Source organism: Puma concolor, chromosome E4 (assembly GCF_028749965.1).
Source record: "Puma concolor isolate L17-30 chromosome E4, mPumCon1.1.hap2, whole genome shotgun sequence".
In the NCBI taxonomy this organism is placed as follows: Eukaryota; Metazoa; Chordata; class Mammalia; order Carnivora; family Felidae; genus Puma; species Puma concolor.
The window spans coordinates 50,511,629-50,572,576 of NC_141683.1; the positions used below are offsets into that span (position 1 = coordinate 50,511,629).

Sequence of the window (60,948 nt, forward strand, 5' to 3'; positions counted from 1 at the left end):
GAACTAAAGGTTTTCAGGTTAAAGAGAAGGCGATCGTGTAGTAATCAGAGCTTTAGAACAATCTCCGCCAACCTTGGCACAACACGTTGCACTCTGTAATCCTCAATTTGAGGGCTTTGCAGCATCTCATTAGCCTGGAGTAGCAGGACACATAATTCTGTATTGAGTGAGTAATTAAATGTGACATGGAAGCTGGCGAATGGATTAGCAACACACCCAGGGGTCCCCCAGAGGGGGCCTTTCCTGTTTCTGCCCATGAGGGAAGGCAGAGAGAAGCTTTGCCGAGCCCTGTAAGGTGGGGAACCGTGGTGCAAAGGCCAAGCAAGATTTCCTGCGTCATCCCTGGGCCAGGGCAGCGAGTCGGTGGTGTGGGGACAGGACCTCAGGGAAGGATCCTTATGGAAGCCAAACCCCATCTGTGAAGCAACAGGATCACCTCTGGGGTGCTGCTGATCCTTCCTGGGCTACTGGGAACCCGTCCTCCGCTTTCCCAAGTAGGCTGCTCATCTGTCTTCAGTACGGCAAGAGTCTGCTGTGTTTACTTGAAGTCAGAGTGAAGAATGCGGCCTGTTGTTCCAGAGTGCTTGGAAACCTAAGTATACCTAACAGGCCAGGCTTTGTCTAAAATGAAGGAAGACAAAAAGAGCATTTTCTCATTTTTGTAGTATCGATAGGATACTTATTTTCATAGAACTGAAGGCTTGGAGAGGGGCTCACATAGTTCACCTTTCTGTTTCCGGAAAGCCCTTCACTCAGCTTTCCCACACACCTAAAAATCTACCTTATTTTTCCAATCTGCCTGGGAAGGAGTTTATAAAAATCTCTTTGGAAGCAAATTCAATTTCTCATTAACTCTCAATGAACATATATCGAGCACAGACTTTGTGCAGGGAATTAGGAGCCAAGGAAAGAGGAGAAAACACAGCTTCTGCTTTTAAGGAGCTCGTGAGAGAGACATAAAAAGATGGAGTGACAAGTGCCAAACGAATATGGCACAGCCATGAAAGCCTGTAGGAGTTGGGAAGAGGATGCTGATTTGGGCCTCCTGGGTGGGGCAGGAAGGGGAAGATTTCCTGTAGTGGTGAAATTCGAGTTGGTCTTCTGGGGTTGGGCAGAGGGGAGCATTGGTGTGTGGAAATCTCATCCTATGTCCTCCCTTCCCCTGTCCCCCACTTTTTAAAAAAATGTTTATCCATTTATTCTGAAAGAGCAAGGGGAGAGGCACAGAGAGAGAGAGAGAGAGAGAGAGAGAGAGAGAGAGAGAGGAAATCCCAAGTAGGTTCCACCCTGGCAGCATGGAGCTGAACCTCGAAATCATGACTTGTGCCAAAACCAAGAGCCAGATGCCCAACCAACTGAACCATCCAGGTGGCCCCCAGCCCCCCACATTTAAGTTGAGTTTCTCTAATGTTTTATAAGCAAGGCCAGGCACCGTAGTTACACAGTGGATCAGGCTCTGTCCCAGCCTCTAGGAACTCACAACGGACTGACGCAAATTCCCAGAAACTTGACCTTCCACAGAGATGGGACTCAGACTCACAAACTCATTCAGGTATTTTACTGAGCACCTGCTCTATTCCTGGTCCTGGGCTTGATACAAAGGATATAGTGGGAAACAAGACAGACACAAGCCCTGCTTTATAAAGCTCAAGGTCTAGTTGGGTGGGAGACGACAAATAATTACAAGAGTGCAAAGAGTTACAAAAAAGGAGAGAAACAGGTCCTATGGGTTGTATAGAGCAAGATATTCGACCTGATCTGGGAGAAAAAGGCTTCTCTTGGGAAGTCCTATTTAAGCCAGCAGACGAATGCTGAACTGAGTAAGCCAGGTGAAGGCGGACAGGGGAACAGGGTGGGAAGAATGCGTCCCTCAGAAGGAGGAGACTGCACAGAGGACCAAAGTGGAAGGAATGTGGAGTTTTTGAAAGAAAAAAAACCAAAAAACAAAAGATGAAAATTGTCCATGACTCCTGCAGCCAGGGTTGGATGAAGTCCGGTAGTAGTTTGGGCTTGGCCTTTTTGGGCTAGCAAGTGATCACATGTTCCCTTAGCACAAGGTCAAAACAAATCAGAGCTGAAATAAACATCCTGTCTTGTTTCTCAGGACTAGGTGTTGTGGAGGACCGGTGACGACCACGTGTGTCCTGTCTAGGAGGGTCCCTGCCCTTGTCCCTGCTGCCTCTCCCTTCCTTTCCCATCAGCCTCTTAGCACAGGCCTCATGGATGCCCTTGACCTATAAGCTTTGCTCCACTCCTCCTGGGTTAATTTTGACCATGAAGGCAGTGCTAGGAGACTAAGTTTTTCGAGAGCCTGGCATACAGGACACTCAGCAAGTGTGTGTTTCTGCGGCACCAGAAGGAGTGCCTGGCATTCAATTCTTTTCAACTTTCTTTTTTAATGTTTATTTATTTTTGAGAGAGACAGAGAAAGAGTGTGAGCAGGGGGAGGGGCAGAGAGAGAGGGAGACACAGAATCTGGAGCGGGGCTCCAGGCTCTGAGCTGTCAGCACAGAACCCGACGCGGGGCTCGAACCCACAAACTGTGAGCTCATGACCTGAGCTGAGGTTGGACACTCAACTGATTGAGCCACCCAGGAGCCCCTGTGGCATTCGATTCTTTGTTGTGGTGGGCTGAGCTCTGAATACCTGAGAAAGCTCCAAGTGGAAGCCTTTCCAAATGCCACTGAGTTCATAATTGGGCTCCTGCCTCAGTTTCCCTGCTTAATATTCCAGTTACCTGCTAAGGTTGGAGATTTGCCCAGAAACTCCAGTCCCTAGTGTTTACTGAGTACCTGCTGAGTGCACAGTGTCAGGATGTTGAGGGTGGCGTGCAGAATAAGAAATAATCACACCGGAAGACCTGGCCCGTGACCACGCACACTGAGTGTTTGTAATAATTTAATGTACTGGATTACCGTCAGTATTTGGAGAATGTGAAAATCGTCTTTTTCATTACTTCAAAGGAAAAGATGATTCTTAATATAACTTTTGAGTAATTTCACCATTTAAAAAAATCTGGTCTGTGTAGATGCCAATGATTTCTTCTTTGGTCTTTCTGTTGACAGCAGTTCTAACATTCATTATATTTTTGTGTTAACGGAGTTCACATGAGGTGGAAAGTGGCACTGGTCAGGAGATGGAATAGACTCCAACATCCTGGATTTGTAAAAAGTGTTTATTTATTTTTGAAAGACAGAGAGACAGAGTGCTAGTGGGGGAGGGACAGAGAGAGAGGGAGACACAGAATCTGAAACAGGCTCCGGGCTCTGAGCTGTCAGCACAGAACCTGACACGGGGCTCGAACTCACGGACCGCGAGATCATGACCTGAGCCGAAGTCGGACGCTTAACCGACTGAGCCACCCAGGTGCCCCCACCTCCTCCCACCCACATTCTGGATTTGACACACAAAGCTTTCACCGTCCACCTCCAACCTCCTTCCGCAGATCCTTTTCATGATCTCTACTCTCCAGCTTTCTTCTCCCCATTTTCGGTCAACCAGCAACCCCCCCCCCCCCCCCCCCCGCTGCCTGGAACGCCCTTCCCTTTATCTTCATGTGTCATGGGTCCACGTTCTCTTCCACGAAGTGCTCTTCTCTTCCATTTCCATTCGCTTTCTCTCTTTTCTTTTGTCTCTGACTTCTTCCTGTACCCCAGGTTTCCACATTCTTTCTCATCTGTCACTTGGTCCTCTGCACAGACTCGTGTCCTCACAAATCACCTATATATAATAAACACTGATTTTCGAGGGCTACCCTGGAAAGCTGACAAAATATCTTCCTGATTGTACAATTTAAACTGTTCATTTTTAAATTTGGGAAATATGGAAGGCTGAAGAACACAAGGGTCTCCACTGACTATGGAGGAGTGCTCAAGAGCACGTAATGTTGGGCAAGTTCCTTAGCCTCTCTGAGCCTTAGTATTCTCATCTGTGAATGGAAAGGGTAAACTTCATGTTGTGGGCTTGCTGTATCTCATGAATATTACATGGAAAATGTTTAGCACAGTTTCTTACAAGTAAAAAGCCCTCAACATTTGGGGGACTATTGTTATTATGATAAACATGGTAACAATTTCAAACTCTGATTTATAACGTTACTTCTATTAAAAACCCTTTGCAGATTCCAACCGACAATCTCGCAGGTCAAATTTGGATCCAGCTTGTTATCGAGCCGTGGACTGCTTCTTCCCCCAGAATGGAGAAGGGGCTCGCCTTCCATCACAGAAGCATTCACAGGTGACAGCAGGAAGGGGAACAAACACACTTGACTTTCTTGTCTGTGCCTTAGAATTGTGTCGAGCAGCTGAGCACAGTCATTTTGGTGTGAAACCAGCAGAAGGTGAGTACTGAGGGTTCAGTCACTTGATTCGGTAACAGGTGCTGTTTATAGCACCCAAGTTCTTTCCTGGAACCTCTTTGTATTTGTGACGCGGGCCATGTGCTAAGAGTGCAGCCATGCCATGTTTTGTCACCATGTGACACACCAGTGGCAGACACGGCCTTTGGTTTAGACATGATGGAATCATGGGCCCCTCCTCTGCCCACCCAACCTTCTGCCCTGAGCGATTAAGGCTGTCAGGGTAACCGGCTCACATCCTGTTAGGAGGAATTACCGTGATCAATAATGGGTAGTTAGGGGTGGCATTCCAGTTTCAGGGCTTTCATGGGCCTTGAAAACTAGTGAGAAAATATCCGTTTATCAGCCAGTCACTTAAAGGACACCACACGGAACGATGTTTCAAGACTTCCAAATGCATAGAAGTCATATATCATAATGGAGCGTAAAAGTTACACGTGAATAGGCTGTAAAACTGAACAACTGTTTACCTCAGTGAAGGTTTTATTTACATGCCCTCCAGCAGATACTTAACTGTACTTCTTACGAATCTGCCGATCACAGGCTTCAAGCAGAGCCTGATTAAGTTGTGCCGGATTGGGTAGACGTCAATTGCAGTGTGATTTTAGGGGCTCAGAGAAGGCCTCTCTGGCTCCCTCCAAAACTCATTTTGCTTGCTTGATGCTTCACATTTCTTGAAAGGAAAGCTTTATTCTTATAATTACAGAAAATTCAATTTGACCAATTCAACATCGAAATCAACATGAAATACACAAATAGCTGCATTCTTTGCGGAGCGCTTGCATAGTGGCCTCTTCTTTATCCTCAAACACTCCAATAAGTTGGATCATTGCCCTCAATTATGAGGAGGGTCCTTTGACTTGGAGAAGTTAAGTGGCTTTGTCTGAGGGCACATGAAGGGCATGGCAGAACTGCCTCCTTCGTGATGTTTCCACGAGAGCAAGCCTCTTGCGTTAAATACCTTACAGGAGGAAGTCCACGACTTAAACGCATACGAGCCTGAGAGCCAGTTGTGAAAGGTGGAGATGTAAACGGGAGCATTGGGTCAGCAGTCTTCCTGGGCCCTACTCAGCTGGGGCAGGCTCTGAGGTCCCCTCCTGTGCAGTGCCCCTTGCCCGTTCCCCGGTTGGCCCTGCCCATTGCCCCAGCGGACCATGAGTGTGCATATGCACTTCCTCCAAGCTTGCTGAGCTCACCTCATCCCACGTTCACAGTCCCTACTGGGACCAGAGCCCCGCTCCAACCCTCAGGTCCTTGGATAAAGTCCTGGAAACCTGCCACTTCCTTGCCAGTTCTCTCCCCCAGGAAGCTAAGCTGCATTCCTTCTGCTCTCACCCTCAGCTGGGATTTCATTTCTCTGGACAAATCTGTCAGAATTGGATGCTGATTGTTGCCTTTTCCCTTTGACTCCTGCTTTTTCAGGAACTACCAGTTCCTTCATTCCCTGAACTCATTTTTATGGAGTACCTACTACATACAAGACACAGTCTGGAGTTGATTTCCCATGGCTCTCAAGGTAATCCTACTGAAATAGGAGTTTGCCACCCACCTTTAGAAACTGTGCTGTGTGCTATTGTTGACTAGCTCACCAGATGCCCTAAGGCTGGGCCATGGGTCCCTCCATCTCCCATTCACTGTCAACCCACAGGGCCTGACAGCTTGGGGGGGACACTGAGAAGGCTGGAGGTCATGGTAGGTGATGGTTGGGGATGGAACATGGGAAATGGGTTCTAGGAGACCTTTAAGACAACGTGGGGATTTCTTAATATTACCAAGGTCTGGCTGGTTGTAACTCCAGGTGAGTCAGTGAGCAAGCCACTCTGCTGGGTGACAGTCACTGAGCCAAAGAGGAAATGGGATAATTTACAGAAAAGGGTAATAAGGAATGACCTTCAGCCCCATTGTTTAATCATATTATTTCACAAGCTGCAACCCTTTGATTTCACAGATACCAGCGGCAAGACTTGAATGAATCTTATCTGAATTTCTACTTTATTCATTTCCCCGCTAGCTTCATTTCCAAAATCACCTTCTCTGAATGACAACTCAATCAACTCAATAACATGTAATTTTACACAGTAGGAACCCATTCCCGTATCCCCCTTTATACTTGGAATTGTCGACTGCTTTCCTGAATAGCATGTGTGTGTTTCAAAGCCAAGTTATTTTCATCTCCAGACTCCCGAGACAGGATGTCACCATGGGATGGACACGATTCTGACTGAAGATTCTCTCCTCTTCCCCTCTTTTTTTCACATGCATCTCTCATCTGTCTCACCTGGAGCTGCCAGCTCACGTTCAATTTCCCACCAGTCCAGTTGTGTTAAGGAATCAGTGGCTTGATCAGCTTCATTTTAGAAGCTTTCTGAGATGGTGGGGTGTTTTTCCTTCTTTCCCATGCTTTTGGAACCCTGCCAAAGCAAATGAAGGTAAAATTAACATGTATATCTTGGCTTTGTTTTTTGGAGCCGGGTAACGTGATGGACAGGATTGTATTACAAGAGGAATTAAGGAGGAGATGGGCTGCACACATTGGTTGATCCACAGAGTCTGTGGGTAATGAACTGGGAAAAAAACTGCTGATTGAAAATTTGAATCATTAAGAGCTTTGAAATCAACAGCTTCTTTTAGAATTTCAATCTTCTGTGATTTGCTTCGAGTCAGTGCTGCAGTGGTCTGAGCCACAGGCCAAATGGTCAATCAAAATGAGCAGGGTTTGCTCACGGCCTCTGTTGTTTCAGAAATTATATTAAACACTTAAAAAAAGCTGCAGTAACTCTTCCAGGGCACCGGAGTGGTCATGATGGTATAGCACTCTCTGGACTTTCATTGATTTAGAATTTGCATTTCTCATTATTTGCAAATGACCCTCCAGGTTCAAAATATATTATGATTTGTATTTTTGTTGAAGCATGAATTAGAATTGCACTTGCTGGCCGGGATGCTGGAGTGTAGTGTTGGTGAATGAGTCTAACACCCTGCCCCCAGCCACTCAAAGAAAGTGTTTTCCCCCATTGTATATGCATGTTATGGGGGAGCTTATGTGATATAGTGAATTGGGGAGATTTGTAAAGGTCTTGGAAAGAATTACACTTGAGTGTCAGGCTATGCTGTGGGGTATATCTTACTCTAATGAAAACAAGTTCTGCGATGCCCTCCTTATCTGGACATTAAGAAATGACTTATTTTGTAATCAGTCTGTAAAAATAAAAGGGTGCTGCCGAGCAGATAGTATAGGTGTTCCCACATCTATCCACACTAAAACTCATGCTGTTAGCTCAAAGGTAATCTCCTCAAGTCCTTGTTCAGAATTGCCCTCTGCCCTTTTCTCTTCAGTTTGGGCCTTAGATGCAAAGAATTGCAGCCATCATCCTGAGGAGCTCATGGCATGCACCTGTTCATGGTCTCTCACTTGGGTTAGTTTATTATAGTCTTTCTCCCCTTCATGCCCATCTGTACGCCTATTGTCTCCTTCATGTATAGTAAACATGCATCCTAATGTGTTGACAATATGTCATTGGAATGTATGATCTTCAACAGTTTTTTTAATGTTTCTTTATTTTTGAGAGAGAGAAACAGAGACAGAGAGTGAACAGGGGAGGGGCAGAGAGACAGGGAGACACAGATTCTGAGGCAGGCTCCAGGCTCCGAACTGTCAGCACAGAGCCTGACATGGGGCTTGAACTCATGAACTGCGAGATCACGACCTGATCCGAAGCCAGACATTTAACCAATTGAGCCACCCAGGCGCCCCGAAATGTCTGATCTTTAGATTTACATGAGGGTACGTTAGTATATGCCTTTTGGTTTTACTGCTTCTACTCTGTATAATTTTTCAGAGTAATTTATTATTATTATTATTATTATTATTATTATTATTATTATTATTTGTAATTTTAGAGAGAGAGCTCATGAATAGCAGAAAGGGCAGAGAGAGAGAGGGAGAACTTCAAGCAAGCTCCACGCCTAGTGCAGAGCCTGACTCAGGGCTCAATGTCACAACTGCGAGATTGGCTCACAACTGAGCCAAAATCAAGAGTCAGACCTTTAACCGACCGAGCACCCAGGCACCCCTAGAGTTCCATGTATATTTTAGACATTAATTTCTGTCAGTTTTAGTTGATACGAGTTTACTCTGATAGCTTTCCTTGAAATTGTTTTGTAAATGGCAAATGTTTTATTTTGGAATAATTTCAGGTTTACTAAAATTTGTAAAGACACTACACAGAGTTCCCATGGCCCCTTAACCAACTTCTGCTAATGTTAACATCTTATATAACTTGGCACATCTGTCAAAACCAAGAAATTAACATTGGTATAATACTGTTAACAAACCACAGATTTATTCAGATTGCACACGTTTTTTCACCATTGATGTCCTTCTACTGTTCCAGGATCCAGTCGGGATACCACATTGTGGTCAATTGCCTTCTCTTCTTAGTCTCTCTCTTTTTTTCTTGGTCTCTTTTGATCTGTGACAATTTCTCAGTCTTTCCTCGTTTTTCATGACCTTCTTAGTTTTGAAGAGTACCGGTCAAACATTTTGTAGAACGTCTCGCAATTTGGGTTTGACTGCTATTTTCTTATGATCAGACTGGGCTTATGCATTTCTTGGGAGAACACCCCAGAAGTAAAGTGTGCTTCTCATCATGTAGCAATATCAGCATGACTTATCACTGGTAAATGTTAACCTTGAACACTCGGTGACGTCTGCTAGTTTTCTCCATTGTAAGGTCAAAATTTTTTCCTTTCCATATTCTATTCTTGGAAGTAAGTAAGTTCAGCTCACACTGAAGGGGAGAAGGAATTAAGCTTCACCTTCTAGACAGAGGAATATCTACATATATTATTAGAAAGTCCATAAGGAAGAAGGGATTGTAAATTTTAACGGAACCAAAATTGCCTATTTTTTACTGTATGGCTTGTCCTTTTTAGGTCTTGTCTAAGAAATCTTGCCACAAAGATATTCTATATCTTCTTTACACACACACTCACCTAATACATTATTCATCTTTAATCTTTAGACTTTTAATTCATCTGGATTTTACCTTTGTGTAAGAGGTGAAGTAGGGCCCAAATTAGAAGTATATCCATATAGTTTTTTTTTTAACTCCTTTCCTGAACTAATCCTTCCCCACTGATTTATCATGTCAACTGTCCCATATATTTAATTCTCAGCCTGGAACCCTTTCTGGGCTCTATTTTGTTCCATTGGTCCATGAATCCATTACTGTGCCAGGGCACGATAGGATCATACTGTGGCTTTACAGCACACCTCCATATCTGGTAGGATGAGTGCTGTGGGTTGCATGGTGGCTTCCAGAAAGATCTACAGCCAAATCTCCAGAACCTGTGAGTGTGACTTTACTTGGAACAAGAGTCTTTACAGACACCATAAAACTGAGGATCCTGAGATGAAATTTGCTGGGATTATCTGAATGGGTCCCAAATTCAATGACAAACGTCCCTTTCTGGAGGCAGAAGAGGGAAAGATGCAGACATACAGAAGAGAAGGTCATGCAAAGACAGGGACAGAGATGGGAGTGATGTAGCCACGAGCCAAGGAAAGCCAAAGTAATGCTGATATCCAGCAGAAGATGGAAGAGGCCCGGAATGTGTTCTCCCCTTGAGCTGGCAGAGGGAGCTCAGCTCTGCCAACACCTTGGTTTTGGACTTCTAGACTCCCAAACTGAGAGAATAGATTTCTGTTGTTTTAAGCCAGTTTGTGGTAACTTGTTAACAGCAGCCCTGGAAAACTATTCTAGATATTGACGGCTTCTGCCCCTTGGTTTTCAAAATTGTCTTCATTATTTTTTTTTAAGTTTATTTATATTTATTTTTGAGAGAGAGAACGTGCATGCAAGTGGGGGAGGGGCAGAGAGAGAGAGAATCCCAAGCGAACAGCACAGAGCCCGACGTGGGGCTCGAACCTGTGAACTGTGAGATCATGACCTGAACTGAAATCAAGAGTTGGGTGCTTAACCCACTCAGGCACTCAGGTGCCCCCAAATTGTTTTTATTTATTCATATGTTCTTCCATACTCATTTTAATTCTTTTTAAAATGTATATTTATTTATGTTGAGAGGGACAGAGTGTGCATGCACATGTACACGCAAGCATATGAGCAGGGGAGGGACAGAGAGAGGGGGAGAGAATCCCAAGCAGGGTCCTTGCTGTCGCGCAGAGCACGACAAGGGGCTCGATTTCATGAACCTTCAGATCATGACCTGAGCCAATATCTAGAATCAGATGCCTAACTGACAGAGCTACCTAGGCACCTGTTCCCTACTCATTATAGAATCAATTTGATGAAATGTTTAAAAAAGCCTGCTGAAATTTTGTTTATAATTCCATTAAATTTATGAACTAATTTAGGTGGATAATTTACATCTTTACAGTGTTGAATAATCTCATTCAAGAGCATTGGGTTTTTCTCCACTAATGATTGACTGTGTGATTTAATGGTTCTTAAAAATTTCTCTATAAAATCCTGTGTATTCTTTGTTATCTGAAAACATTGACAGTTTTGCTGTTCCCTTACAATCTTCATGTCTCATTGCATTGGCCAAGACACTGAGGACTATGTAAAGCAGTGGCAGTAATAGTAAGTACCTTTGTCTTATTCTGGTATTAACAGGAATGCATTTAGGGGCGCCTGGGTGGCTCAGTCTGTTAAACGTCTGACTTAGGCTCAGGTCACGATCTCGTGGTTCATGAGTTCGAGCCCCGCGTCAGGCTCTGAGCTGTCAGAGCCTGGAGCCTGTTTCAGATTCTGTGTCCCCCTCTCTCTCTGCCCCTCCCCCGCTCATTATTTGTCTCTCCCTCTCTCTCTCCCTCAAAAATAAATAAAAAATTAAAAATTTAAAAAGAAATAAAAGGAATGCATTTAAAACACATTGATTATGATATTGTAATAGTGGGGACAGACGGTAGCTACACTTCCAGTGAGCATAGCACAAGGTAGAGAGAAGTTGAATCACTATGTTGTACTCCTGAAACAAATGTAATATTGTTTGTCAAAATACTCCAAAAAATTGGAAAAAAAATGCATTGATTATGTGTGAGGCTTCCGGTGGGTTTTTTGGTATATCTCCTTTTTCTTTTATCAACTTAAGGGATTTTCATTTCCTTCTTGATTTAAGGGGATGGAAAAATAGACCCTACACTGTGATAGGAGTAGATGCAAAGTTACAGTTTGAAGGTCAAGGACATAGTGGCCAGTGGAAAATTGTGATCATTTTGCCCATTGTGACCATCTATCTACCACACCCCCACTGGGTAAGTTATTAGCAATATTTGGCACAGTACATTTCTGGGTGGAAAAAAGATGATGGGCGTGGCAGTTGTGGAGTCAGGGACTCCTTGGCCATGAGAGAAAGATCCATAGTTTAGAGATGGGCATCGGTGGAAGGTAACTAATTGCAACAGGGATGTCATAGGGGCAAAATACACTAGTGTGTTGTGAGGCTTTTGTTTCTCAGAGAGTAGATTTCCAGTAGGTAAAACCTTGTACACTGTGGAACTGGCCAACAACTTGAGCCCCAATCCATGAGCAAATATACTGGAGGCCAGGCACTATCCTAGTGTCGGGAGAAATACAAACAATAAGACAGTTTGCCCTCAAAACACTTCCTATCTGGGGGTGCTTGGGTAGTTCAGTCGGTTAAGCATCTGACTCTTGATTTCGGCTCAGGTCATGATCTCAAGGGTAGTGAGATCAAGCTCCGTGTCTGGCTCCGTGCTGACAGCAAGGAGCCTGTTTGGGATTTCCTCTTTCCCTCTCTCTCTGCCCCTCCCCCACTCACATTCTCCCTTTCTCAAAATAAATAAACAAATATTAAAAAAAAAAAAAAAAAACACTTCCTATCTGTTCGGGAGCCACAACAGTCCCCAGAAGAGGCCCAATGATACAAAGTGAAATGTAACAGATGTCAAAAGAGAGGTCCACAGAGATGGCAATAAAACATTCAGCTTTTAAGAGAGATTAAAAAAACTTGAATATATCTTCAATATAATGAAAACCAGTGGAGAGGGAGATTCACTTTTCATCACTAGGCCACCAAAGTATTTAAATTCTAAAAAGCAAGGAACGTTTATATTAAAATTTTGTCACAAATGGCACCCTACTAAGTGAATGTCCTAGAGGTATGAGAGGATTATTGTGACTTTGAAAATAACTTCCCACAATTTGGTTCTGTGAATTTAATGCAAGAGACATGAACAAGTTTCCAAATCTTCTGTACTTGAATCTCTCCACTTGCAAACCCCTAATAAGAAAACTCAATGGATGTGTTGACATGAGAATTAGCTAATAGAAGCCATTGCAAAGCACTGTGGAAATCTTAAGTGCTGTGGAACTAGGTCAATAATGCATATTGGCTTTTCTCCAGTTGCCCCTGAAAGGGAAGAGTTCAATGACAGTCGAGTGACCATTTAACCTGCTAATCAGGCAACTGGCGGGATGCCTGGTGATAGACGGAAGAAGATAATTTGTGGAAGACAGAGATAGGGGCAGTGAAAGAGACCAGATCCCGTGCTTCTCACCCAGGGCATTGCAGGCATTTTCGGCAGGACACGTCTCTGTACATGGCTTCTTAGCTTGTTGAGGATATTTGGCATCACTGACCTTTGTGGAAATAAACCCCAGTTTACCTACCTCTTGTGAACATAGCGACACCCTCGCTAAAAAATGCCAACTGATTTCCGAATCCTGTGCCCCTCCTCTGGTTGAAAATTATTGAGTCAGAGAGCTAGGAACCCTTAGGAAATAATATTTTCAGGGGAGTTAGAAAGACCAGAGTTTGAAGATGCAATTAATGGGGAAAGTGAAAGGTCTAATTAGAATGACAACAGTAATTCAGTATTTGAGTGGATTTCAAGTCAGTTCATTTTGTACAGTTGTGCCAGACTATTCTTAAAAATTTGCTTTCATCTCATCATGGCTCTGCTCTAAAGCCTTCAATGGCTCCCTGTTGCTCACAAATGCAGACCACATCCCGAATCCTGACATTTGCCTTCCCTCCAAAGCTCATTTCCAACCCCCCATCTTCCATTTTCTCATGTGGACCTTTCTGGTTCTAGTTAGGAGAGCCTGACGAAAGAAACTTGAACAATCCAGAAAGACTAAGATGGGAAATGAACTGATGTCGGACTATTTTGTGGTTGAAAATTTTAATGAAGAGTTTCAAATAGGGCCCATCTCAAGGCATAGTCCTTCATCACTCTGGTTTTAGTGCTTGTTAGCTGAAGCGCCCCCGAGTTGTAGCGGGTCGCTTTCTCACTTTCTCTAGTGTTCTGATCACATTCCCACCATCAGGACATCAGGCATTTGTCTTGTACCTGTATGAGAGCCTTTGCTTCCATATGTATCCCCCCCACCCCCTTCCATCTGGTCTTTGTATAGGTTGTCATTTCCAGCAGACTGGACTCCAGTAGTAGATGTTTCAGTTGAATACAAGCTCTATTGCTGCCTGAAAAAACTTGTCCATCTGAGGCTTCAGGGTCTAGAAAGGAAGTATTTGTTACCCATTTGGTATGATGAATGAATCTTCTATTTAGCATTGTCCAAAAATCGAGAATATCTCTAATATTGTCCAGAGAAAGTATCATATAAATCTAAATACTCTTAGAATTTCTAACTCATAAATCAAAGCTTCACTTTTCATTGATGACAGAAATCTGGGACTCTTTCATCTCTGCTTCCTCCCTTCTCTTCCTAACCAGTGCCATATCCTGATGACCTTACCTCCTAAATAGTTCTGAAATAGCTTCACTTCTTTCGATCCTGCCAATAGGTCCTTAGTTCAGGTTCTTACCAGCTCTCACTTGGATTATTACAAATAATCACTAAATGATTTCTGCTTCTAAACATTCTCCCCTGTTTTCCCCCTCCACAAAACTCTCTTGCTTTTATCCAAAGCCAACTTTTACTGTGTTACTCCCCTGCAAGAACTGTTCAATGTTTCCTCTTTCATCCCAGAGTAACATCTAAATGACTGTAGCCCTTTCATGATCTGCTACCTGCCCATCTTCTCAGTCTCTGAGAAGACCCTGTGCCCTCCAGTGCTGCAAAATGACTAGAGTTACAAAATCACCCTCTATATTTTTTATGCCTGTGTTCTTTTTAAGAGCGCCATTCTTTTGTTAATGACTACTCATCCTTTAAGACCCCTCTCTGGGGTCACCGCCTCCTGGAAGCCTTTCCTGATCTCCGTGCCTGGCTTGGATGCCTCTCTGTTCTCTGAAAGCTCCCTGTGCGTTGCTCTGATGCAGCATTTCATACACTGCGTGGGAGTGATCTGTCCAGCTGCCTGCCTTCCCCTCTTGACTGTGACCTGGCAGCTAAAGTCTGTCTCTGATTCATCTCTACATCCACAGTCTCCAGCCAAGCACCTGCCATAACACTGATGGTTGGTGAATGTTTTCTGAAAGGTTGAATTCAAATTTGTAAACTTTCTGAATGGGAGAGTCCAAAGACAAGTGTGAAGTTGAGAAACATCTGGCAATTCGAGGTGGTATGGACAATTTAGACAATTTGGGCCCCAAGTCACCAATGTTTATGATCTCTCAACAAAGGATTAAGCCAGAAGATTCCATTGGACCTCTGACCTCTTTCCTGCCCACCTGGAGGAATTTGAGGCAGGTCCTGGACCAGAGCAGATCTAGGATGCTTCTGAAGACCGACATAGCTTCATCAGGAGGAGCTGGTGAGCTGTGCTTGTTATCAAAGCCTCTAGGGAGTTAGTTGTCTCTTGTGTTGGGGGACTGCTGAGGGCTGTGTATGTGTGTGTGTGTGTGTGTGTGTGTGTGTGTGTGTGTGTGAGTGTGTGTATCACACATGTGCACATGGTGGTTTTGATGACAAATAGGGAGTTTTGAAGAAACCCCTGGGCAAACAGAGAACCATCTCAATCAGCCTGATGGCAAGGTTCCCGAGACCATGATGATGGAGGCCTTTGTTCATTAATTCTCACAGCTAACACTCACTGAGCACCCACTACCTGCCTGGCCATATTCTAAGTGCTTCGTGTGTATGAAGGAATCTAATCTTCACAACAACCCCACGAAGCATGTACCCCTATTGTCTTCGTTGTACCGATGCAGAAACACAATGTTGAAACGATATGCTCACGATCACCCGGCTGGGAAATAGTGAAGGCAGGGGTGACCCCAGGCGGCATGACTTGGGAGCTCAGGTTCAGGTTAACCTGCCTGGACCCTTCCTTCCTGCCTGTTGGTTGCCGTCACAGTCCACAGTCCGTGCTGCTCACTCTCTAGGAGCCCCGGTTGACAACTGGTCACTAGGAATGACAAGGGGCATTGCCTTTCGAGGAGATGCAGGGAAGTCTCGGCAGGAGCACATGCAGAGCTGTGATCTGTGAAGAAAGAGCCGAGAGCACGGACGGGGTACCGGACTCTGGCTGTGCCCTCTCGCCTTAGTTAGGACTGTGAGGGGCTGGTGGAGTGAGCCCTCCATGTGAGGAGCCTTGGAGTGAACCCACCGAGGCTGGAGATGGCAGTGGAGCGATGTAACCCAGAGGGGGAGGCTAGGGGCCAAGATCCATGCTGAAATTCTAGTGCATTGACTTTAGCTCTCACACCCTGCAAGGTGATTATTAACCCTGTTTGCAGATAAGGAGGCAGCCTCAGTCAGGGAGGTTACCTGATGCGCTCAACCAATGCCAAGCATTGGTAGGTCTCTGAGCTGGGGTTTGAATCCAGTTCTACTTGATTCCAGATCCCATCTTTTTAACCCATACTCGATGCCTTTCCTGTATCATGTCTTCTCTTTCTTTTCTTTCCTTTCCTTTTTTTTTTTTTTTTTGGATAGAATTTCCTCTGAATTCCTGAGGGCCGAGGGAGAACCATGGCCTATTTAGTGGACAATACGGTGGAAATATTTTCCCAGGATCTGGGGGGAGTGTTAGAATAAGGAGGATCATGATATGCACATATAAAAATAAGGTAGAATTTGCTTTTAACTCCTAGATGTCTTTACTGAGAATCACCTCAAATACCGTCTTTCTTTCTCAGCTTTTCCACATGCCCGGGAAGTCGGTGTGTGGGTGGGAGGTGAGACTGCAGAGCCCAAGGTCCCCTGTGTGGCCGGAAGGAGGGTTCAGTGGGAAGCCCAGCTGGCGGTGGGAGGCCCAACAGCGGAGACCCTGCCGGTCAGCAGGTGTGGGCACGACATCCTGAAGGCAAAGGGCGCTCACACAGTATTGCTGAGTTGGAGACTGATGAAATCAATTCATATTTTATGTCGGTTATTCCGGACTCAGGTGCTCGGCGGGCGGGGTTGGGGAGACACTAGGAGACAGGAAGGAGGCCCTGAAGGAATGGGGACAATGTGATACGGGCAGACACTGGAAGACACAGTGGAAGAGACAGAGACGGCATTAAGATGCTACAAAGAGAGGAACAGGATTTGCTTGGTCGTGGGGGTGATAGTACCGTGAGATGAGAAGAATAAAGCATCGAAACAGAACTGGGGAAATCAGAAATGGGAACTCATTTGGGGAGAAAAAGAGCTTAACTTAAAACAGCATTTTGGGTTTTTAGGGGGGATTTTTAAAAGGATCGAGTTGGAAGTGTTTTCATTGCGGAGATCATCCCTTGCTTTGAGAGACACCATAATTTGGGAAATGTGAATCTTTTGCCCATCTATTCAGGACTTGTGAAGACAGAGATGAGCCTTCTGCTTCCAGTGATCATGGGGCCCCCAGATGAAGCCAGCCTCAGGATAATAAACCAGGTAATTATCTCCATCCTTCCTGTGACAATAATGGTGTCGAAGCAGGCAAAAATTCATCAGAGGAGGCTTTGGAAGTCCCCGGGGAGACTCGCGATAAAGGGGCTGATTGTCAGAATCCGCCTCTGCAGCATTACACCCAGGCGGCATGATGACGGCCAAGGGCCACACGGTGCCCCCAGAGTAAAGCACTGTGGAGATGAAACTGAGACAGACACCTACATCCTAGCACGGCACCCCACCAAGTCTGCCTGGATGGTCCGGATCAGTAATTAGAAACACAGTGCAATAAATATTGAAAGAAACTTCTGTAAACATTCTAGAGGACAATGAAATTAGAAATAATAAGCAGATGGGCTTTTATTCAAAGCAAATCATGCCAGATGGACTCAGTACCTCTTTTCTTTCTTTTTCTTTTTCTTTTTCTTTTTTCTTTTTTCTTTTTTTCTTTTTTTGGATGAAAGTACAAAGTTGGTGGATGAAGGGAAAATGGCACGTTTGATGTCATATGTTTGAAGAATGTTAAAACATTTGAGTCTTCCAAGAAGTCTGATTTGCAGAATTGGCTCAGAATGCCTGGAATAGAAGCACATACCTGACAAAAAAAGTTGGATAAATGCTGCTAATTGGGCAATAGAAAGTGCTAGAACACTGGGCTGGTAGGATAGCCTCAGGAGGAGTCTTGCAAGCGACCACACACCTTTGGAACCTTAGAGATCTTTGGTCCCAACCCTCTCATTTAAGGATAAGGAAACTCAGTCAAAAGGAGACAATGACTTCGCACACCTGGGACTAGAACAAGGATTATCTTCAGTGTAGGTGAGAGCTCTCCTCTCTACCCAGCATCTCTCTTATCTAGGAAAGGAAATAAATGTGGTCAAGTACAACTTTTTTTTTTTTTTAATTCAAGTGTGACTTATAATACCATGTTACATTAGTTTCTGGTTAGGTACGATTATGAAATAATTGGACTCGGAACAAATAAAGCTCGAGATGTAGACTGTGTCCCCAGAAGAGGCGTCGGAGTGGAGATGGTGGTTGAGGAACCACTGGGAATGCTTCACTACAGGCCATGTTTCTGAGACCCGGGCAGTTTTCAAGCCGCCTTCAATGAGATTCATTCATCATTGCTGTGAAGCAAATAGTGCCCGTTTTGCAGGTGAGAAAATGGCAAAACTCGAGGAGATTCAGTGACCCACCTGACTAAGGGGGAGCAGCAGGCATACAGCACAGTGAGGACCGAAGGCAGCAGCCTGTGATTGTAGTCAGGCTCGCTCTCACCCATATTTGGCCTTTGGTAAAATCCTGATGGAGGCCTGGTCTTCCCTCCTGCACTGTTCTTTCTCCAGAAGGCTCCTCTCTTACTCTGCTTTCCCAGCTCACGTTGCTGCCTTTAGAAGTTCCCCAGATGCCGGGTGATCCTAACTTCACAGAGTTCTCGGGAGCTTCTCCCATTCCCTCCCTGTTCCTCCTCCAGTGTCCGGGTCTCCTTTCCCACTCCTGCTAAGCTTTGTGCTCAGCCTTCTGTTACCCTAGAAGCATGAACTTTGTCTAAACTAATTTCCACCATGGCCTGTATAGGCCACAGTTTCACCTTCAGGAAATCACTTCACCTCCTCAGCCTGTTTCCACAGGTAAAAAAAAATGAAACACAACAATGACGCCGAGTTTGTGGCTCATGGCACATTGTGACTTGCAGTGAGGACCATGTGTGTACCCAGCTCGTCAATGCCAAATACAAAGTAGATGCCCAATGTGTATGTATTGGAGGGGGTTAGGTTGGGAACTTTCCTCAAGGTCCCTCCTTTTTTTTTTTTTAAGTTTGTTTGTTTATTTAGAGAGAGCACACATGAGGGAGGGGCAGAGAGACAGAGAGAGACAGAGAATCCCAAGCAGGCTCCAAACTGGCAGTGAAGAGGGGCTCTAACTTACAAACTCATGAACCCAAGAGATCATGCCCTGAGCTGAAATTAAGAGTCAGAGACTTAACCTACACTGAGCCACCCAGGTGCCCCCTCAAGGTCCCTCTTCATAGTTCTTCCTTTTTTGTTGTTGTTTTGTTGTTTGGAATCTAATGCGTTAACTCTAAAAATCAGATTCCTCCCCTCCCTAGGGTTTACTGTTTTTGTTTTTGCTAAATTTTTGTTTGATTGTTGTCAGCTGCCTCTGCTGAGGACCAGCCTGAGCTGTGAACTTAGGATATTCTCAGGTGTTTTTTGAGCCTGTATCTTTCCCTGTGCACGTGCAGTGACTTTCTGATTTCCCCCATATACACAGTTGCTTTTGAATATCTTAGTCTTTGACGTCTGGCTCCAAAAAATTGGAAAAAGAGAAAAATAAAAGGAGAGAGAGAAGGGTGCCTGTCCTTTAAATCCCCTGGAAGTCACTTCTGCTGTAGGCCAGAGGCTCGCATCATTGGAAGGAGGCACAAAAACAATGACTGCCCGCCATTTTGTCCGCACCTCTGGGATTAAAAGTAGCATTCAGTGATCAGAACACTGATTCACAATATCCAAAGGACAAGGTCAGTTTTGCCCAGCCTGGCTCCTGCAAGCTGTGTATACTGTGCAGCTGCTTGCTGTGGGAGTGGCTCTTTCTTTCCTATGCAGAGTAATCTATTTCCCCTAACCCATATCTGAACACCCCTACTCTACCCATTAAACAGAGAACTTTCTGGCTATCAGGATCTAGTCCTTTGGGTGGGTGGCAGGTTGAAGTGGGAGGTAGAATGTTAATAAATGATTTTGTTCCCTTTACACATAAATTTTTCCCTGTCAGCGTATGGAAGAGTTTTTGCAACAGGCAATTCTTTTTTTTTTTTTTGAGAGAGGAATCATTGAAATGCAGGGGTGAAAACGGAAGGCTGTCTGCATTTCCTTCTACTGCTGAAATATAGCTCCTTGGTCTTTACTGGTCCAGGTTTTTAAGCTCTGAGTGACCCATGAGGCAACACTGTTAAATAAAACTCGAACTTATTTTTTGCCTTTTTTGTAATAAACCTCATTACATGCTTAGTAGGAAACACCCTGTCTGCCATCTGCTATGGACTGAATATTTGGTCCTCTCAATATTCATATGTTGAAATCCTAACTCCCAAGCTGGTATTAGGAAATGAGGTCTTTGAAAGGTGTTTGGGTCATGAGGGTAAAGCCATCACGAATGGCATTAGTGCCCTTACAAAAGAGATCCCAGAGAGATCCCTCTTTCCTTCTACCACATGAGGACACAGGGAAAAGATGGGTCTATGAACCAGAAAGTGGGTCTTTGTTAGATGCTCAGTCTGCTGGTGCCTTGATCTCGGACTTTTCAGTCTCCAGAAGCCTGAGAGATAAATGTCTTACTGATAGCCAGCCAGTCTATGCTATTTTCTCAGAGCAGCCTGAGTGGTCTCAGATACTATCTGATGTAGTACTATTTTTTTCTTTTACTTACCTTCTACAGAGGGGGCATGGAAGCTGAAGAAATGCCCTTTCCCCTTCACCTGAAATATAAGCCATTGGAAAGAGCAGTGTCTGGGAATGACTAGACCCGTATTTGTGTCCCACTTCTGTCACCTGGGAGCCTCAGGCAAGTGTCTCAGCCTCTCTGCTGCAGCTGGTCCTGGGTCAGTTGAAGTCCGTACACTATGACCTCCCCCAGGGTGGGAAATATAGCTTGTTTATAGTGCTTGACATAACAGGAGCAAATTTAGTAAGCATTTAGGACTTCATACCTTTAAGTGTTGCTGAAACACATCCTCGTACACACACATCCATCACCAACAAATATCACTGCAGGGAGTGGCAAATATGTCTTGCATTACTTAATATAATCATTACAAGAACTCTGCAATGAAACTATTACTAACATCACTATTTTGCAAGATAAAACTGAACCACACTGAAGCTAATGTAACATTACATGTCAACAATACTTCAACAAAATAAACTGAGGCACTGAGTTATTAAGCAAAGTCAGGATTTGAACTCAGGTCTATTTGCCTCTGTTCTTTTAATCTGTATTCAGGATCTAAGCTCCTATTTAATAACAACACTTCACAGTTGAAAAGGGATTTTACTTTTTAAAGGTAACAGCCATGAGGCTTTTTTGCTCTAAGGTAGAGTAAGAAGGAGCCACAGATTCTTTTTTCTTTTTTTTATTAAGTTTTAATTTTAATTCCAGTATAGTTAACATACGGCATTATATTAGTTTCAGCTGTACGATATAGTGATTCTACACTTCCATACAATATCCAGTGCTCATTATGGTGAATGTACCCCTTCATCCCCGTTACCTATCTCACCCACCCCCCCACCTCCCCTTTGGTAACCATCAATTTGTTCTCAAGAGTCTGTTTCTTGGTTTGCCTCGCTCTCTCTTTCTCTCTCTCATTTTTTCCCCTTTGCTTGTTTGTTGTTTCTTAAATTCCACATACGGGTGAAATCATATGGTATTTGTCTTTCTCAGATTGGTTTATTTCACTTAGCATTATACTATCTAGCTCTATCCATGTCAATGAAAAAAATGGCAAAATTTCATTATTTTTATGGCTGAGTAATATTCCAGTGTGTGTGTGTGTGTGTGTGTGTGTGTGTGTGTGTGTGTGTGTGTGTGTGTGTACATGTACCACATCATCTCTATCTATTCATCTATTGATTGACATTTGGGCTGCTTCTTTATGTGGCTATTGAAAATAATGCTGCTATAAACTAGGGGTGCCTGTATCCCTTTGAATTAGTGGTTTTCTATTTTTTGGGTAAATATCCAGTGCTATGATTACTGGATTATAGGATAGTTCTATTTTTAACTTTTTGAAAAAACTCCATACTGTGTTCCACAGTGGCTGCACCAGTTGGCATTCCCACCAACAGTGCATGAAGTTTCCTTTATCTCCACATCCTTACGACATTTATTTTTTGTGTTGTTGATTTTAGCCATTCTGACAGGTGTAATCTGATAACCCATTGTGGTTTTGATTTGCATTTCCCTGATGATGTGTGATGTGGAGCATCTTTTCATGTGTCGGTTGGCCATCTGTACTGTCTTCTTTGGAAAAATGTCTGTTCATGTCTTCTGCCCATTTTTTAATTGGATTGTTTGTTTTGTGGGTGTTGAACTATATCAGTTATTTTTTTAAATTTTAATTCAAGTATAGTTAACATACAGTGTTATATTAATTTCGGGTAGATAATCTAGTGATTCAACAATTCCATACATCACGCAGTTCTCATAGAGTTGTATCAGTTCTTTATATATTTTGGACACTAACCCTTTATTGGATATGTCATTTGTAAATATCTTCTCCCATTCTGTATGTTGCCTTTAGTCTTGTTGTTTCCTTTGCTATGGAGGTTTTTAGTTTGATTTAGTCCCAATAGTTTAATTTTACCTTTATTTCCCTTGCCTCAGGAGACATATCTAGAAGCATATTGCTATGACTGGTGTCAGAGACATTTCTGCCTATGCTCTCCTCTAGGATTTTTGTGGTTTCAGGTCTCACATTTAGGTCTTTAATCTATTTCAAATTTATTTTTCTATATGGTGTAAGAGACTGGTCCAGTTTCATTTGTTTGCATGTAGCTGTCCAGTTTTCCCAACACCGTTTGTTGAGGAGACTTTTTCCCATTGCATATGCTTTCCTCCTTGCCAAAGATTAATTGGCCATATAGTCGCAGGTTTATTCCTGGGCTCTCTATTCTGTTCTATTGATCTATGTGTCTATTTTTGTGCCAGTATATACTGTTTTGATTACTACAGCATTGTAATATAACTTGAAGTCTGGAATTGTGATACCTCCAGTTTTGTTTTTCTTTTTTAAGATTGCTTTGGCTATGCAGGATCTTTTGTGGTTTTATAAAAATTTTAGGATTGTTTGTTCCAGTTCTGTGAAAAATGCTATTGGTATTTTGATAGAGATTGCATTAAATGTGAAGATTGCTTTTGAGTAGTATAGACATTTTAACAATATTTATTCTAATACATGAGCATGGAATAGCTTCTCATTTCTTTGTGTCTTCTTCAGTTTCTTTCATCAATGTTCTATAGTTTTCAGAGTATAAGCCTTTCACTTTTATGGTTAAGTTTAGTCCTAGGTATTTTATCATTTTTGGTGTAATTATAAGCGGGATTATTTTCTTAATTTCTCTTTCTGCTGCTTCATTATTAGTATATAGAAACACAAATGATTTCTGTACATTGATTTTGTATCCTGTGATTTTACTGACTTCATCAGTTAGTAGTTTTTTGGTGGAGTCTTTAGGGTTTTATACACAGAGTATCATGTCATCTGCAAATAGTGAGTTTTACTTCTTCCTTACCAATTTGGATGCCTTTTATTTTTTTGTTGTTGTCTGATTGCTGTGGCTAGGACTTCCAGTGCTATGTTGAATAAAAGTGGTGAGTGGGCATCTTGTTCCTGACCTTAAGGGAAAAGCTCTCAAATTTTCCCCATTGAGGATCATGTTTGCTGTGGGTTTTTCATATGTTGAGGTATGTTCCCTCTAAACCTACTTTACTGAGGGTTTTTATCATGAATGGATGTTGTACTTTGTCAAATGCTTTTTCTGCATCTACTGAAATGATCATATGGTTTTTATCCTTTTTCTTATTGATGTGATGTATCATGTGGATTGATTTGTGAATAATGTACCATCCTTGCATCCCAGGAATAAACTTCACTTGGTTGTGGTGAATTGTTTTTTTAATGTAATGTTGGATTTGGTTTGCCAATATTTGGTTGAGGGTTTTTGCATCTATATTCATCAGAGATACTGGCCTGTAGTTCTCTTTTCTCATGGCGTCTTTACCTGGTTTTGGTATCAGGGTAATACTGGCCTCAAAGAATGTGTTTAGAAGTTTTCCTTACTCTTCTATTTTTTTTTGAAAAGTTTGAGAAGAATAGGTATTAGCTCTCCTTTAAACGTTTGGTAGGATTGTCCTGTGAAACGTTTGGTAGGATGGCCCTGTGAAGCCATCTGGTCCTGGACTTTTGTTTGGTGGGAGTTTTTCACTTTCCTTGCTAGTAATCAGTCTGTTCAAATTTTCTATTTCTTCTTGCTTCAGTTTTGGTAGGTTGTATTTTTCTGGGAATCTATCCATTTCTTCTAGTTTGTCTAATTTGTTGGCATATAATTTTTCATAATATTCTCTGACAGTTGTTTGTATTTCTGTGGTGTTTGTTGTTATTTCTCCTCTCTCATTTGTGACTTTATTTACTTTAGTCCTTTCTCTTTTTTCTTTTAAAAAAATCTTTTTCAATGTTTATTTATTTTTGAGAGGGAGTGGGAGAGCATGTGTGTGAGCAGGGGAAGGACTGAGAGAGAGAGAGAGAGAGGGAAACAGAGGATCCAAAGCAAAGCAGGCTCTGTGCTGATGGCAGAAAGCCTGATGTGGGGCTTGAACCCACAACGCATGAGATCATGACCTGAGCTGAAGTCAGACACCTAACTGGTTGAGCTACCCAGGCACTCCTTCTCTTTTTTTCTTGATGAGGCTGGCTAGAGGGTTATCAATTTTGTTGATTTTTTTCAAAGAACCACCTCCTGATTTCATTGATCTGTTCTATTATTTTTTTTAGTTTCTATATAATCTATTTCTGCATTAATCTTTATTAATTCTTTCCTTCCTTCTGCTGGTTTGGGTTTGTTGTTGTTGTTCTTTTTCTGGCTCCTTTAGGTGTAGGGTTAGGTTGTTTATTTGAGATTTTTCTTGCTTTTGAAGTAAGCCTATATTGCTATAAACTTCCCTCTTAGAATCACTTTTGCTGCATCCCAAGGATTTTGGACCATTGTGTTTTCATTTTCATTTGTTTCTATGTAATTTTTTATTTCTTCCTTGATTTCTTGGTTGACCCAGTCATTGTTTAGTAGCATGTTATTTAGCCTTCACAAATTTGTGCTCTTTCTGTGTTTTTTCTTGTGGTTGATTTGTAGTTTCACATCATTATGGTCAGAAAAGATGTATGATGTGACTTTGATCTTTTTGAATTTGTTGACACTTGCTTTGTGGCCTAAAATGTGATCTATTGTAGAGAATGTTTCATGTGCACTCGAAAAGAATCCATATTCTGCTGTTTTAGGATGGAATGTTCTGACTGTATCTGTTAAGTCTATGGTCCAGTGTGCCATTCAAAGCCACTCTTTCCTGGGGCGCCTGGGTGGCTCAGTTGGTTGAGCTTCCGACTTAGGCTCAGGTCATGATCTCACGGTCTGTGTGTTCGAGCCCTGCATCGGACTCTGTGCTGACAGCATGGAGCCTGGGGCCTGCTTCGGATTCTGTGTCTCCCTCTCGCTCTGCCCCTCCCCCGCTCATGCTCTGTCTCTCTCTGTCTCAAAAATAAATAAACATTAAAAAAATTTTAAAAAAGCACAAAGCCACTCTTTCCTTATTAATTTTGTTTGGATAATCTGTCCATTGATGTAAGTGGGGTATTAAAATTCCCTACTATTATTGTGTTACTATTGATTAGTTCCTTTATGTTTGTTATTAACTGTTTTATGTATTTGGTTGGACTCATGTTGGGTGCATAAATATTTACAATTGTTAGGTCTTCTTGTTGGATTGTCCCCTTTACTATTATATAGTATATGTCTTTGTCTCTTGTTACAGTCTTTGTTTTAAAGTCTATTTTGTCTGATATAAGCATTGCTACTCCAGCTCTCTTTTGACATCCATTTGCGTGATAAATGTTTCTCCATCCCCTCACTTTCAATCGGCTGGTGTCTTTAGGTCTGAAATAAGTCTCTTGTAGGCAGCATATAGATGGGTCTTGATTTTTTATCCACTCTATCACCCTGTGTCTTTTGACTGGAGCATTTAGTCCACTTACATTAAAAGTAAATGTTGATAGATATGTATTTATTGCCTTTTTTTTACTTGTTTTGTGGTTGTTTCTATAGTTTTTCTCTGAACCTTCTCTTGCTCTCTTTCATGGTTTGCTGGTTTTCTTTAGTGATATACTCAGATTCCTTTCTCCTTATTCTTTGCATATCTATTACTGGTTTTTCATTTGTGGCTACAATTAAGTTTGTATATACCATCTGCATATAGTAGTCTATAATAAGTTGATGGTCACTTAAGTTTGAATCCATTCTTTAAGGAGCCACAGGTTCTTAAAAGGAAGCTCCAACAGACATTAATTGGCAAGGGGAAAAATCTCATCCTTGAGATGTTTTTCTCTATAACCATCCCTCTAGAACCCCTCCAACCCCTAGTACTTGACCTGGTTTACCTTGTATGTGGGCTATTTCAGGGTTTATTCCACTCCTGGGTTCAGATGCTCTGTTTTTCCCCCTCAGCTAGAGACTTCAGTGAAGTTAGTACAGGTATTAAGCCCCTTAAATACATGTTGTGTTGACCCTGAGGGTACCCCAAGAATAAGATGTGCCTCTTCTGTTTCTTCTAGGAACATACAATCTAGCAGGGGAGATAAAGAAGTAAAGAGTTTCTATGAGGACATGATTATAGGGTGCTGGATAAGTACATGGTGGTGTCACAAAACTCAGCTTTGAGGAGCTGGGAAACTCAGGCTACAGGAAGCGGTGTTTGTGCAAAGACCATAGGATGTGTAGGCTAGCGTGGGGTAGGGCAGAAGGAACAACCTAAACAAAGCCCCAGAGAGCACAGAGAATATTTTAGATGTATTTTACTAAGATTTAAAAAAAAATGTTTATTTACTTTTTGAGAGAGAGAGAGAGAGAGAGAGCGCGAGCAATCTGGGGAGGGGCAGAGAGAAATCCCAAACAGGCTCCATGCCGTCAGTGCAGAGCCTGATGTGGGGTTCAAACTCAGGAACTGAGTTTGAGGTCATGACCTGAGCCGAAACCAAGAGTCAGATGCTTAGCTGATTGAGCCACCCAGGGGCCCCTAGAATATTTTAGATTTAGAGACTGAAGTTTTCTCTTGATTCAGAGCTGCAATATTTCAGGGGAGAAAAACCCACCCCTCCCCCCACCACCATGCCTCAATTTCATTCAATAAGGCCACTGTACTTATTCTCTGGCCCTAAGATCGGATGTTCCACCCCACCCCTCACCACCCACAGAGGTAGTGTTTCAGCCTCTCAGGCATCGACTCCTAATGAGATCAGTTAGTCCTTTAGTAACTGATGGGCTCTATGGCACACCTGCTCCCTATAGAATTCAGTCTCAAAACAGTAATACCACGTGCGGGAACTGCCACTGTATTTACCTGACACATATTTTTACTCAGTGACAACTGAGTGCTCAGATACTCAATTAACATGTTTTGTGTGTGTGTGTGTGTGTGTGTGTGTGTGTGTGTGTGTGTGTGTGTGTGTGTGTAAGGCACATAAAGAACATCCCAGGTAGCTTCTACTGACTTAATTGTCATGTTTCCTCTTAACCTTCACATGGTTAATAGTAAGCAAATCCTACATAGTTTTTTCTCTTAAATCTTTCATTGCAATCCCCAGCTGAAAGGGTTTTTTCTTTGTACTTCTTTGGTAGGTTTGATTAATGTCTTCAGAAAAAGAAAAGATTAATTTTTCTCAGCCCATAATTAGCATTACTGCAGAGGGACACAGAAGCTGGAAGCCACAGAAGCAAGCCTGGGACAATGGCTTCAGCCTGTGTGTGACCTCCACACCCACGTGGAGCCACCAATTAATGGGGCAGCCCCCCTTGCATTGAATCTTCAAGTCTGTCCTATTAACTATCTTTGCGGCTAATGATACAATTCCTTCTATTTTCCCATATGCTAGGAGAGGTCTCTCCAAATGTCCTGCCTATTGTCCCCAAAGCAAAAATATTCCTCACAATGTGAAATATTGCACACACAACTTTTTCTGCTTTGCTTTTTTTTTTTTTTTCCTTCTCCCCCTCAGGTTTTGCAGAGTAACTCTGAAACCAGCTTCTGCAGTGAAGTGAATCTGCCCAAGGGATATTTTCTACCCTGAAAAAATACTAACTCCCCTAAGAACTGAATAGTTTCTTTTTGCAGAGCTATCTTATTGTTATTTGGGACTGATGGACTGTCAGTTTTTCTGCTGGAAACAGAAATGCTAATCAGGCCTTCAGCACGATGGGACTTGGGACTCACACTTCTAATGCTTTTCTTAGGCCCACGTGGACAACGGTTTTGCTGAATCTTGTTTTTGTGGGTCCTTCTGGAGACGCAGTCTGTAAGAAATTTTGGCAATCAAGAGAATGTTGTTTTAACCGAGCTCATTGTAGTACATTTTTCACCAAATTACATTAGCATATAAAACTTGGATTATTGATTTCTTCTTTACTTGTTGTGCATTCTGGGCAAAAGTCCAGTTTACAGAAGCAAAGAGAACATACACACACTTGAGTGGAGAGTCGATCCTTTATTTATTTCTTTATTTTCTTTATGTTAGAGGCGGGATGAATGATCTACGAAGGTAATATGACTTTGTACTCGATTTTCTCCGCCTAACACCTTCATTAGGCTGCACTCAAGACTTCCATGGTTATGGGCATTCCAGTTTGAATCCAAAATAGGGAGGGACAGGCAGGGAACCATTTGCCAGGGGCAACAGAGTACTTACCGGTTATTAAGCACCTGACGAGTGTCAGTCAGTAGACGGCACTGTACTTACAATATCTCCTCTGGTAGACAATGCCCTCACTTTGCTGATGAGGAAATCGAGGCTTCATGAGGTTGCGGGATTTTGTTCCCAGTCACCTCAAGGCAAGTGCAAGATGAGTGACTATTCACTTTGGAAAATGGTCTGGCAGTTCCTCTAAAGGTTAAATATAGAGTTACCATATGACCCAGCAATTTGACTGTATATACCCAAGTATAAATGAAAGTATATACCCAAGATAAATGAAACTTGTACAAAAACTTGTACACTCATGTTCCTAGCAGCGTTATTGATAATAGCAAGAAGTAGCAGCCACCCCAATACCCATCAATTAGTGAAGGGATAAATACGATGGGGTCTACCCCCATAGTGGAATATTATTTGAAGTATTGATACACGCTGAGGCTGCGGGGACCTCAAAAACATTGTACTAAGTGAAGTAAGTCAGTCATAAAGGACCACATATTGCATGAGTCCATTTACATGAAATGTCGAATAATATAGAGAAAATAGATTGGCTGCCAGGGGATGGTGGAGGGGAGAGTTTGGGAGAAATGGCGAGTGACTACTAATGGTTACAGAGCTTCATTTTGGGAGATGAACCCCCCCCCCCAGAATTGATTCTAAATTTGGTTCTAAGTTGATTCTAAAAGAGAATTGGTCTTAAAATTGATTGTGCTCATGGTCGTACAGTCCTGTGAATATACTAAAAACAACGGAATGGTATACTTTAAATGGGTGAATGGTATAGGATGTGACTTACATCTCAATAAAGTTATAAAAAGATTAGTGGCTACTGTCCACTGCTGGTGTAGAGAGGCAGTGCCACTCCACTTGTGGAATAGCCCAAGATGCTCCTAATGATGGAAAGCCACATACCCATAGCAGCAGCCACGTCTAGCTTTAAAGTATTTACTGAATGCCTGGCACTGTGCTAAGCACTTTATATGCATTATCTAATTTCATCATCATGTAACTGCATGAGCTCAGCGTTACTCTCATTTTCTAGAAGAGGACACTGAGGCTTAGAGAGGCTTAGTAATTTTCTCAAGGTCATGTGTCTAATAATTACTACAGCTGCCTCCTACTGAATAAAAACCTTGGAAACAACTGTATGGGTTTTTTTCTTTGTTTTTTGTTTGTTTTGGGGGGGGTTTTGTTTGTTTTTTGTTTTGTTTTTGTTTGTTTGTTTGTTTGTTTGTGGTCTAAGACCCAGTATAGTATAGTAATGACTAAGAGTTGGATCAGTAGGTAGATGGCCTGGGTTTGAATCAGAATTCTGACTCCTGGGTCCTGCACAAATGTGAGCAAGTTGCTTAAAACTCTGTACTCCGTTGAGAAAGTATTCAACTCACAGAGGTGAAGATTAAGTAATATATGAAAAGCATGAAAGGCAGTGGCAGGCACATAGTGAGAGCTCAATACGTGTGAATTATTACCAGATGCAGTCTCTTTTGGAGGGTGGGGGTACAGCAGAAAATAAGTCACAGGTCGTGGATCAGCTGTGGTCTGGGGGGGAAGACAGGCAGACCTACTGAAATAGGAAACAATGGTGAAAGCACGCAGGAGGCAGAGCGGAAGCACAGAGGCGGAGGGACTCGTGATCAATGAGGGCCATTTGCGCTTGTGGTCCTAGATCTTCCGTCTTTTAGGCTCTGGTAGGAGTGTGTTTACAGCAGCAGGATTTTCTTTCCTTTCCCTCAGGTTGCAAGCATACACAAGAATTATGAAATCTGGTTGGGGAGTTTCATGATTGTGCTTTTCCTGACAGCATGGTAAACCTTTAGCCCTTTAAAGGGTGGAGGAGAGAGAAGAGCCCAGTCTTTTATTGGGGCTTCTTGAATATTTACCATTGGTTAGATCCTTAGGCTAATACATTAGAAACTTAACGCTTTATTTATTTTTGAGACAGGGACTGAGCATGAGCGAGGGAGGAGCAGAGAGAGAGGGAGACACAGAATCTTCTGAAGCAGGCTCCAGGCTCCGAACTGTCAGCACAGAGCCCCACACAGGGCTCAAACTCACAAACTGTGAGATCATGACCTGAGCCAAAGTTGGACACTTAACCAACTGGGCCACCGAGGCGCCCCTAATATATTAGAAATTTAATCAGGAGATGAAGTCGCTAAGGGAGCGTGAGGTGTGTTCATACTCTCTGTGGGTGTTTTCTCACCTTCCAGTTTCGTGGAACCTCAGGAGTGTGTTGGAGATTAGCTCTTGATTGACGAGCACGAACTGTAAGATTTAGAAGTAGATGTGTCGATGTTGATGTGTCAACATAGTTGAGAGGAAGCAGGAATTCATCACAGAAGGCTCGGCTTCTGGATACGAAGGGGCAGAGGAGAGGGTAACACATGGTCCGAAACTGATGCTTATGCTCACGCCTTCGTTCCCAGCAGTGCCCCTGTCTGGTGTGTGGCAGGCACTCAGCAAATGTTTGTTCACTCTGAATAAATAAATGGGGTATATTGTAGGTCACGTGTTGAAGATAACCTCTATGACCTGCAGATTCTGGGTTTGTTTACCCTCTGAGGTTTTATACAGGGCAGCAAGGAATCGGCTAGACCACCTTTGTCAGAAGTCCCTGAGAGCAGTCATCTATCCTTGCAAAGAGTGACCCAGAGGACTTGGAGGGGCACCTGGTAGCCCACCCTGGCTGCTGCTTAGAGTCACTTGGGGAGCTCTTGAAATGCATGGCTGCCAGGCTGGACCTCACTCCAGACCAATCAAATCAAAATCTCTGAGGGCAGGGCCTGGGTGTTGGCATTTTTCTTTACAAGGACTTCCCAGGCGATTCTAATGGGATCCAGGGGTGTGAAGCACCTGACAAGAGCATCCGGAGATGGGAAGGCTGGAGGCAGCTGCAAGAAGCCCTGGTCTGTGGTTGGCCAGAGGTACACTGCAGGTCTCACCTGGATGAGGGTGGAAGTGTGTTGGCTACCCCTTAAGTTTCCAGGGTTCTTTCTTTTTTTTTTTAACTTGTTTTATTTTTTTATTTTTTTAAATTTATATCCAAATTAGTTAGCATATAGTGCAACAATGATTTCAGGAGTAGATTCCTTAGTGCCCCTTAGCCATCCCCCCACACCTCCTTTAGTAACCCTCAGTTTGTTCTCCATATTTATGAGTCTCTTCTCTTTTGTCCCCCTCCCTGTTTTTATATTATTTTTGTTTCCCTTCCCTTATGTTCATCTGTTTTGTCTCTTAAAGTCCTCATATGAGTGAAGTCATGTGATTTTTGTCTTTCTGTGACTAATTTCACTTCGCATAATACCTTCCAGTTCCATCCATGTAGTTGCAAATGGCAAGATTTCATTCTTTTTGATTGCTGAGGAATACTCCATTGTGTGTGTGTGTGTGTGTGTGTGTGTGTGTGTGTGTGTGTGTGTATACACATGTCTTTATCCATTCATCCACCGATGGACATTTGGGCTCTTTCCATACTTTGACCATTGTTGATAGTGCTGCTATAAACATGGGGGTGCATGTGTCCCTTTGAAACAGCATGCCTGTATCCCATGGATAAATGCCTAGTAGTGCAATTGCTGGGTCGTAGGGTAGTTCTAGTTTTAGTTTTTTGAGGAACCTCCATACTGTTTTCCAGAGTGGCTTCACCAGCTTGCATTCCCATCCAGGGTTGCTTCTAAGAGACCTCTCTGAGCTTGGACTGAAGACAGCCCAGCATGGGGGCAGGGAAGGTGCTGGAAGGATGGCTGCAGAGAAAGGAGGTAAGCTTTAGTAATTGGAACGGGCACTGGGCTTTCAAATCCTTCACTGCTATGATTTTGAGATTTCTCTTAGCCTGAGATGAGGTACCTGGTGAAGGAGGTGGGGGTGTGGGGATGTAAGGGAGGGGAAGGGCACTGAGGTATCCTGGGACCCAGACCTTGTCTCATTGAAGGAGCTGGGCTGGGTCAGCAGAAGGTTCCACTGCCTCTTGGAAAGGCTGAAAAAGTTCCCTTGAGATCTGGCTCCCCTCAGCAGCTGCATCAGGACCTCGGACTCTTACTGTGAAGCCCATTAAGATGATCAAAGAGTCACTGGAGAGCTGTGAGAGCCTCTGAAGAGTTTGCAAAGTGTGACTGTGACCATAGGAACATATTTCATCTGGCCCTGAACCACACAGCTGAGGGATGATTCACTTGTATTTTTTCTTTTCTTTTCTTTTCTTTTCTTTTCTTTTCTTTTCTTTTCTTTTCTTTCTGAGAGAGAGAGAGAGAGAGAGAGAGAGAGAGAGAGAGAGAGAGAGAGAGAATCTTAAGCAGGCTCTACACTCAGTGTGGAGCCTGACATGGGGTTCGATCTCAAAACCATGAGATCATGCCCTGAGCTGAAATCAAGAGTGAGTTGCTTAACCAGCTGAACCACCCAGGTGCCCCACTTGTATTTTCAACATTACTAAGGTATTGGTCAGCCACACAGCTCTGAGCACTCCTCTGGTTAGCAAACAGCATCCTAGAAAAGCTACCTGAAGTTTCTATGGGCAGCTTGTCTCCTTTGAGATGTAAACTCTCCCTCAGCGTAGGATGCTCTTGGATCCCTTACTGAGTTTGAGGATACCAGGGAAAATGTAGGCTCAGGGAAGGAAAATTTTCATTGTACTTGAAGCAGGAGAATTAGATTATCAACAAAAACCCTTCTCTACAATGCATTCTAGCAAACTCTGTGCTTCTTGCTGCTGCCTCCTTTTCTGGAATCTTTCTTCAACCCCACCCCCACCCCCCCTCCCCATTACCTCTCTCCCACTCTCCTCCCTCTGGATGATTCCATCTCAGCCATATGCACTTGATAGAATCTCGCACACAGGCACATTTATTATTGACCAGCTTCTTTATCTTGGATAGTATGTCACAAGTAGTCAAGACTATAGCTTTTGAAGGTAGTTTCACAGATTTAAGATGAAGAAACAGTATCCATATAGTTCCAGAGTCAAGGAAGTCTGATAGCCAGCCGTTGGGGTGTGTGTGTGGGGAGGGGGATGTAAGACTATTGGAGAGTGGAATTTTACTCACTGGAGCCAGCTTGGACTTTAGATATGAAACGTTTGATTTATAGTTTCTATTTCACTCTGATAGAAAACTCTGCTTACCCTTATTGGAAGGTCGAATGTGTTGGGTTCTTTAGCTAAGGTAGCTGTTAAAATTTATTTCACATTCAAGGAAAGGGGCACTTGTTATTCACCATGTTCCCATTTTAATTATGATTTTCCTGGCATCATTTTTAACAAGAATAACCTAAGGCCTGCAAGGAGTGATTTCCCCTAATCAGTTCTTAAACCCGCCCTCCCCCCTCCAACTAACGGCTGCAGCTACGGCTACACAGACGAAATGAAATGGGGAATTGAGCAATTACCTGGTGAATCTGAACAGTGTAGAGTCAGCAGTCAATTAGAATAGTTCAATTACAAAAATCCTTTTTTCTCCCTTCTTCTTTTGCTCTGTAGAATTATCACCTTAACTCTTGTTTCTCCAACTGCCCCGTGTTGAACCTCGTTCTCATCCTTCTGGCTCTGCTGACCCCAGAGCACTCTCAGCTAGATGCCCTGGGCTCCTCTGCACGCATCTCCACTCCTCCTCTGAAGAGGCCTCACGTTAGTCCTCCCCAGAGAGGGTGGGCTCAGAATTGAGAACCCCTTCGTGTCAGGCTGAACTGTCACCTCATTTCCCAGGTGGGAGCCCACATCCCCCTGGGCCTCTCAGACTGTGGACCTGGGCTTCTGGAATGTTCCCTCATTCTGAGATTGCCTTTGCATACCCTGTTGGCTCTTCACTCTACACCTGGGGGGATGATGCTTATTCTTGCCAGCTTCCCTCACCAGGGCCTGGTTGGTGCCTCACCCTAGCCCGTTGTGACGAGGGTGCCTGCTCTCAGGCACAGACCTCACAGATGCAGGCCACAGACCTTCTTTGTATGTCCGTGTTCTCCTAACAGGTTAGGGCTTCCAAGAATTTCCTCTTCGCCACAGTGTCCAACACTCGTCTGCCTCTTGACTAGTGACTTTCATATGTGGTAGATCCCCACATATGGGTGTCAGCCACGTCTTCTTAACAGTGGCCTGGATATTGGCCTTAAATATGTCTCCTCTGGCATATCTTGCTGAGAATATGAGCCATAAGTGTCTATTTATTTACTTAGATATTTATTCATTTATTCCTTCACTTAATACATGTTTATTGAGCGCCTAGTATCTGCCAGGCCCTCAGCTGCTGGGGACTCAGAATTCAACAATATGTATTCCCCTCCCCCCATTTTATTGCTTTTGACTTTTTTAAAAATTGAAGTATAATTAACATACAGTCTTATATTAGTTTCGAGTGTACAATATAGCGACTCAACAAGTCTATATATTACTTGGTGCTCATCACCATATGTGTAATCTTAATCCTCTTTTATCTGTGTCACCCATCCTCCCACCCACCTGCCTTCTGGTAACCAACCGTTTGTTCTCTGTTTTTAAGAGTCTGGTTTTTGTCTCTTTCTTCTTTGTTCATTTGTTTCGTTTCTCAAGTTTCATATATGAGTGAAATCATATAGTATTTGTTTTTCTCTGAGTGACTGATTTCACCTAGTCTTATGCCCTCTAGGTCTATCCACGTTGCTGCAAATGGCAAGATCTCATTATTTTTAATGGTGGAGTAATATTCTATTCTATATATATGTGTGTATATATAATGGGTGGACACTTGAGTTGCTTCCGTACTTTGGCAATGGTAGATAATGCTGCAATACACATAGGGTTTCATATATATTTTCAAATTAGTGTTTTCATTTTTTTAGGGGAGGTAGATACCCAGTAATGGAATTACTACATCATATGGTAATTGTATTTTGAATTTTTTGAGGAAACTCCACAGTTTTCCACAGTGGCTGTACCAATCTGTATTTCTACCAACAGTGCACAAGGGTTTCTTTTTCTTTTTTTTTTTTTAAATTTTTTTTTTTTCAACGTTTATTTATTTTTGGGACAGAGAGAGACAGAGCATGAACGGGCGAGGGGCAGAGAGAGAGGGAGACACAGAATCGGAAACAGGCTCCAGGCTCTGAGCCATCAGCCCAGAGCCCGACGCGGGGCTCGAACTCACGGACCGCGAGATCGCGACCTGGCTGAAGTCGGACGCTTAACCGACTGCGCCACCCAGGCGCCCCTCTTTTTCTTTACATCCTCACCAAGAACAGTTATTTCTTGTCTTTTTTATTTTAGCTATTCTAACAGTATGAGGTGAGGTGATATCTCATTGTAGTTTTAATTTGCATTTCCCTGATGATTAGTGATGTTGAGCATCTTTTTGTGTGTCTGTTGGCCATCTGTATGTATGTCTTCTTTGGGAAAATGTCTATTTATGTCCTTTGCCCATTTTTAAATTAGATTGCTTTTGGTGTTGAGTTTTATAAGTTCTTTATATATTTTGGATACTAACCCCTTATTGGATATGTCATTTACAAATATCTTCTCCCATTCAGTAGGCTGCCTTTTTGCTTTATTGATAGTTTCCTTCACTGCACAAAAGCCTTTTATTTTGGTGTAGTCCCAGTAGTTTAATTTTGCTTTTGTTTCCCTTGCCTGAGGGAACATATCTAGAAAAATGTTTCTGTGGCTAACATCAAAGAAATTACTGCCTATGTTTTTTTCTAGGGGCTGTATGGTTTCATGTCCCATATTTAGGTCTTTAATCCATTTTGAGTTTATTTTTGTGTATTATGTAAGAAAGTGGCCCCGTTTCATTCTTTTGCATGTTGCTGTCCAGTTTTCCCAGTGCCATTTGTTGAAGAGACTGTTTTTTTCCCTATTGTATAATCTTGCTTCCTTTGTCATAGATTAATTGATCATATACGTGTGGGTTTGTTTCTGGGCTCTATTCTGTTCCATTGATCTATGTGTCCTTTTTGTGTCAGTAACATACTGTTTTGATTACTGTAGCTTTGCAGTGATCTACAAAAATCTAGGATCATGATACCTCCACCTTTGTTCTTCTTTCTCGAGATTACTTTGTCTATTGGGGGTCTTTTGTGGTTCCATACAAATTTTAGGATTATTTGTTCTAATTCTTTGAAAAATGCTGTTGGTATTTTGACAGGGATTGCATTAAATCTGTAGGTTGCTTTGGGTAATATGGACATTTTAACAGTATTGGTTCTTGAGTGTAGAATATTTCTCCATTTATTTGGGTCATCCTCAATTTCTTTCACTGGTGTTTTATAGTTTTCAGAGTACAAGTCTCTCACCTCCTTGGCGACGTTTATTCCTAAGTGACAATATATACTTCTTACCCTTAAGGAATACGTATTTGTTTGCTAGGGCTTCCTTAATAAAGTACCATAAAATGGGTGAAATTTATTGTTTTTGCAGTTCTGGAGGCTAGAACTGTGAGATCAAGTAGTTGGTGGGACTTATTCCTTCTGAGGTCTGTAGGGAGGATCTGTTCCATGCTTCTTTCCTAGGCTTGTTGATGGCTGTCTTCTCCCAATGTCTTCATATTGTCTGCCTTATTTGCATGTCTATGTGTCCAAATTTCCTAATTTTTATAAAGACCCCAGTCATATTGGATTAGGGACCTACTCTGCTACAGTTTTAACTTATTATATCTACCCTGACCCTATTTCCAAATAAGATTCACATGCTGAGGTGCTGGGGTTAGGACTTCCACATATTGTGTTTTGGGGACACAGTTCAACCTATATGCATCCTTTTATGAAGGTGACAAAGATAGTGAGAGATGTATACATATATGTTCACTGTGGACCTAGTGTGGGGAATAGTTCCCTTTTTTTCACTTTTCAGGCTGACACACCCTCAAGACAGCCAGTATTTATCAAGCAATAACTATGTACCAGGAGCTATTTATTTTTTGAGCACTTTCTGTGTGTTGGACGCTATTCAGTGATTTACAAGCATTGATACAATCCTTTGAAGAAACTGAGGCCCAGAGAGGTCAATTAACAGCCCAACTTCACATGATAAGGAAAGAGAAGCAGATCAGATATATTTTGTAGGAAATGAATTACTTAAACCTTCTATCCCTGGCTTCCTGTAACACCAGGCTCTCTATGGGGGATCTGTCCATTGTTTTAGAATCTACCCCTCTCAGGGCACGGTCGGCAGAGATTACTGCTATGTGCAGAAGCCCTATTGCTCTAGGCTTCTAATCCTTGTGGCTAGAGCCTCTGCCCCTATGTACTCTTAAAATAGGTACCTCCCATCTATTTTGGTCCTATTTATTGCCTTCACTGTATCTTTATATGATTCTTTTATTCATTTGCTAACTTGCTAAATGTCTGTCTTCCTGACAGAATGTAAGGTCCATTAGGGCAGGGATCAGCATTGCTGGTGCCTAGCACCCTGCCTGGCCCGTAGAGGCATTCCAGAAAGACCTTCGAGTAACTGGATTCTGCTACAGAGAAAGCAGATTTCTTTGGAGCCTTCTCAAAAACAAGATTTTTTTTTAAAGCACAGGGGGGTGCAAAATGACTCTAGAAACACATATATTAAATAATTGAGTAAAAATGAGACATTTGGAGCATCATTGCTGGTCCCTAGCACAGTTGTGGAGGACATTGAAGACATAACTCTCTGCACTAAAGTCCTATTATGGCATTTTTAAAAATAATTATCATCACAACTGGAGCAAAGAATGCTTATATAGCTCTAGCAATGTAGTTGCAGGTTTGTTTTACTTAGAATGCTGACTTATCACCCAGGCCACCACAGCACTGTCTCTCCTCACAGTGACCCACTCCTGCCACTTGTGGCCAAGTCATCAAGGCAAAGTGACCAGTCTGAGGTCACTTTTGAGGAGAGTGTAATTCATATAATCTCTGTGCCACTGAAGTGGTGAAGCAAAGAGGGTGGAGCTGGCGGTTGGAAGGTCTGTGTTCTCACCTGTGAGCTCCCACAGGCAGCTCGCAATTTCTGTGGACATTGGGTGTCATCATCTGGAAAAGGGGGTAAATCATTCCTGTCCTGTCTGCCTCACAGACCATTGTGGGGTTCAATTAAGTTAATGCACAGAGAAGTGCTTCTGACCCAGCACATACACATATGAAGAATAATTACCTGGGAGCCACACGGCAGAGTGGAAAGAACGGGATTGTTGGTAGCTGGCAGACCCGGGCTCAAATCCTAATTCTACTATTTATTAACTCTGACTTTAGTTATTTAAAAATCTCTGTGCTTCAGTTTGTCATCTGTGAAATGGGGAGACTAACACTAACTTTGCATGTTTATGAGGATTAAAGGGGATGATATTTGAGAAGCTCCACGTACATCGCAGGTGCGGTAATATTTTCCCATTCCTTTTACTTTGTCAATCAGATCTTGCCACTGTATCAGTTTTCTAGTGCTGTCATAATGAATTGCCACAAATTTAGTGACTTTAAACAATACATATCTATTATCTTATAGATCCGTAGGTCAGAAGTCTAGGGGGCTCTGTTGGGTTCTCGCCTGTTTTGTGAGGCTGAAATCCAGGGGTTGGCAGCCTCTGGGGGATAATCTGCTTCTAGGCTCATTCATTATGTTGGCAGACTAGAGTTCCATGTGGTTGTAGGACTGAGGTCCCACTTCCTTGCTGGCTGCAGGCTGGGGAATTATTCTCAGCTGCTAGAGGCCACCCAACTCACTTGGTCTGTGGCCTCCCTCCTCCACCTTCAAAGCCAGCAACACCTGGGGGAGTCCTTTCTCACACTGCATTGCTCTGTCCTCCTTTTCTGCTTTGCTGGTCCCTTTTTAAGGGCCCATGTGATCTGATTATATTGAGCCCACCTGGATAATCTGGGCTAATCCATATCCCTGTCTGAAAAGTCAGTAACCTTAATTTCATCGGCAAACCCCTTTTGCATGTGACCATACTGTGCCAATGTAATATATTCACAAATTCCAGCAGTAAGAACGTGGACATGTTTTTGGGTGCCATTACTCTTCCTACCACAGTCCTATGTTGATAGCCTATTGTTCCATATATATTAATAATGTCTCCTCAACAAGATCTAATAATCTAAATACTTAATGCCTGGCATAGAGTAAGCTCTTGATCAATATTAGTTTCTGGTTTTGCTTTCAATAAACAGATGATAATAAGTCTCTTATTTTCTCCACAGGTCCTAGCAAGGTCAACTGGTTGAGGGATACCTCCCTTACTACCCCTCTTTAGATTTCTCCAGAAAGCCTTTCTGATCCCAGCCCTTACCCACCAGCTGGACTCAGTGCCAAGCCTCTGTGTTCCTGTGTCACAATACTTACCTGGCTTAATCTTTCATATCTCTTTCCTTGAACCTCTTCCACCAGATCCCGAGCTCTTTGAGGACAGAAAGAAACACTTTTTTTTTTCTGGTATCATTTAGTAGAGCGGCTGGTACATAGTAGGTAGTCAATAAATGTTTATTAAATAAATGAATGATGAGAAAATCTGTTATTAAAAAGAACTGATCAGGTGATTACTGTTGGAATGCATCCCTTAAACAACATAGATATTGAAACATTCATTTAAGAAGGGGACGACGCATGCCAATAGCCGCTGTACTTTCTAAGCGCGTTGTCTTTACATACAGGTCTCTTGAAAAATTAATATTGGTTGTGTTTTCGAGCCAGTTAGGCCCAGATCTTGTGGAGGAAGGCAATTCTAAAATTGCTGCAGGCTCCTGGTGACTATTGCCTTTGGAGCTTATTGAATGATTCTGTCACTTTTTTTTTCTCTGAATGCATCTGCGAACAAACACACACAGTATTGAAATGAAGCCACATCAGTTTGGCTTACTTCTCATTTGCTTCCTTACTGGGTCTTCTTGTATCTAACAGCAAAATTGGACCCTGGCGCTATTTCTTTCGGAAATTCACAAGTAGCTCCTCCTTCTGCTTCTCGGTTGGTGTTGTTTTCCTTCACATGCCGACTGCTCATTTTCTATCTATTCTGTGATGTGTCCTAACGATACTGCAAGGAGTTAGTGATCAATAATGATCAAGTAAGAGTGACGTGCATAGGGCGGGGTGTTTGCCATTGCTGTGTATGTGTGTGTGTGTGTGTGTGTGTGTGTGTGTGTGTGTGTGTGTATTCTGTGTTTTAAAATTTTGTCTACTTTGCTTTGTCAACCTGCTCACGTTGACTCCAGATCAGCCTGGGCCAGGATCCCTTCACAGCTGTTTTGAGCTTGGCCAGTCCTTTTGCAATAATTGCTCCCACTCAGGGACTTTGGTCTTTTGATAGTTATTTTTAGGTTCAATATAGTCTCCATTATTTTAAAGGAACAGTTTTATTATCTGAAACAAACAGCCACAAATGAAAAATTGGAGCCAAATCACAGGCCTCAGGACCCAGATGAGGAATAAAGAAAAATTGTTTATAACCATAAATGCTTTCTTTGCAGTTTTCCTTCTGTCTATCGGGCTGGGGCACATTTCCTACTATCACAGACCAGTGATTAGGCATTAGATTATGTCTAGATGTTATAAATGTGCTGCCCTCTATTGGAAGTCTGGGAATCTTAATTTCCTTTGGATTCAGTGCTCCCTTTTGGAGTGACAGTCAGCTCAGGTGTGAGGCTCGCGTGGGCCATTGAACAGTTTTAGTGAAGCCCGTTCGCAATGGCTACTTTTGATTGACCACCCTTGCACAATTACTTGCAATTCTGCAAATGCTTATTGAACACCCACTGTGTGCCAGACATCATGGGCAGTCCCTGATAGACTCACCGATGCCTAAAACATGCTTTCTGATTTCCAAGAAGCATAAGACAGACTTATACACAAAGAAGAAGAATGGGAAGCTGACTCGTGAAATTCTACAACCCCAAGGGCTTTTAAGTGCTATGTTAGCAGAGGCATGGCTAAAGAGTTAGGACTCAGTACTGGACCAGTTGTTGTCTCCACGTCTGGCATATGGTAGCTATTTCCTATGTGCAGCACGCATGATTTTCGGAAGGTGATGTAATTAGAACATGGCGGGGGGGGGGGGGGTGGGAATCAGGCAGGGCTTCACAGGCAGGGATGCAGCCAGAACCTCACTGGTGTCTTCCTCTCCTACTTATACTCTGAGCATTACTAGAAACATGGCGTGTGACTTCAGCTGCAGGAGAGAGGGTGGCAGCGTGATCAGGAGAAGTAACATACTGACTGAGTATCCAGTAAGACTTCGTCCATTAGCAGGCACAACAGACTCATGTGCCACCCATACCAGTGCAACATGAGCCTGTCCTATATATGTGTATGTGGTGACCCAGCTCGCCGAGTATGAAGAGTGGGCACTAGGGACCCATGTGCACCAGCCACCTCAGTCCCTCGCCTGTCCTACAGTTCTTGCTCCCCTTGAGGAATTCACTCCTCTGTAGAGTGTCTGAACAAAGAAAAGTTTTAGCTGCCCTTGAGGCAAACTCTTGAGCAGGGCCTACAAGGCCTTTCTTTAGCCTAGGCCTTGACTACCATCCCTGTCTCCTCTCCCAGAACCGTCTTCACTTCCCTCTGACTGATGTAAGCGGCTATTAGTTTCTTCTCACACCTCCATGCCTTTGCGCTGCCTTTCTCTCTGCTTGGAATGACCCTCACAGAAAGTTCCTACTTTTAACATGTAGCCCAAAGGCCACCTCCTTTGGAAAGCATTCCTTGGCCTTTGTAGGCAGTGAAGCATTCCTCTGAATCTCCATAACATCTGGTCATATATCTGTTTTCATACTTACTCTAATTCTACAAGTAGTTTATTCTATGCCTCTCTCCCCAGAGGTCAAATACCAGGCTATATTAGTCATTTTAGCTCTTAGGGGCCGAACACATGCCTGGCACCTGGCATTTAGTGAATGATATTTTACTAAATGAAGTGGATTCAGTGAAAGACTCTACTTTAAGGAATGAATAATGAAATGTTTTTCATCTTTTATATATAAATACCTACCATGGTAGGATAGGTCCATTCTCCATAATCTGCATTAGTGGACCTCAAGAACTGCCAAAGGAAGAACCCTTATCAAGAGTGGGGGAGAGAAAAAGCCAAGCAGACAAAGCCATGGCCTCTTGAGCAGACCAGGAGACAGACAGGGTGCAGATGCTTGTTCATAAGGAATGCCCCATGAAAAAGAGATCTGTGTTAGAATTACAATTAGAATAGGTAGAATAATTTGGGGAAATGCTGTTTACTCTTTTCTATTAATTCATTATTACTTATTCATCCCTTCATTTAATGAATATATTTTAAATATCTACTATGTTCCAGGCATTGTTGTAGGCACTGGAGACACAACAGTGACCAGCAAATTTCAAAGTGCCTGTCTTCATGGAGCTTACATTCTACCTGGTGTGACAGACAGGCAACCAATAAAATGAGAAATTGAAGCATATAGTATTTTAGAGAAGAGTATTAACTCTTACAGAGGAAAAAATAAAGTGGGAAAGAATATTGGAGGTGTGGGGGAGGGGAGTGTTGGGATTTTGAAAGGGAGGTCAAGGAAGTTCTTTCCAGATGTTATGTTTGGGGAGGGACCCGGAAAAAGAGAAGGAGAGAGGTGGGAGGTGGGTGTATCTCTGGCTAAAGAGCAATCAGAGGAGAGGGAGCTGTGAGTGCCCAGGGTTTACAGAGCCTGGGGGCCGGTGTGGCCACAGCCCAGGGAGGGAGGGCAGAAGATGTGAGATGTGGGGAGAAAGTCATGCAGGAGTAGTATTTAGGGTTTGGGGTCATAGGACTCTGGCTTCCTTTCTGAGTAAAAGGGGAAGCAGCTGCAGGGTTTCAGGAAAGGGGTATGGTGACCTCTTGAAGTCCATGAGACACTCCACCTAGGTGTTGGGTTGGGATTAGATGCATCGGGGAAGGGCAGAAGCAAGCACGCTGGTTAGGAGGCTCTTCAGAGAATTCAGGTGAAGGATGATGGTGGCCTGAACCCAGGTGCAGAGTGGGCTATGAGAAGTGATTGAATTCTGGAAATAGTTTGAATGTAGAGCTGATGGGATTTGCCAATGAATAAAATATGGGCGTGGGAGAAATAGAGGAATCAAGAATGACATTAAGGTTTTTGACCTGATTAACTTATGGGAGGAAGTTGCTGTTAAGTGGGGTGGCAAGACTGAGGGAGGAGATTGAAATAAGGTCAAGTTTCAGATGTTGCTCAGATATCTTGCGAGAGTTGGGAATAGGCTGTCTGGCGTTCGGAGCAGAGGTGTGAGCCAGCGATTCAAATTGAGTAGTTGTCAGCATATATGCAGTACTTAAGGCTAGGAGACTGGGTGAGGTCACCCAGGATATGAGTGTAGGTGAGCAAGAGAAGAGAGCCAGGACTAAGTCCTGGGAGTCATGGAGAGTCACCCTTAAATTCTCAACTCTGACAATCCCCGAAGAAACAAAACAGGTTGAACTTGCCTTTTCCCATTATATTTGACCATAGAACCCACATTTATCTTCATAATCATGGAAATGATATTCCATTGATCTCATTTTGAAGAAGGCCACTTTAGGCTTGGGAGGTAGCCTGGGGGCATAAGGTGAAGAACTTTCCTTGTTCTGCTAAAGGGTTTGGACTTTATCTTCCAGGTGGCAGGGGGCCACTGAGTGATGTTAAGAGAAGAACTATCAGGATTACAAATGTTGATGGCAGTGTGGAAGGTGGCTGACGGAGGGGAGTCTGAAGGAAGAAGACAAGAAAATAGGTGATTGCAATAGCCCAGGTGAAAGATGAAGAAGCCCTGAGTGTAATTGTCAATGGAGAGAAAAATTAGATAAACACATACTTAGGAAGTTTAGAATCTATAACATTTGAAGACCAATTAGTTATATAGTGGGTGATGAAAAGATTCTATGATAATTCTAAGGTTGGATGGGATTTTCTATCATTACCTGAGTCCTTTAGAGAGGTCTATCAATGCAAGCTACAAGCTAACATTCCATGTAATTAACTTTAAAAAAATTTTAATGTTTATTAATTTTTGAGAGAGAGCGAGACAGAGACAGAGTACAAGCGGGGCAGGGACAGAGAGAGAGAGGGAGACACAGAATTAGAGGCAGGCTCCAGGCTCCAAGCTGTCAACACAGAGCCCGATGCAGGGCTCGAACTCACGAACCATGAGATCATGACCTGAGCTGAAGTTGGACGCTTAACCAACTGAGCCACCCAGGTGCCCCTACCTATGTAATTAGCTTTCTTTTTTAACATGGTAAAAACATATATCTCAAAAAACAAATGCGAATTAATGTCCAAATGATGTTGCCTTCCATTTTTGTTATTCATAAAGTCATATTAGTTTTTTTTGTTAGCACAAAAACATTTTAAAATGGTACTTAATGGAGTATGATAAAGTGTATGTGCAGGGGATTTTAATGGTATTTTCTTTAACATTGGTAGTTGTGTTTTGGTATTGGTGTGTTCTCATCTTTTATATTTGCAGAGTACAGATTTAAAAAGAAAACAGGTTATATTGACTAGAAAAATGTTCCCAGTGACTGGGTTAACAACTTGTGTGTGTGTGTGTGTGTGTGTACACGTATATATATATATTTATATATGCCCTGTTCTCCAACATTGAAGAAAAGGTGGGAGACATTTCCAACATGGCTTATTTTGATTTTTCTGTGTTTAGAATGCTGGCTGGAAACTGCTGACATTCCCCTGGCTACTCCATGAGCCCTGGAAAGAAAGGATGTTTCTGTCGTGTAGCTCTGGTATGTTTGCAGCTTGTTTACCTTTTTAAATAGCCTCTTGCCTGCAATAGTGACGTCTCTCAAATAACCTAAGTTCTGTATGCTGAATTGATAGGCAGAACCAAGTTGTTCAGGGTTTTATGAATGATGCATAATGTCACATCTTGATGGCTAATGAAGCAGAGAGGAAAGACTTTCAGTCCGACATCTAATTAATTCTTAAGAAAAAAAATGATCTTTTTTGGGGGGTAGTAAATATTGGTTCTGTTCACAAATGTTTCTGATTCTCTTCCCTCTAGGCACATTGTAGGATTGAGCTTTTCAGTCTGTGTTAGAAAAGACTCATCATATGACTGACTTCAGCCAATGAAGCATAAGTGGAAGTGACATGCATCACCTCTGGATGAAAGTCAGCAAGAGTCAGTTTATAATTTCCCACATTTCCTTGCCCTTGTCATGGTGACCATGACGCTTCCAATGATGGAGGCTCTATTTGTTTTTGTTCCTGAGTGAGACAACGTGGGGACAAGTCTCTAGTGGACTTGGCAAGGCTTTATTGTTTCAAGCGACTGAGCATTGGGGTTTGTTACAAAGCCCATACTGACTAATGTGCTTTTAATTCTTTATTTACACATTTAAAACGCTGCTTACATTTTCTGATCAGCATATGTGCATTATGGGGAACTTTGAAAATACAGAAAAGTATCAAAAAGAAATAAACATGCACTGAAATTACCTATACAGAAATAATTTCTGTTAATATTTTGATGTATTTTCTTTCTCTCTTTTTCTCATAAAACTAAGATCACACTATATATACACTAGTGGTGTTTTTGGTTTATATTATATCAATAGTCTTTAAAATATATCATCTGTGGCACAATATTAGTGAAGGAGTGTTGTAATCTATTTTTATATTTGTGTATTTCCTATTTATATTATATATTCAATAACAAAATAACATTTTACTTTTTTTTCTTTTTCTTGTTGTAAACAACATCCCAATGATACATTAGTACGTATCTTCGTATCTTCGCTCAGATTGCTGCTTATGTCCTTAGGGTAGAAGCTAGAAGGAGAATTACTGGGCCAAGAAGTATAAATATTTTTAAGACTTTTGCTACCTATTGCAAAACTGCCCAGGAGAAAGGTTGTACCAATTAGCACTGCAGCAAGGAGACATGGGCCATCTCTCCACCTCCGTTGACGGCTAGAATTCCTTTTAATCTCTGTTAATTTGGTAGGTGAAAACGCTATCTTGTTGTTTTATATTTGCATTTCTTTGATTACAAGTGATGTCGAACATTTATTTCGTATGTTTATGAGTCATTTGCATTTTTTCTTCTGGGAATTGTCTAAATGGATTCTCAAGTCCCCCAAACACCAAACTGTTAAACAGAGAGCAACGCGGGAAGCCAGCAGCGCTGTTCTGTTGCCACGGAGCCTCAGCACGTGTGAAGTGCTGAGTGTTGAACAGGCTTCTCTTATTCCCTCTCATCTTCCTGGTTTTGATTATTTTCTCTCCAGTCATCTCCCTCCACAGCCCATGTCTCCCTCAAGCCTTGGTCTCGCTCCAAACATTTTATTGCACCAGGCTGCAGTCGTGACCGAAGCTGAAATTTTGGAGAGAGAGGGACAAATGACATCAAAGTTGGTTTTCAGGGGGAACAGCATTGTTGTGGAAAAACCCACGAAGTGTCTTCCCTATGAAAATTCCTCCATACCCAACTGATACGTTCCCATGACCATGACCAAAAGGTGGTGGGCACATCCTCTCTTCTACTGGGTCAGTGGTTAAGGGCCTGCTCCTCTGGCTTTAGGCTTGAATCTACAATCCCTGGCGATAAAGCTTAAATTACTCTTCCCGGAAGCGTTGTTGTTTATCTCATAGACATTGCATTACCCCAGATTGTCTATTTGGTGCTTTTAAGAAAGGAGAAGAAAGAGTCTAAATTTCCCCAAAGTGAGTGTTAATTTTTAGCCAGTGTGAGATAAAAGACAGATTGAAATGGAGCCAGAGGGACCTGCCCTTCACCCTCCATCTTCATTGGAGCTGGAAGCTCACATTGGTATGTCAGACAGCAGCTGGCAGGCTCTTTTATCATCATTAATTGTCCGCTGAGTTGTCACAAGGAGAGAGTAGAATTCAGGTTTAATTACATCTGTATCATCTCTGATAAAGTTCAGGAGATTCTGGTGGTACAAAACAGGCGTGGGCCAGTGATGTGCCAAGGATAGTCTGTGAGACAGAAGCCATGTGTATCCTTGAGGGGGAAAAGGTGAATTAACTGAATTCTGAGGGAAGGAAGGCTTATCAAGGCTGGAAAACTCTCATGAGACATGGTGATGGGGGGAGGGCCAGCTGCTAGTGGCATTGAGCTGGCTGAGGGTAATTTGGTTTATTTGGGGCAGGGGTAGTGAGGCTTCACAGGGGATAAGCAAAGATCCGTTCAAGGAAATTTGCTGGTTTTTTATGGACAATAACCAACGGCCAGGCAGGGAGCAAGGAAATGCATTTAGTTTTAGGTAAAACAATAGCACCCCCCACTCCCATTTCCTTTATGAAATCAGTCTCTGGATGGTCTCAGATTTAATTCTGGAAACGCTGGTGCAGAGCAAGGCTTCCGTGACAAGGAAGCTGGCTTTGGCTGTAACAGGAACTAAAGTGCAGCTTACTGGGAACAGCAAGGGGCAGGTGGCAGGGAACTGAGTGCGTCAGTAGCTCATTGTTCCCCCAAATACGTCAGTAAGTGCTAAAAGCCCGTACCACGGTTAGGACAATGTCCCTTCTGCCCGGCTTAGCCCACGAGGTCTCATTCAGATCTGATATGAAGCCCTGGGGACCTCCCTATCTGCTTCTGGTCCTCTCCTCATTGACTGCCATTTGAACTTTGTAGCTCAGAACAAAGCTTTGGCCCCTCATTTCCCTCCTTCGCCGCATAGATCTTGTGCTTAAGAATATTAGCCCTTGGTTTCATCTTCTCTCACTTCCTGAAAGAAAATCTGAGGCCATTTCATGAGCTCTCAGTGGTAGAATTAAGTGTTTTCAAAGAATTGTATACATTGGCCATCTGGTCCTCTGCTTTTCAAAAGGATAATTTCAGTGCTACTCCCATATCTTAGGAAGAGCAATTTATTTCAGTCCTTAGGCCCTCTTTCAGTATTTAGGGAAAAAAAGTAGATCACGTAAATGCAACCTGAAAAATCTAAATATAATAATTGTGTGTGTTTGTGTACTATACATAATAAAAGGGTTTTGCACATATTCTAAGCTCTACTAAAAGAAAAGTCTTCCTAATCTAAAGTTTGTGGTGTTTTATGTTAGGTTTCTCACTCAAACCACATAACTAGTCTTTGCTCTGATTTTTATAGTCGGGAACAGAGCTTACAGGGTTAAGTTTGGAAAAGCAAGTAAGTCAAATTCAGAGTTCTTAGAATTTAAAATATATATTGACTAAGATACATAAGAGGATTAATATTGAATATAAGAATTTATGACAGTTATCATATATTTCATATATATGAATATGTATTCCATATATATGTGTGTGTGTGTGTGTGTGTGTGTGTGTGTATATATATATATATATATATATATATATATGTATGTATGTATATTTACATGTGATTGCAAGTTTCTTGAAGTCAGAGCTCTGTATTTGTACCTCTATCCAGGAGCACTAGACACAGGCCGATGCTTGATGAATACATACTGAATGTGTAAAGTATGTGTTGAATGTGTTCAACAGATTTTGCAGTTATATACCCTGAGGGCTAATCATGTTAACTGGGGTATGAGCAGAATTGATGCTGAGTGCCAAAATACCAAGTTGTGGCTGAGCTCATCCCAGGTCATGGAACCCACCTGAGCTGTCCCTGGAGTATGGAGAATAGAGGCACGTGCCCGGGCTCCAGGGCTGCGACTTTGCCCTGCAGGGGCTGGTAGCTGGGTTTAACTCAGGTGGACTTCCGACTAAGGAGAAGGACATATGCATACACGTAACCAGGGAGGGAGGTCAGGTAGTCACCTGCATTTTTCTTCTACTGACTTCCGAAGTCCACTCTGTGGGACTGATTTCTTGTCTTCACCCAGTGAAATATAGACGTGCCCTATGACCTTTCTGTCTAAGCCAGAGTAACTCAAATGGTTCCCTCATCGCTTCAAGGTGCCAGCATCATCTCCGGATGGAAATTAGTATTTCTGATCCTATGTTATAGTTAAAACTCAAATTTTGTTTTAAAATAAAAAGTTTTCTTGCGTCGCCTGGGTGGCTCAGTTGGTTGAGTGTCCGACTTTGGCTCAGGTCATGATCTCACAGTTTGTGGGTTCGAGCCCCACATTGGACTCTCTGCTGACCAGCTGAGCCTGGAGGCTGCTTCTAATTCTGTGTCTCCCTCTCTCTCCTGGCCCCTCCCCAACTCACACTCTGTCTCTCTCTCTCAAAAATAAATGAACTTAAAAAATAAAATAAAGTAAATAAAATGACATGTCATGACATGACACGAAATGAAATAAAATAAAAAATTCTCCCTTTTGGGGCACCTGGGTGGCTCAGTCAGTTGGGCGTCTCACTTCAGCTCAGGCCATGATCTTGCATGTCATGGGTTCAAGCCCCACGTCGGGCTCTGTGCTGACAGCTCAGAGCCTGGAGCCTGCTTCAGATTCTGTGTCTCCCTCTCCCTCTGCCCCTTCCCTGCTCGCACTATCTCTCTCTTTCTCAAAAATAAACATTAGAAAAAAATTCTCCCTTTCTTTCACTTCAGGCTTATTCCAGGCAGGAGGCCATGGTCAGGGAAAAGGAGTGTTCTCAGACTTCTCTCTCTCCCCTCTCCTCCCTGGCACTTCTAATCCTTTTTCCACATTCCTCCAACTCTTGGGTTTTGATGAAGAAGATCATGCATCCCAATTTACTCAGGCTGGTCCCAGTAGCTTGTTGTCTGAGCCTCGTTATTAACAGTTCCCTTTGTATCATGGCTTCCAAGAGAATTAGAACCAATAGGATACATATTTATCCATATATCTACGTTATACATACATACATGCACATATACACACATATAGCTTACTTGTCTCTAATGGTGCAATCTTACACCTTGATGTGGGTGAAGGGATTAAGGGTCGAATAGATTTGTTTCCCTCCTTTGAAAGTTGACACCATTGCAAAGTGATATCTGTGTTTCAAGACTTTAGCCTAAAGCCCCATTTTCTCATTCTGTACAGACACACACAAATGGACAGACGGATGTACATTTACCTATAAATATCATCAGTCGGCGGAATCCCCAGTAACAAAGAAAAAGTAGGTAAGGGGATTGTGCCTCACACTGCCCTTCTTTCTTTTCTCTTTAAGATTGCCCTGGATGTGTGTTGTGATTTCATTTTACCAGCAGGTGTGTGTGCGTGTGTGCGTGTGTGTTTGGAGGTGGTGGGGAGAGGGGGGCAGGGTATGACTCCCACAGGGTGGTTAGTCTGCACCTTCATATTCCCGTGAGTTCAACCCTGGGTCCCACATCAGACAGGCTGTCTGGATGCTCTTTAAACTAAGCAGCAGGATAGATGCTACTTCTGGCATCACCCTTTGCTACAAAGGCATTGAAAACAAGGCCTGAGGCAATTAGGACATCAAATAGTCCTGTTGCTCTTATAATACCTAAATATTAAATATTTAAAAAGGTAAGCAGGCTTGAAATTTGTAATGGAAGGAAAATTTCCCTTTAAGTCATTAAGGGGTATGAGTAGCCCCAAGCCTTTGAAAAATAGTTGGAAAAGTTTGAAGAATTCATAACTCAAAAGAACCTCAGTTACGTTCATAAATATGTAGAGCTTAGAGTAATAAAATAAGGGCCAATTCAGAGGTACATTTAGGAAGGTGACCAGAGCATAATTAAAGTAACTGGCTTCACAGCCAATTTGGAGTTCTGTCTCCAGGAAAGTGGTTACTATGAGACAGTCACAGACAACCCTGAGAAAACGAGCTCACAAACCCTCATCAAAGAAGAAAATAAGCTGAGGTGGTTAAGAGAGCAGATTCTATAGTGCGAGGGAACAGATCCTAATCTGCCTAAATAATTTATGATCTAGGTGGCCTTAGGAAACAAGTAGAACTTTTCTCCGCCTCCATTTTCTCACCTGTCAATTGGGACCTACCTCCTAGGGTGCTCGTGACAATGCTAGCAGTGTCTTTGATGCAAAGTAAATGCTTAGTAAGTATTACTAAACCTAGTGATAATTTTTTTTTCTCCTAGAGGCACCAAGAGTCTGATACAAAGATGAGTATTTCAAATAAAGAGCATCTGTAAGAAAAAGCCAGTGGATCCAAGCTAATAACAGACAGCAGTTCAAATTTTTTATTGATTGGATTTGATTATATAGTCACAAAAATAAATAACTGACTCAGTTTCAGATACAAACAAGACAGAAGCGTGACAAAGAAAGTGTTTAGTTCTACAAAATAGAGGGAGTGACTTTCAGTTTGCTCTGTTGTGTGTGTGTGTGTGTGTGTGTGTGTGTGTGTGTGTAGTTTACTAAATCTCCTTTTTCTCCAGGAGAGAAAAAAATTCCACAAAGATTGTTTCATCTTTTGATTATATTGTTTTGTATTGGTTGATACATATGCCTATTATAGACTCAATTCTTGAGTCATGAAGATGTGACCCATATTAGTTAGCACAAACTGTGTGTTGTAACCAACACCCCCCACACCTCATTGCGGATTATATTAGCGGAGGCTTACTTCTCCCTTGTGCTGCGGCTTCCTGGAGATCAGATACACCTTCTGAGGGCTCTACTCCAGTGTTGAATGGGGGTCTAGACCCATTTTGTCCTGTGGTTCCCATGTTTCCTATGGCTTTTCTGATGTTCTCCACCGGGGCTTCAGCTTTCGTCACTGATGAGCAAAGCTATAGAATGTGGATGATTGTGGGATATTTTACCTGGCTTGGAAGTGGCAATCATCATTTATTTTCATATTCCTTTGGACAGAAGCTGGTCATATCGTCCCACCCTAACTGCAAGGGAATCTAGGAAATGTAGATTTCCTGTATTCCCATGAGGGGAAAAAGGGACTGGCGAGCATTTAGTTAGCCTCTGCTGCATGACTTTCATTGATGGGAAATTAAAGAAGGGTGTTGTATGTAAGCAATGAATCACGGGAATCTACTCCCCAAAACCAAGAGCACACTGTGTATACTGTATGGTAGCCAACTTGACAATAAATTATATTGAAAAAATAAAAATAATAAAAAATAAAAAAATAAGAAAGAGTTTTTGTATTGGGTAAGGCTTTATAGGGTGGGTTGCAACAAGGGAAGTTTGGAGACCTTGCCACTGGATCAAGGCAAAAGCCCTTTGTACTTTAAAATGTGAATGTGCACATTAACATGCACAGCAGAGTGAGGACCTCTTTGAGTAGGATGCCCCCTGATCCACTGGGTAGGCGAAACTCGTTTTTTGCTTCCTAGGGTCAAGATGCTGAGGAAGTGGTGGTAACCTTATGCTTTCTAGATGTTCTCATAACATCAAGACCCTTCCTGATAAACTCCAGGGAACATTGAAACCCCTTTTCTCTGGCTAATCTAATTCAACTTGATGTTAATTGTTATTGCTTATCTCTTCTCTAGAATTTCCCCTTAACGTGAGTCTGTCTGGATCATCCAAATGGTTCTTGCCTTACCCTCGTTCAATGATTCATCCATCAAACAGCTATTGAGCATCTACTGTGCAAAGACAATAAGAATAGTTTATGGTTATATCTTCAGATAGTAAGATAGCTTTACAAAGGGGTAGAAACTTCCAGTTCAAGAAATAATCTATTCAATAATAGTAATTTGTAAAGGTACAACACAGTGTCCTATAGGAATAATTATGCTATATGGCTGCTAGCATCTCATTTGAGTTATTAGCTCCATGAGAGGGTGGGCAAATATGGCAGAGTGTTGATTAACTTTGAGAAGAAAAACTTGAGACTGCCCTCGCAGAGGTTTCAAATGCCAATTGGGCTATATAATGTATGGCTGGGTACTATTTTGGTCAAGGCTGGATTGTCTTGGCCTTTCATATTTCTATTCCTTTGTTTCTCAACCTCAGTCAACGAGAAGCTGGACTGGATAATCACTATAGTTCTTTGAGTTGGTCATTTGTTTTTTCTGCCATCTAGCACACTTAAGGAGCAGCTTTCCTTACTTCTTCCCTGCCCTGGTGTGAGCCCAAGAAAAAGGAAAAGCAATTTAATTTTAATGTTATCTGAAGTCAGACATAATTAGGAAGACAAATCTACTGGAAAAAAAAATCTGCATTCCAAAGCCAAATACTGTGGTGTTGGCAGTCAGATCAAGCACCAACCTCATGCATTAACTGTGCTCTATGAGGCTTTCACTGAAGGTAATAGTTATGTTTCAAGAGGGCATGATGTGACCCATGGTATTTCCAAATTCTCAAGAGTAACAAGCCATGAAAAAATAGGATTTATTTGTATGCATGAGTTCTAAAAATCATCCTTTGATTTTTCATGGTACGAAGAGTATCAGGCTGAGGCAATGTTATCAGCGGGCCATCTAGGTTGTTCAAAATACCAATTTGTGAGCCCCATCCCACACTTTATTAAGTCCAAATTTCTGAGATAGAACCTTATAATCTGAATTTCTAACCAACTCCCCAGTTTGAGAGTTCATTAAAAGTTTGGTGACCATTAAACAAGTAGTCAAATCACAGAACTGTCCTCATCTACAGAAGGAGAATATTAACACTCTGCTGTCACACAGCGCTGTTGTACAGGTTAAAAGGAAATCATGCACCTGCAGCCCTCTGCCGAATGCAAATTCCCCTGCAAATATAGGCTTATGTTTTTATCCTCAGGGGTAAAAGTTGAGACAACTGACCATCGTTTGCTTTTGTATTTTCCACTTCCTTCCCCTTGGGAGTTTAGGCACAGAGAGTATCAGAATGTGATGGATTTATTCTGGACCCCTTGCTTTAGTTGAGTTTATGTCAACTGCAGTAGCTCCAAAGTGCATGTGAAGTTAAGTATAAGCAAAGTTCCATTTGTGCACTTTACGATTTTAAAGGGGACAAGCACAACGTTCTGTTGATCAGGGACACAAACAAAGCTATTAGCTCTAGGTCTAGGGAAAGGGAAAAAAATCACTTTTCATATTGTGCAACCAACCCTAAATCAGGTCAATCTCTCCTTCATTGCTGGCTAATATCCAAGTCACAGTGAAAAGCTGATGTTTTTGTTTAGAATGGATTTTTGCAGTGTTTATAAACCAAGACTCCTTGAAATTTTCATTAGGAGGATCATACAGTTCACCTCTTGTCCTGCCCTTTATCCTTTCTCCTGGAATAGTTGAGTGATTTTGAAAATTCTCACTAGTTTAATTGATTAGTAAGGAGAGTTATTTTTGAAAGTCACCTTCTGCAGAGCAGAACTGAGATTGACATACAGTCAAGATTCTACGACCTTGGTTTATGCAGCATAGGGAGTGATGAGAATGTGACCTTCATTACAGCTTTGAATATGTGAGGAAGGGAAGGGAAGGGAACTGTCACATATGAATTCATTGCCAGCCCTTTGCTCGGCACATAAGTCCTGTTATGTCATTGAATACTAATGAGTTATAATCCTATGACATAGGTATATCCACAAGTGAGGAAACTGAGGCGCAAAGTGGTTAACTTGCTGGTTGATGGTGGAGCTAGGATGATTTCTGTGTGACACACCACCCTAAAACTTGATGGCTTACAAAGATAGCCATCTAGTAATGCTCACAAGTCTATGGCCAGTATTAGTTGTCAGGGCAGCTGGATAGTCCTGCTGATCTGAGTCAGGTTCAGCTAAATGTGGTTGAGTGTGCTTATGCATTTGCAGCCAGTTGGCCAGTTGGCTGATGTGTGTGTATGTGTGTGTGTGTGTGTGTGTGTGTGTGTGTGTGTGTATCTGTATCTGTGTCTGATTCAGGATGGCCTCTTGTGTGTCTGGCAGTTGGTTAACTGTTGGTTAGAGTACGAAGGTATGGAAGACTGTATGTTCCAAAGATGGCCACTGCAATATATCCTGTGTTATATGTCCTTTTTATAGTGGGATATCATGGTTTTCTCCTTTATCCCTTTCCCTTGAATCTGGGAAGAGCTTTGTGACAACTTTGACCAATAGAATAGGTCAAAAGTAATGCTGGGCCAATTTCTAGGTTTAGCTTTGAGAAACTGACAGCTTCCATTTTCTTCCTTTCATGACTTTACTCTTGGAGCCCACCTACAATGCTGTGAGGAAGTCCAGCAGCCACAAGGACTGTCCAGCCCACAGTCCCAGCCGAGATCCCAGCCGGCAGCCAGTATCAACCGGAAGACAGGTGAGTGAGTAACACCTAGATGACACCAGCTCCCAGATGAGTCACCCCCAGCCTTTGAGCTGCTCCAACAAATGCCATGTGAAGCAGAGATGAACGGTCTCTGCCAGGACCTGCCCAAAGTGCTCATTTGTAAGGAAAATGAATGATAATTGTTTGAAGCCACTGAGTTTGAGGTGGCTTGTTATGCAGCAATGGATAACTGGAATGGAGTTACAGTGTCACTCAGCAGGCTGGACCGGGCTTGTTTGCATGCAGGAACTAGCAGGGGTCCTGCAGATGCACAAAAGGTCTCTTGAGGCCTAGGCTCCAAACTAGCTCACTGTCACTTTCACTGTGTTCTGTTGTGTAGAGCACATGACAAGGCCAGACCAATTCAAGGGAAGGGGAAAAAGACTGCCTTTGGATGGAAGGAGCTAAAAGTCACATTGAAAAGTGCTTGGAATAAAGGGAGAAATGAGGGCCTGTGGCCATGTTTGCAAGCTACTGCATTATGCAACCTCCTAACATGGGCAATTCAGGTCAGTAAGAAAGGTGAAGTGACACTTTAAAAACCCAAGAAATCTTAATGATTGTGTTTCATATAACAATATATATAGACAATAGGGCCTGACTTCTGGCAAATTTGGCCATATAGACTATCACTCACATAAAAAAAAGTCAAGAAAATAGCTATCACAAAGGCCATCCATATACTTTACTGATAGCAGAGGCATGCTCTCTCCCCCCCAAAGCCCCACTGAAGTAGCAAGGAACAGAGCTTGGAAGGAATGGGAACAATTTTATTCCTTTATGCTGCAGAATACATAGGGCCTGTGTCAAAACCTTATTTATATTCATTAATTGATTGATTTGAGAAACACACATTCAATGGGGCTGTCAAGAGGTTGAAGTGATGGTTTTAGGACTATTGTCAAGTCCCTTTCTGGGTGTAGGACCATGAACACCAACCTCCGAAGATGGATTATATTGGAGAAGACAAGCCAGGTTCACGGGGGCAACCAACGTATTTGGGCCAGCTTTGGAGTAAGTTTCATGACTTTTTGGAGAGGGCTGACTTATGGAAAAGCTCCAGTCAGTCACCAACTTGCTGGGCTGGGGAATGCAGGCATGCCTCTGGAGTTGGGTAGAGTCAGAACAAGGCCTCTTTTGATTTCTTCAGACTAACCAAACCAGATCCACTTCAGTTCAGTGCTACCCAAATCAACAAAGAGTTATCAAGCACCTCCTATGCTCAATCACTTTTGTGGGTGCTCAACCCACAGAACTGAAATAGGATCTGGGCCCTGCTTCAGAGGTGTTCATGGTCTTGAAATCTTACCATTCAGTTCTCCCCATTCTTACCATTCTTACCATTCAGTTTCTCCATACTTGATCCTGTCAACAGGGATGTGAACAGGAAGCACTGGAGAGGGACTCTGAATTCACTCTGCGAGAATGGGATGGTTTTCTGGAAGCCGGGATGAGAAGAACTTACCTAGGGGAAGGGGGGAAAGGTGCCTATAGGCTGGGGGAAGAACATATGGAAAGACTCGGAAGCAAGACCGAAAAGTCTGGATGTGTGTGGGAGAAAGGCAAGAAATACATTCACAGAAGAAGGTGGGAGCCTGAGAGAAGGGATGAGATCAGATGTGGTTGTAGGAATCAAGAATGCGGAGAATGGATTCAAGGGAGAAAACAGGGAGCTTTGAGAGGGGATTGTGGTAATTCAGGCCAACAGAGGGCCCCACGTGTAGTCATGAGACTGGACATTTTAAAGACATTTGCTGTCACTGGATTTGGATTAACTGGATCGGGGAATCCAGGGTGATGCCCAGATTTGGAACAATGGGTGGCTGGTCCTGCCATTGTCTGACACAGCGAACAGAAAAGGATGGGCAGGCTAGGGTTGGGAAAATGCTGAGTTTGGCCTAGGATATGCCATGTTGGAGGATCCTTAGACATTTAGCCTGAAAAAGTGTACCCTGAAGTCATTTTCTGGGTTGTTCCAATTCCTATATTCTCTCTCTCTCTCCTTGTCTGCTTTTATCCCTGCCTCCCTATCCCTGACAAAATGCAAATCTCCAAAACAAAATAGTAACAAATGCATTCGAAACAGTCTCTATGTTCACATGGAGTATTGTACATGTCTCTAGCACCTCCTACGTGGCATTATATCCTCCCTGGAAAGACCTGCATGTGTACAGCGCATATCCACAAATGACTATTTATAAAATGTTGCCAAACACAGGATGAGCACACTTGCATACACATCCTGCAGATTAGAGGCATGGGTTTGTCTGTATCTGCCTCCAAACCTGAAAGCTATTACATAGTTTTCCAGTTGTAGTGCAGGGAAATTTCCTTCTATGGCCTTATACATTTTATAATTTATAAATTACAACTCTGATTTGTATCTCACAACAGTCTACGAATATCCACGGGAAAGATACGAATTCCATTTTATTGATGAAGAAATTGAGGCTGAGAAAGCGTGTGACTTAACCACTGCGGTAGATCCGGAACATGCAGCCAAGCCTGTTTTCCCAAGTCCAATGTTCCCTCTGTCCCAGTACCTTATCCTTCTTTGGGCAAGAACAGCCAAGAAACGGTGAGTTCCACAGGGACGAAATTGGGTCTTCTAAATAAGCATGTCGTGATTTGACCTAAGTGATGTCAGCCTCTCCTACCAAACTGAGCCTTTCCCATTGTATCCTTGGTTGTTTCACTGGGCAGAGGCTGCATCTGGGTGTTGCATTTGTCTGTTAGGCCCTTTACTAAGGCTGTCTGGATAGAATGGAATCACTACAATTCTTTTGGGAGCACTAAATATAATATAATATAATATAATATAATATAATATAATATAATATAATATAATATAATATAATATAATTATATCATATAAATTATATTAGCTATATATACATATATATGTATATATGTGTGTGTAGATATATACACACACACACATATATATGATAGCTTTCTGCTTTTATGCGTAGGTACTATTTTTCCTTGCCACATATTTCTTTCCAGCTCAATAGCTAGTGAAACTCAAGTACCACCACTAGCCCAAGGGCCAGACTCCATGTCTGAAACTGACAAAGCAGATGGGCAGCTTGGTAGCCCTTCACTTACAGCCTGAGTTAACAGGGCCAGGGGTCAGCAGGGGAAAAGGATGGGCTAAAAATATCTCACTTTCCTTGGTTACTTGCTTGATGAGCCTTGGTGTGCCACCTGCCTTGCACTTACAAAGAGTTTTCAGGAGAGGGTATGTTTATTATTTATTTATTTCAATGTTTGCTTATTTTTGAGAGAGAGAGTGAGTGGGGGAAGGGCAGAGAGAGAGGGAGACAGAGAATCCCAAGCAGGCTCTGTGCTGTCAGAGCAAAGCCTGACGTGGGGCAGGAACCCACGAATCGTGAGATTGTGACCTGAACCGAAGTCAGACGCCCAACTGACGGAACCACCCAGGCACCGCGAAAGGGTATATTTTAAAAGGATATGTTACAGGGGCACCTGGGTGGCTCAGTCAGTTAAGCATCTGACTTTTAGTTTCGTCTCAGGTCATGATCTCAATTTTGTGAGTTTGAGCCCCATGGCAGGCTCTGCCCCTCCCCCTACTCATGCTGTGTCTTTCTCAAAATAAATAAACTTAAAAAAATAAAATAAAAGGATATGTTACAAACATTTGCTGGCCAATTCCATGTCCTCAGTGATATAATGGGAATGGTATTATACAGTAAACAGTCTATTATGGTAGCAAGGAAGGGGAGAAGCTAATGAAATATAATTCTAGAGGACTTTAGTGATTGTAAGATAAAGGATGTTCAATGTGAGTGTTGAGTGTATACAAAATATTTATAGTACACACACACACACACACACACACACACACACACACACATAGAAAACTGGCTCCCAAGAGGCATTCTTTGAATAACTGATGGTCATATTAAAGTCATTTGAAAAATACAACACCAAGTTCCAGCATGAACAAATGGGCATATTCTCATGAGAATAAGTACCATTCTTGTTATTTATTCTGGGGCAAGATCTCCTCCATTTTAAGAAATTGCCAAGTGATAGTGGCTTCCTGGGCTATATTTCCCTGCCTAGTGGTTCCCTCAGAGCCCTGGAGGTTGACTGTCAGTAGACAGGTAGGGGACCGCTGAGCCAGTAGTCAAAGAACCAGTATCTCGGTATTCTTTAGGCCATAGGCCTACTTTATGATCTCATCTCAATTTCTCAGTAGTTCACCCTTTCAAGCAGGGATGTCATTGGGATACCTGAGAACATCCTGGGGGAGGGACATATGTGGGAGCCATGGCAGTTTCAAAGCTTTACCAAATGGTGTCCAAGAAGAGCCTCAAGGATGGAAGAAGCACAAAGCAGCCAGCTGGATTCCTGGTCACCTCTCCCTGAAGCCCTCTGGGTTTTCATGGACTGGGTAGCAGCAGGAGACAGGCCTGTGGTTCTTCATAGCCCACGATCCATGGTCAGGAGCTCCTGCTCTAGTCTTTTGATGTTCCAAACCATATACTCTTTTTAGCTTGGTCTGAAACAGTTGAAAAGCCATTCCTTTGTTGAGAGGCGGTGTGGCTTTGTGAAAAGAGCCCAAACTAGCATCAGAAGTCTCTAGGTTCAGCTTCCTTTGCTGACTGAGTGACACTGAACAAACCAGTTTAACTATCGAGAAGTAATTTCCTATCTAAGATAAGGAATGAAATAATTATATATGGAGAATGCCTACCTGAGTGATTGGCTATAATCAGAACTCAAAAACAGCAATCATTATACTTAATATTACTATGGTGGTCAGCGCGGCTGCATGAAAGTGAGGATGAGGGAAAACCCCACCCCTTTGTCCCCAGGCTCCAGAGCAGAGGTTGTTTTCTGACTGTCCCTGGGCTGTCCCCCACCCTGCCCCAGTCCTTATCACACCCTCACTGCTGGACTTCCCTTGACAGTTCCTTGAGGAACTGTCCATTCTTGTCCCCTTGACGATCACTCAGCTCTCTGAATGCACTACAGTCTGCCTTGCCAGCCGGCTCCAGACACTCCCAAATGTGGATGCTTTTTCTCATTCCCTCCCACTCCTTCCCCAGGCTCAGTGTGAAGCAATAGAGTGTGGGATATTTGGTGTCCAGACAGAAGCCTTTTGGCCAGGCTGCAGATGGTTTTAGTAACAATAATGACAAAAATGTCATAATAGATACCAATTACAGAAGATCTGCTCTGTTCTGGTGCTTTCCCTCATCAATTCATTAGGTTCTTATTCTAATCCTTTTGGACTCCAAGACCACGTCTGTTCCACTAAACTTTGACCAAATGTGGGGGCCCAATAACCGCCCCCCTTCC

At 42.6% G+C, this 60,948-nt stretch overlaps 2 long non-coding RNA genes across 2 annotated transcripts; one reads left to right on the plus strand and one right to left on the minus strand.

The window, feature by feature from the left end:
- Positions 1–14,931: 14,931 nt before the first annotated feature.
- Positions 14,932–20,780, plus strand: LOC147572662 (uncharacterized). Its single transcript, XR_015246014.1, has 3 exons — positions 14,932–15,064; positions 16,984–17,112; positions 20,551–20,780. It is a non-coding gene; the product is annotated as an uncharacterized LOC147572662 (long non-coding RNA).
- A 25,091-nt stretch (positions 20,781–45,871) lies between these two features.
- On the minus strand, positions 45,872–60,231 carry LOC147572663 (uncharacterized). Its single transcript, XR_015246153.1, has 2 exons — positions 59,935–60,231; positions 45,872–46,874 (listed from the first exon to the last, which is right to left on the minus strand). It is a non-coding gene; the product is annotated as an uncharacterized LOC147572663 (long non-coding RNA).
- Positions 60,232–60,948: the final 717 nt, after the last annotated feature.